This window comes from Rhinolophus sinicus, linkage group LG09 (genome assembly GCF_036562045.2).
Source record: "Rhinolophus sinicus isolate RSC01 linkage group LG09, ASM3656204v1, whole genome shotgun sequence".
Classification (NCBI taxonomy): Eukaryota; Metazoa; Chordata; class Mammalia; order Chiroptera; family Rhinolophidae; genus Rhinolophus; species Rhinolophus sinicus.
In genome coordinates, this window is record NC_133758.1 from 47779285 (window position 1) to 47845030 (window position 65746).

The 65746-nt window shown below is 39.1% G+C and overlaps 2 protein-coding genes across 8 annotated transcripts; one reads left to right on the forward strand and one right to left on the reverse strand.

Moving 5' to 3' along the window:
* Positions 1-10296: 10296 nt before the first annotated feature.
* On the reverse strand, positions 10297-17885 carry TMEM200C (transmembrane protein 200C). Of its 7 annotated transcripts, none has more exons than XM_074340324.1 (5): positions 17746-17885; positions 16791-17217; positions 15405-15520; positions 15191-15286; positions 10297-13915 (listed from the first exon to the last, which is right to left on the reverse strand). In XM_074340324.1, exon 5 carries the CDS (start codon positions 13816-13818, stop codon positions 11947-11949), a length of 1872 nt encoding a protein of 623 aa, XP_074196425.1. In that variant the 5' UTR covers positions 13819-13915; positions 15191-15286; positions 15405-15520; positions 16791-17217; positions 17746-17885; the 3' UTR covers positions 10297-11946. The 7 variants fall into 7 exon arrangements, with proteins under 7 accessions (XP_074196425.1, XP_074196423.1, XP_074196424.1 ...); XM_074340322.1 differs by having other exon boundaries at positions 15405-16569; XM_074340323.1 differs by having other exon boundaries at positions 15405-16569; positions 17679-17768.
* LOC141573039 (uncharacterized) lies at positions 16851-58359 on the forward strand. Its single transcript, XM_074339738.1, has 5 exons — positions 16851-17129; positions 17185-17854; positions 45126-45271; positions 47717-47786; positions 53796-58359. The coding sequence occupies exons 1-5, from the start codon at positions 16851-16853 to the stop codon at positions 53807-53809; spliced, it is 1179 nt and encodes a 392-aa protein (XP_074195839.1). The 3' UTR covers positions 53810-58359.
* Positions 58360-65746: the final 7387 nt, after the last annotated feature.

Consider the following 65746-nt stretch of genomic DNA (forward strand, 5'->3'; position numbering starts at 1 on the left):
ATAGTGCACTGTATGATTCTCAGTTAGAGTTGGCCAAAAAGTCAGTTTGAAGAAGGAGGAAGCAAAGCAGTCATTACTCTTGGAAGATTAGATGAGGCTGGAGCAGATGCAGAGCTGCCAATGGGGTCCAGCCTGCCTTTGCTCTGCTCCATCCCACATCTGGCTCATCTTCCTGAATGATGACCATTTGGAACCGTAGCAGCCTCAGACCCTACACCAGACACTTGGTGGTGGAACCACAGAGCTGGTCGTACAGAGGCATAGAAGACTACTGTGCTCCAAGGAATCTTCAATGTGTAGTGCCACTTTGATGGCTAGGCATGTTTGGCTTCTCAGGTTGTGACTCCTCTGATACTCCAAATTCCTTCCTGGACCTTCCCTTCCCCCAGTTCTTCCTACAACCATGCAAGGTCCCCTTCCTGTATATAATCAATCCGAGGACTCATAGTACTTCTCCTTTCTGATGGCACACTGACTAATTCAAAATGCTATTATATATCAAACCAAATGAAGGAAGTTTGCATAGTGAGTGATTGAAAGAAGAGTGACTTCTCTAGGAAACATAGATAATAGTTGACGATTATAGTACCATTATTGGCTAGTAATAATAGCTGGTATTTACTGAGCATCTACTCTATGCCAGACCCAGGGCCTTATAGATCTTATATCATTTATTCCTCACAAAAACCTTCTAAGGTGGGTACAAATATCATACTATTTTGCAGGTAAGAAAATGTAGGGCTAGCTCACAGCTGAAAATGCATGTTATTGACAACTATGATATATACATATATATATATGTATACATATATATATAATGCATATATATAATGCATATATATACACACATATACATATAATGCTTCCACTTGTCACATATTAAAATTATTTGTTTACATATCAGTGTCCACCACTAGAGTATATTTCAAGCAGTACATCCTGTTTAATATCTTCATTGTTAAAACAAGGTCTGAAAAGTAGAAGGTTTATGATAAATATCTGCTGAATAAATGGACAAATAAAACGAATAGTGGTGAGAGATGTGGCCGGCATTAGTACTTCTGATCAGTAAAAATTGGCAGTGATTCTTGCAATGGACATTAATTCATGTTTCCAGGAAGTAAGCCTAGCTGCATAAAAGAATTCAGAAAGAACACAGAGTGAGTTTATGCTATTGATGGGAATAATGGTGATAAAAGGTAAGGTTTATTATCTAGATTACCTCACATTGTGAGTGGGGGAGGAGGAGGGGCGTACAGTCAGGGCATTCATCTTAAACAAAAAGCATGCAATACCTTGGAACATGGCATTTATTTTTACCTTAAGGAGTAATGCATCTATTTAACAGTAGGGGGAGCAAGATGCAGAGAAATCTAAAATTTTAGACCACTAAAAAAAAAAAAGTGAAGATATCTGAGTCACCTAGAGATAAAAGCAAGAGAAAGTGATTTTACACAAAGCAGTCGGAAAATGGGTGTTGATATATTTTCAATACTGACTCTTATATTTAAAATGGTTTTGAAATTGCTCACTAGAGCTTTCGCATTTTAGCGCACAGTTTCAGGGAAGATTCAGCAATAATCAATGTAGGTATTCAATAAGGGTAAAACAGGATAAATTGATTTTAATCTAAATTAATTGATTCCTCCTTTGACAGTGGTAAAATTCTCACCATATTTGTGCTAATTAATCTAGCATTGAACCCTTTATTACGGTACGGTCTATGGAAAACCAAAATTGAAATGAAAATTAATGATAGTATTTAAATGAAATTCCCTAGGCATAATATAGTGTAATAAGATAAAATTTGTGATGCTATTGCTAGGTTATGTGAGCAAGGCTTACATTCTGCCTTGAAAGTAAAAAAAAAATTTATAGACTAGTTCTATGAAGACTAGAGAAAATCAAGTTCATTTCAAATGTATGACATCTCCACAAATGAAGTTTATGGTATTACACTTTGAGAAGAGTTCTTTGAATACTCTCCATAGCAAATATACCCTTAAAAATACTCTCAGCTGGCATCAGAACAAACATAACCTCTTTCAAAATCATTCTGACCATCTCCGAATTTTCTAATGAAGAAAAAAATAGCCTGTATATTCAAACTGAGCAACTTAGTTTTGTAATGAATTATTCCTATTTTATCTTAATTTAATTATGCAAATTTGGTCTGAAATCAATCTCAGTGCCTGTAAAAAAATAAAGACATGTGTTTGGGTCACCTCATGTTCAGAGTTTTTTTCTAGTCTCATTATGCCGATTTGGCAAGGCCCAGAGCTCTAAAACATTTAGGTCTTCACTTATGTTCATAATGTAGGCATAATGGGAATATAAACCATTTGATATGAACCCAAAGCATATAAAAACTGACCATGGAAATCATCATTGAGTCTTATGCATCTGCTTTGACAGTATAAAAATAAGCAAGTTTATTCCTAAATCTGGGCTATGACAGAATTCTATGATAGAAATTAAGTTTTGGTATTTGTTGATTTTCTAAAGTTTGTAGTCTATGTCATAAGAACTATATCTGCTTTCAATCAAGGGTTTCTTTACTATGCTATGCTTTCTTAGTATGACATTTTTGTTCACAGAATAGGCAGTAAGTTATAGAGATGACCTTGCGTTATGTTTCAATGGGTTCGTTGATACACACACACACACACACACACACACACACACACACATCACACCTCTGAGATCTTCAGTCAGTAACTTTTGCAACTCAAAATCCCAGGTATCCTTTCACTTAATACTTCTGTCATCAATCCTAATTTTTTATTTCAATAGCCTGATTCCCAAATCTATAATTCCAGGCTGAGATCAAGAAATCGATCCCAGGCACTCATACTATTTTTAATACATTACGCAAAATGTTCCAGATTTTAAGATGCCCTCTGGCTCATCTCAATAATCTCCCCTTCCTCTGCCTTTAAGTTTGAATGGAATTCTTATAAATCAAAAGATACAATGGCTGGATAATTCATTCTGAGACTCAACCTACTATTTTATTGCTGTCTTTCTTCTATGAATTAAATATACTAAACTATATTTGGCAAAGCATTAAAGTATAGATCTGCATTGCTGTTGAACTTGTTCTTCCTAATGTGTATAAATAAAATCATGGAAGAATGAGGCAGGCCTGTGGCACTTCTGGGACCTCATCCTTTTCAGTGGCTAGAAAAGGCTCTGAATTCAACCACCAGCTCCAAGGACTATAATCCAAAACAGCCTATTGGAATTGGAACTTACAATTTTCTTCCAAATGACTGTGGGAGCATGGCTAAATAACTATACATCTCAACCATTGTGTAAACCAGTTTAATTAACATTTTTCAGGCATGTCACCTTTATACAATTGCTAAATTTTCAAAAATTATGTTGCATTAGAAATCGCCATACATCGACTTGGATTTTTTTTGCCAATGGCCCTATCATGCCTGAACTAAGTCTTTCTTTTTTCTTTTCATACCACTTTATTTATTTATTTTGCTATAATTTGGTACTTCCACTGAAGATGATTCATACTTACAGATTGGCCAGATGCTCTGTTCAATTTATTTGTTATGTTTATTTAATTGCTGGCGTTTTTTTCCCCCCAAGCAATTATAACATCATTAAATTTCTTTTTTATTCACTTTATAACAAAAGAAATCTTGGAAATCATTTATTCTCACATCTTAACTTAGTCAAATATACCGTAAAAATAAAAGCAAGTTTTAGTGACCAACATCCATGGGACTTAGGAATGAGGAGGTTGCAAACGTGCACTTTGTGTTTTGGATTTTTGGAAGTGCATGTTTCAGGAAGATACCATTCAATTCACTCTTTATTTGAGAAGATATAAAAAACTGCATGCAAACAATTAATATATTATTGGTAAAGTATTCACTTTTTGGACTCTTGTAACCCTATTATTATTATTGTTATTATTATTATTATTAGTATTATTATAAATGCATTCATTTTTTCTAACGTGGTAATCCTGAGTAAGACTAATAAACCAAGAAATGTTTTCAGGCATGAAGCTGGAATGAAATTAGGAATACAAATGGAAGAAATTATACGATCAAATGCACAAGCACTAATGTAATATTTTGTGCTCCAAACACATTGAGATGTGTGGTTATATAAGAAGGATTAGCATTTAGGTCACCAAATTAGTCATTTGAATTTTTTTGTTTTATCTATCAAGAATTCTATTTGCTTCCTGACATCATTTACCATGTCATATTAACTATAGCATTTTATCCACCACCATTTCCAAATTTTGAACTGCTTACCAATAAATATATCTCTACGAAAGATTTATTTAGTGGCTCTGATAATAAAATTTCAATTAATAATATCTGGTGAAGCTTATCTGTAGGAAAAGTGCTTTTGCAAAATTCTCATTTCTGTGGATTAGAAAAAAAGAATGAACACATTTTATATTTGTGTCTTGACTGTATTTATGTATTAAAAAGATTTTGAAGAAATTAAAATACGGGGAATTCAAAGAAACAGAATATTACCATTTTTTCACTTTAATAAAATATTCATTTTGCAAAGTAGATATTTCCCCCTATCTTTTAGTTTGCACCTTTGTGTGTAAATGAAGTATTAGACTGGATTTACACAGTGCCAAACCAGCATTCTAGTTCAATGTGGTTTCAGTGAATATCCCCGAATGACTGGCTATTTAGAAATTAAAATGCATAGTCTTTTGGTGCCAGTCCCTAAAAAATACTCATACATTTCTCATACATATTTGCAACTAAATAATCTTTCCTTTTGCTATGAACATGGATGTGAGAAAAAAATAGGAATGGGATGCTTTATTAACAAAGATAAATTATTTTTGCTCAGATATCAACGATGTTGCAAACTGATATAGAGATGTGTTTAGTTATGATGTCTGTCTTCTATAAAAATGCCCTGTGTCCTGATAAAATAGACTCCAAGTTTACGTGGTTTACAATCCTCACAGCACATTATCCACAATGCTGGAAACATATAAACAGCATTGCCAAGCGGCAGAGTCCCTACCCACTTTTATCCCTTCATACCACGTATAGAGGAATAATTTCCAGAACTTGAACATTTACATTAAATGCCCACTTTAAAGCAACATATAGTTCAGCAAAACTCATTCTTGCCTATAGCTAGCTTAGGTCCTCAATAAGAATACTGTTTGTTAGTTCCATGTACAGATACTTCTCAGTTGAGAAGTCCTGCTAGTCCAGGGCAATTATGAAAGTGATATAATGAAATTATCTCATGGTAGGGAATATATATTTTGAATATTTTAATACCCAAGTCACTTTAATCTTAATTCCAGATATGCTTTTACTACTTATAAAAGAAGATATCTATTGATAGACAGATGATAGTTATTTTTGTTTGTTTTATTTTTTCAAAATAAACACCTCACTCTGTCTGCGATTGTAGGGATACTAGGAAAAAGACAAATATAAGTTGTCTTATGATGATCTATCTTATTAAATTGTGTTTTGCCTCCCTGCAGTTGTTCATGCTGGTTCCACTGTTTGACACACCTTTCCCACATTTTTTGTACCTGGCTGACATTTTCTTCATTTTTCTAGATTCAGCTATAGGATCCATATCATAACTTTCTCATGATTCTTACATTGTATTGAAATTATTAGTTATGTGCTTGGGTCAACAACAATACTACTGCAAAATCTTACTGTCTGGAATTGTGTCTTGTTTATAGTTTAATCCCTTCCACCTAGCACAGTGCCTACCTGACCCATGATAGGCCGTTAAAAATATATCTTGAATTGATCCAAAAATGAATCATGTATTTTATCAAAAGGGCAGTAGCTTCAGCTAATGCTATTTCCTCATACAGGTGAAATTATTTTCTTATGTCTATAAGAAACATAGTGATAAGGCAATTATCACAAAAACACAAAGCAATGGCCAAAGTCCTATACTGAGACAAAGTAATGTTTTTTTTGCCTGTCTGGCTTCCAATGACCTAATACATTAGTTATGACAAGTAACTTGCATAGTTTCTTCCTTCGAAAGTATAAACGTAGTTTAAAGACACTTGAGTTTCTCAACATAAAAGCAATTCTTTGTAAATTTGCCCGGTGTAAATTTTTCCGTTACTAAACATTATTGGATGTTTCGCAATTTCTAGTATCAAGTGGATTTGTGTCAATGATACAATGTTATGCTGAATTTCTTAAATATTGAAAAAGATACAAACTAATGTCCAACCATATATTTGCTTAAAGAATATTTTCTAAGGAATAAAAGTTACTGTAATGTTTCATTTTGTGACACTTGTCTATATACAAATTATCTACAAACAAGAGGAACCACATACTCATTCATGAAACAAAAAGCTTTCCTGGTGACTGTAGCCTAACTATCTTTTGTCTCTGTTCAGAGGATTCTGTTTCTTCCACCTCTGGGTCTGTGCCCTGTTTTCCTCCCTTGTGATTGACCGTCAATCTTCTTGCCCTTAGTGGGACTGGGTGACAGTATGGGGTCAGAAGAACAGCCAACGCAGCACAGGTTATTGAGACAGGCACATGCTTCATGATACTCCAGGTGAATCTGCATAAGCTTTTTTTAGTCTTTTGATGGCAACATCAAGAAGAGAAAAGCTGTTTTCTTAGAAATGGATCAGCCAAACATCCTGCTTGTCCTAGCATTGTTGATGGGTAAGGGTTGGGAGCCATTATAAAGTTGAATAAATATACAGAGGGTGCCAAAAAAATGTATACATATTTTAAGAAAGGAAAAAACTGTATTAAAATTATGCTGATGGTAACTCTGAGCACCTCTTGTAATTGCAGAAGTCAAATGTGAGTTGTATTCATATTTTGTTATTGGTATAATTTGCATATTACAATTTTAATACAGTTTTTTCCTTTTTTAAAACGTGGATGTGGATACATGTTTTTGGCACCCTCTGTATTTTCAGATGGTAGAAACCCTAAAGTGCCCCTGGCTTGGAGGTGAGGACTGAATTCCCAGGATGGTAGCATTTATAACTCCTGCTGTGGTTCATGGCCATAGGGATCAAATAGCAGCAGCCCAGCTTTTCTAACATCATAGAGCAATATAATAGATGGCACACACAAAATAAGCTGTCATCAGGTATATGCAGAGTGGCAGGTAGTTGTTGACTCAAGTTGTTAGTGTAAATGGTCTCTTCAATTTGTGGTGACTGACTGTAAAAAAAAACATAATTTTCATATCCATGTAAAGTTATTAATTTTGAAAAGAAAACCCTAAAAGATGATTTCCCTAGAGAGAGAAAAAAAATGTTTTGGAATGCTTTTCAGAGTTAGTCCTTCAAAACTTAGTCTAAATATTCACCCAGTAATTTTTAGCCAAATAAATAATTAACTAACTAACTAAATAAATAAATAAATAAAATAATAGTCTGGGTCTATAGAATACAAATGCCACAAATATAAATTCTATTCTTTATTTGACTGTAAAATGTATTTTTGTATCTTGACAAAAATACTTTTTTTCTGATCACAATACCAAGCATATACTTAGTTTGTTCTAATTTTATGTTGTTGGAGGTTTCTTTTTAAAGTTCTCTAACTCAACAGAATATTTAAAAACTGCATCTTTAAAAAGAACCCAAAGTGACTAAAGAGAAAACTAGTGTAGAAAAAAGCTTTTGTCTAGACAATTTAAGTAAATCCACACGTGTCTGCTCTTCACTTCAGGTCCCCAGAGCCTTTCTCCCTGTCGGGATCCTCTGACAGAAAGGGACCGGGATGGCTGGGGCTAGCCTGGCCTTTCTGATGCAACCAGCCTCAGTAAGTGGAAATGGAATAATCATAGCCAAATACAGCCAAGTGAGCCAGCTTGGGAACTCATTAATTGTTTTGTAATATTTTGATCATGGGACCATGAGGAGCAGGTATCTAGTTCTCATTAGTTCCATGTTCTATCGGGAGCATTGAAGCAGACTAAGTCCTCGTTTTTAAGGTTTTTTTTCTTTCTAATATACCTAAATTATAAAGACTTTTCAGTACAGTACATTTATGGTTGTCCCTAACAACTGAGTAGTAATTTAGCCTATTCATTACTTTTCTGTATTTTGTCTTAACAATAGTAGTTAACATTCACTGAAGGTTTATTTGTGCCAATTGTTTTAAGTTCTTTAAGTGTATTAGTTTATTTGGTCCTCTTTAAATAATTAATTCCACAAGCCAGGTGCTATTTATTATCTCCATTTAACAGATGTGGAAATGCAGGTACAGTGGTGTGTAAGTCACACTTCAAGCCACCATGCTATGTTGCCTTACACTTTAGATTTTCAACATAACATTATTCTGCTAATAAAAAGGAAGGTCAGTCATAACGACTCTGTTTAGCAATTGATTCCATTTTAAATAAAACTAAAAAATGTTTTATAACACTCTATGTGTTAAGCCTGTTATAAGCTTTCTACACAGGTATTATTTCATTTAATTTTTGCTCCAGTGCTGTGAGGAAGGTACATTATTATTTCCATTTTATGGGAAAGGAAATTGAGACACAGAGAGGTTGAGTAGGTTTCCTGTGGTCACCAGCTGGTATGATAGAAATTGGGGGAGGGGGGCATTGCATATGCCAATTATTGCAATTCTTTTAACATTTTAGTCCTTCCATTGCTCTTTGCCAATTACTATTTCTAATTTTTAGCAATCTCATTCATAAATAATGAGTGATGGGAAAAGATTCCATGATCTCTAAGATCTCTTCAAATAGTCCTATTGATTTGGTACAACAAACCCTGCAAATTCGCATAGATAAAAACCTTGTTTATGCCAGTTTGAAGACTTAAATGCAAACTCTAGCTGTTAAGCTAGCTGTGTGTTCTAACACTTTTCTGCATATCTCTAAGAATGCTTTCTGGAAAAGGATCTAGCAGGAAGCTAAAAATGTAGAAAATATTTTGATGATTTCCAGAAACACCAACTTCAGCTCAGCATCTGCCAACAGGTTCAGATAATCCTTAACACTGTGTAATTCCTTGCTCCACCATTCATCAGCTATATGACCTGGGCAAGTACTCCATCATTCTGACCTCAGTGTCTTTCTCTGTAGAATGGGAATGATAATAATCCTACTTCTATAGAGTTGCTGTGAGGAGTAATTGAGATAATATGTATAAAGCATGTAGAACAGACCTTAGCCCAAGAAAAAATTTAGCATTATTACTGCAGAAGACCTTTTCTCCTAAGAAAGTGAAGATCATGAATTGCTCTGGTCATAGTTGCAGAGGATTCCTTCTGAGATCTGATGAGGGCCCAGTTTCCCAAGATTTGGAAAATGATCCTTTTTTTTATCTTCAGGAACAAAAACATCCAGTTAAATTGCTTGATGGTTAAGATAGATATGAGTTGATATTAACTAAATTAGTTTGTTGAAGTTTCCTAATTTCAGAGGGCCTGTGTCCAATATGATCAATATGAGCTAACAGTTTTATTTAATGTGATTCAATTAACCAGGCAATTGGTATCATTAGGTCTAGGCAATTGGTTGGACTGGATTTCCTCACATTTCTAAGGGATATATATTATTCTGCCTACTCCTCTTTAATTAAAGAGGTAGTAGCTTTATTTTTGCTAAATATTTTAATGCATTTTCTGAGGACTTAAGTCAGCATTTTAGAACACTAGAACCTGTTTTTCCTTTTAAACAACTCTTCAACACAGTATATAAATTACCCAGTAATTTAAACAACTCATCATATAGTATACAAATTATCCAGTATGCAAAGTACTAAAGAAAGCCTAAGGAAATTTGAATTTGTGTGTGTGTGAGTGTGTGTGTGATAAAACAATTGAGATTGTTGAAATTTAACACTACTTGGAAATATGATTACACTAGCTTTTCACTCTTACTAGTGGAAACTTGCTTTTGCTATACAGAAGAGCCAAATTAATTAATCCATAGCTTTACAGTGAGTTATTAGCTTAATGCAGATCCAATCTGGGAACAAAGTAGGTCCTTTTTAAATTGATTACAGAATGTTAAACACAATGGTAGTTTATGAAGTATATTCACTTTGCAAAGTTGTATGTACAAATATTATATTTATATCTGGGACAAAACAAATACCCTGAATTTACGTAAAGCTTTCAGAGCTGAAGGCAATCACAGAGATTACATCATCCACCAGAGGGCCAGAGGGATTAAGTGATTTGCCTAAGGTTATGGGGATAATAAGTAGATATTTCAGATTTTAGCCAAGGCTTTCTTGAGCTCAAATTGAGAGAAGGCCCACTCTTCTACGGCATGAATTAAGACATCATATTATAATGATTATAATTACAATAACCACCATTTATTGAGTACATACTCTGAACCAAGTACTCTTTTCGGCTCTGCACATATAACTTTTTGTCCCCCACCTCATAGCTCTATGAAGTATGTCTAGTTGTTTCCATTTTATAGATTGGATGACTGAGACTCAGCATTTGTGACTTGTTCAAGGGTCCAGTCTCACTCCTGATTCTGCACTCTTTGAGCTGGACCAACTGCTTCACCCATGGGGACCAATATGACCACATCTTTGACTGGATTTTCCTTTAAAATTGGTATTTTAACCTCCTGCAATGAGAGCCTTGGCTGTGTGCAACTGCAGAACTTGTATCCAAATGCTGAAAGGAGGTGATACCAGTCCCGACATTCTCAGCTCACACTCAAAGGAAGAGGGCATCAGAATGGTACATTATTTGTCTATGGTTCTTGAAAATTAACTAACTTAATAAAATCAAGTGTAAACAATCTACCAAATTATTAAAACATCACCTTGGGCCATGGATTCAAGATTGTGAACCTAAAATCAAAAAGTAAATAGTCAACTCCAAGAGGATGAGAAGGGAATATTAAGCCTGGTGTTCTGTAAAGTAATACTTTGAGGTAAACTAGAAGTATTACAGAAAATTACTATTTATTTAATGTTTCATTCTATTTGAAAAAGCAACTCCCAAATGATTAACACTACCCTATATTTAAAAAGTTAAAAATATACTGGAAATTGAGTCATGATGGCGCTGAGCACGTTGGGGACAATAACTACAATCATAGTAGCTGTGCCAGAGCAAACATTTTAGATTTATCAGCTGAACTGTTAAATGTTTAAGGTGTATTAGAAGCATTAGTTCCAAGGCAAAATGAGGCGATACTATGTTTAACTGTTTGTTTGGAAACTTCTTTTATTAAAAAATATTTTTAATATTAATGCTATTTTCAATACAGTTGTGATAATACTCAATAAAGTATCGTGTACTTGATATAGTGAATTTAGGAAGGTAACAGTCCACCTAGATGTAGCAAAATGTAAATATCCTTTTAAAAAATAAAGAGGCCTTTGAGCAGTTGGATGAGCAGAGTGGGGTAGGCAAGGAAAGTGCTCTTTCCTGACATACTCATGCTTTTGACTTTGACTTCATTTAGTAATAGCAGTTCTGAGAGAACTGAGACAAATCCTTCTATGCTCTGCAAAAGCATAGGAGAAAAAAAGCTTGTCATTCACAAGCAGCTATGGACAAAACCAGCGTCAGAGTACAGGGGTTAGGGAAATTAGGGATCCAAAAAAAAGTTGGAGTAAAGTGCACAGTTACTGTCAAAAATATATTATTTTGATCCTAAGAAAATTAAGAGCATTTTGTCTAATGAACTAGATTGCTGACCTTTTAATACATTTGGTTTTCATGGAACATACAATCACCATCGGACATAAAAGACTAGTTTGCCTTTTGTAAAAAAATTGCTTGGAGCTATATACAGGAATCTTGTCAACACAATTCAAGGATAACATTCTGCAGCTCTTTGGGTATTGTATGATTTCCTCAGATAAGTCCACAAGGAAAGACGAATCTGTTAAATTCACTGATTCAAGTGGGCATTTCTCCTATTTTCTCACTCCTCTCTTCACTCTCCCCACCCCCCATCCTCCGCAACTTTTCCCTAAATGCCAGTACTTTCCAGTTCTCCATCCTCTGCCCCTATGGCATGAGACCGGGAAATCATGAAAAGTTTCTCCTTGTTCGTAAATTGCCTCTGCAACGGCTGAGGTGGCAGGTCCATGGGTGGCCCTTGGCTGGGATCTTCTAGGGGGCTCTGCTCCTCTGCAGTCAGAGGGGTGGCGACCTCACAGTCTTGACTTTTACTGGCTATTGCGTCCACAACCGACTCCAAGGAGGTGCCTTCCTCCTGTAGGGGGGTGTAGCCCTTATTGCTGCAGGATGGGTCATCGGACTGGGAGCTTGGCGAGTCCAGCCTGGCAGGGGGCGAGTCCTTCAGCCGCTGATGGGGTGAGGGAGAGGCAGCTTTGGCCAGAAGGTTCGAGTCCAGGTCCGCGCTGCGAGTGAAAGGCTGGCGCTCGGGGGACAGCGGCGCCCGGTAGTCCGGGAGCCCGCTAGTGCTGCGGCGCCGCAGGGCCGCGTATCTGCCGGTCCTGGGTAGGCGGCCGCCCTGCCCCCTGGCGGTGAGCGCCGCCGCTGCCGCGCCGTCGTGCTCCTCCAGTTCTCCTCTCGCCAAGCGCGCACCGTCCTGGTCACCGCGCAGGTCGGTCAAGCTCAGGTGGAGATCGCCTCGCGGGATCTCCCGTGAGCCGCGTTCCCCAGGAGGCCTCTGCCAGCTGCAGCTCGCGCCCTCTGCGTCACCATCCCCGTTGCGGTCCCCTTGCAACGGTAGCAGCGCGAAGGCGCTCAGTGAAGAGCCCACGAGGGAGCTGGCGGTGCTCTGGCGCCCCCAGCTCTCGGGTGGGCTGCAGAGCGCCGGGCTGCTGCTACGGCTGGCGGCGGCGGCGGCCACAGCCGCAGCGGACCGGCGACCGCTGGCCACGCCGGAGCGCTCGCGGTAGATGCTGTACACCGCCTCCGCCAGGCTCGGCGGCTCCCGCGGGCAGCGCGGGGAAGAGGCCAGATCCGGCGGGGACGCGGTGCCCCTGGCCCCGCTGCCGACCCCTCCCAGTGCTGCGGGGTGGGACCACGAGCCCCTCGCTAGCATCGCAGTCGCCCCGAAGGCGTCCCCGGCGCCGCCGCAGCTCCCGGGCTTCAGCTCCAGGCCCCGCGACTGCACGTAGCTGAGAAAACCGTTGAGTGGCGCGGCCCCGGGGGGAGCCGAGACGGGGACCGAGGACGAGGAGGGGGCGGCGGCGGTGGCAGCCGCGGCGGCCGCAAGGTCTTTGGCACGGAGGCTGTGCACGTCGATGACCGTAGAGTAGAGATCCCGCAAGTTGATGATCTTGGTCTTCTTGTCTCGGTTCTCGTGGAGCACCGCGTTGGCGCAGATGAAGAGGAAGATGCCGATACCCATGATGAGGGGCCCGAAGACTTTAAGCTTATCAGAGTGCAAGTAGGCAGAGAAGATGCGATAGAAAAAACCCACCGACGTGGAGGAGGACGCAGAAGGGGCGGAGGATCGCGCTGGAGGCGTGCTCCTGGGCGCACCCACGGAACCGGAGTTGACACCCCCCGTAATCCCAGGGTGGCCCCTGGCCCGGTTTTTGCTGCCACTGCTGCTACTGTTGGCGGTGGTCAGGACGCGGAGGCCGCTGCCCGCGGGTGGCAGCTGCTTACTTCCCTCCCTATTGGCCCCGGTGGCCTTAGGCCAGTAGCCCATCACCGCCATGGCTATGCCCACCAGCAGCACTAGGATCCCACAGAGGGCGATGAGCCCGGAGATAGAGCACAGCTTCAGCTTGCCTTTCACCACCACCACGTCGTTCTTGCGCCTGTTCTTGGCTTTCCGCTTGCGCTTGGGGACCTGGCTCTGGGGACGGAGGGGATCCTGCTTTCTGGCAGAAATCCTCAGCAGGCCGCCGGTGGCAATCATGACGATCCGGTGGAGTGCTCAGGGCTAGCCCCTGGGGCGGAGGCTTGTGCAGAGGGGGGCGCCAGCTGCCCACTAGCTGCTCCTCCACCTCCTCCTGCTGCAAAGCAGAGGAAGACAGTCAGAGGGTATAGGTTTGGCTGCAGCAACATGCCACGCGCTAAAATTGTCCTGCTCCCTGATCCCACCACATGTGTGTCCCCAACCCCAGGGCCTTTACCCACTAACGCGAGTGCAGCATATAGTGACCAGGGGATGAGAAAGATGGATTAAGGGAAGCGTTGTTGCAATAATTGATAGGAGGTGATAAAATACGTTGAGAGAACGCCTTTTTCTCTCCCCCTTGCCCAATCCCACACTCTGTAGGTAATATTCCAGTATTGTTCATTTCAAACCCTCCTGGCTGGCAGCCAATGGAGTTCTGACCATTTAGTAGAAACGAAATGTGGGGACTCAAAGTAGTGGCTGATGACTTTTCCTGGCAAAAGCCATTCCCTTTGTCCTACTGGAATCAGAATATTCCCAAGGGAGTTGTCACAGGAGTTTCAACTATATGTAAGCCAAGTCTATATGTAAGCCAAGTTTTTGTCAAGGTGGGGCCCAAAGTCACTAAAACAGCCACAAAAGTTTCTGCTTTATAAAGACAAAAGGAATCCATTTCACTGGATGAAAATGAAAGGTCATACATATGCTGGCAGGCAGACAGCTTATTTACCTCAGATAATTAATAGAGAGTCTATTGCTGGGAGAACACCAGAGAGATATGTCAATACTCTGACAATAAAATTCTGCACAAAGTTGTCTCCCACCATTATTGTTCCTACAGCTACAGGCAAGCAGAGCCCTCTCACAGCCTTTTCCTCATCTCTTTTCTGCAACATCTGGACAGCTTCTTGGGGTGGAATATTTAGTTTTAGGTAACTGGTTATGTAACTGAATTCTTCTGTCTGGCTTCCTCTCCTCCCTCAGAGGAACTCCCTTAAAGGTGTCATGTGCTAGATCTCATCAGGGAATTTAAGAGATCCCCAAGAATCTCCAAGAGAAAGATCTCTTTCTCCTGTGGGAAAATTACAACCTAAAAAAAAAAAAAAAAACCCACAAAATTAGTCTGCCATAATAGCTTTCTGACCCCTTATTAATGTGCCAACACTCTCCGAATCCCAAAATTCAAATGAGTAGGCAATTAACTAGGTACAGCAGTCTACATAATAACGATGATTCGTAGAATGACATTTCTTCAAGTGAGAGAACTGCTTTTCCTCATCTTTTTCTCATCAGGTCATTTTTAGGAAGGGAGGGTGGCAACAAATAATGGACTATCCTATAGGAAGTTTAGTTGTTTATAATAAAGTCAAGGTTAGATAAATGCACATACTATGCGTCTTTGTGGATATCTGTTAGCTTCTAAAAAATTCAATCCTTCTGGATCCCCAGAGTAAAACATTTTCTGTTCCACTGGTTGTGTTCCCTCCTATAATAGAGATGATAAAATTAAGGGCTTTGTATGAATTTGAAAGGATTATATATCATTCACAAACCTTCTGGCATTTTATCCTTTATAAAATAATTCATGCTTTAGAATAAATTACCCTTTGTGGGAAAATGTGGGATGACTTAGGTAGAATTTTGCTTTCAATTGGTGCTTGGGTGAAGAACTTTGGCCCTTGATTCCCTCCATTATAGCAATATAGGCAGCATCTTTTCTCTACCAGTGGAAAAACAAATGATAATCAGCACTTTACAATATTTGCAAATCAATATCTCTTTGAAATTTAGTGGGTTTTCAGTAAGGAGAAATACTAGGTAGGTTAGAAAGGGGTCAGTAGAGAGAATATATTTTGTTTTAAGGAGCTGCACCAGTAAGTACAAACTGTAAACAAACAAACAACAACAACAAAACAGTAAGAGTAGCTTATTGTCCATCAGTCACCCCCCCAAATAAGCACATTATGGTAGTTTTAACATACAGACTGTTGTTTGAAGTGATCCCTAGACTCCAGCATGGTATCTAGAGGTCTGTGGTTATTTTAAAAAGGATTTAGGAGCCAGACATTTTAGAAACAAACCCGGACTCAGTTGGCAGGGTGGCTCTCCCTGAGGAGAGAAGGGCTAACATTTTGTTGGGCGTTGATAAGGTGCACCAGGATGCTGGGTGTCTAGGGGACGAAGGTCCTCAGAAAACAGCTTTAGCTCTGGGTAGAATGTAAGGAAGAGTAGAATGGATTTCAAACATCGTTTACAGAAGATCTTTAAAATTAGTTTAATAGCTAGTAATTAACTCCCCAGTTTATTATTCCTTCAGCTCTGCTGAAGGCTGAACTCCTTTCTAATGTATCACGCTCTGACATGAAATATTGACAACGGTCAGATACCATGGAAGACCCACCTTTGAGGCTTTTCTTCATATATGACGAAGGAAAACAAACTTAGCAGTCGAGGTTGGTTACCCTTGCAAATTACTGCCTGATACTGGTCTTTCCGTGGTTAAGGAATGGAGGATGGGGGAATGTCTAAAAATACAACTGCTTCCAAGAGAGACACTCAAGTTCTCGCTCATGATGGATTAAGCCCCACTCAGTGGCCGAGGCTCAGAGCCCACAGGATGGGAGGGCCCTGCCCTGCCCAGGACTCAGTCAAGGTCCTCGACCCCCGCTCCCTCATTGGCAGGGCAGCGAGCCCCTGCCCCCGACCCCCCTTTTTTGGTCCGCTTATTTGTGCTGGAGTCACATGAGTGCAGCAGCTGGGAGTCCGCCTCTGGAAAGAAGACGGGGGGACCGAAGTGAGGGCAACTGGAACTCGCTTTTTATGGGCAGCGCATCTCATGTAGCCCGCCCAGGAAAATGACTCTCCCCGAACACCTGCCCGGGGGACCAGGGATCGGGATAGGACGGGTGGGGAGGGGCAGCTCCAGGGCTAAAGACAGACATAATTGCTCAAAATGGCAGCACTAGAAGCAAACAATATTGTTCACTTACCCGGGAAGACTGGGGCAGCTCGGGGCCGGTGATCGGGCTCTCGGGAGACACAAAGGAACCATGGAGAAACTTTTTCAGCCCGAGCCGGCCGCGGAGCGCAGAAACAGCGCCTCCGGGCCCCGCATCGCGCGGCTCAGCAGCCCCGCGGGGGCGAGCGCCCGCCCCAGCCTCGCAGCCCCCTCCTGTGCTGTGGCGGGAGCCATTTCCAAGAGTTTCCAAGAAGTGTCAGGTCCTCCGCATCCTGCATCCTGCCTCGGAGTCTTTCTCCCCGCAGCAGCTCCTCCGCCCCGCTCCGCGTGCCCTCACGTCGCGCTCCCCCGCCGCCCCAGCGCCTCTTTTGTGTGGCTGCGGCGCGCCGGGCTCCGCCGGGTGGAGTTGAGCCCGCGGCTGCTAGCGCGGCTCGGGGCAGCCGGACTGGCGGCTGTTGCTAAGAGACCGGAGCCATGACACAGGGAAATTGCTGCAGGATGGCAGTAGGTACCCTGCCCGACTCCGCTCATCAGGGGCGCCCCCGCCCCCCTGCCCCGCCCCCCGCCTCCTTCCCGGCGGCCCCCCTCCCCCCAGCGGGCCTTCCTCCGCTCCCCTCCCCCCATCTCCTCTCCAGTCCGCCGCGCGTCCCTTCGGAAGAACGGGTTCCCTGAGGACCAGGAGGCTCGAGGGCAGGCGGAGGAGGGGGCCGACGCGGGGCACCTTGGACCCAGGCCAGGGGCGCGGGCCAACAGGGCAGGGCGCGGGGCGCCTCGGGATCGGCCTTCCCCGGCCGTGGGGCGCCCCGGGACCGCCGCCCGCCTTCGCGGGGAGCTTTGTTCTTTTTTCTTCGAACTACCTGTCTCAGCAGCGGGTCGGAGAGGGCCCAAAGAAAGGGCTGCCACTGCCGGAGGGTCTTACCATCAGCATCCGAGGGGCGCTTTTGGGTGAGAGAGGGGGGAATACCCCTGCCTTCCTCCCTCCCTACCTTTTTCTCTTTTCTCTTTTGTTGCCTGTACTCTTGGATACGACACCACCGCCTTTGCTGTTTCCCCCTCCCACTTGGGAGCTTGCAGTGTGGACACGCAGCGAACACAGTAAGTTGTCCCCCAGCAAACTCAGGTCCGGAGTGGAGCCGCCCCCACGAGCTGGGCGCAGCGCGGGACTCGTGGCTGCCTCTCTCTCCTATCTCGCGCTTCAGCGAAGCCGGGTTTTGTGACCGGCCTCCTCGGGACCACGCGTCTTCCCCGGGCGCAGGCAGCTGGGGCTCTTCGGAGATTAGACTCGGCTCCGGGCTATTCTTTGGCCGGCCCCTCCTGCTTCTCCCCTGAGCGGTAATCAGCAAGCATTAAAAGGAAAACTATAACTATTCAGGAATCAGGGTTAGAATCAAAGAGGGGAAGTGTGGGTTGGGAGAATGTCCAAACTCCCTACGTCATTTTTAAAAAGCAAGAGGGAGAGCGAGATCCTGTTTCCTAGCTCACCCCTGGCTTCTCAACTGTAAAGTGAAAATGGCAGGAAAAGAAGAATTTCAAAGTGGAATTTCCCCATGGAGTATTGAAAAAGTAAGAAAGATTTCAATTATCTATTGAAACAAGACAGCCAGGATTCTGGAAGAAAGCAACAACAGAAGAGCAGATGAAGCAACCGCTGTCTGAACTTTGGGATCCAGATAGAAATATTTTGGTGTGTTTGTGTGTGTGTGTGTGGGAGGGGGTCTGTTGTACATTCCGGGTTTTGTTTAAGGGTCCACAGAACCCACACAGGGGGTCTTTGCTGCCCACAGTTCAAGTTCCAAGGTAGTTCCTCCAGGTACACAGCCTTCCCTTACGTTTAAAACTAGAGTATATATTTTTCAGAAAGAACAATAAAGATACAACCATTTCCAGGTTGAAAGAGATAAATGTGGACAATGATATATGAGGTGGGAATGGAGATGGTGGGAAGACAAGTGGGGAGGGAGGAGAAATGTTTCCTGAAAGGAATCCCCTGCATCTGCCTGTTTGAAAGGTGGGCTCTGTCACCATTTCCAAGACAGTCAAGAATCTGGATGATGATTCAGGACCCATCTCCTTCCACCTGTCTATTCCTGATCAGATGCAGAAGGCTAGAAAACAAGCCACAATAAAGGGAAAGTTTTAAATCCCACATTGGATGGTTTCCTTTTAGAGAAATCACTGCAAAGGAGAAATAACTGGGTCTGTCATTCCAGATTTCTTGAATCCCAGTAATTGGTGTTTTGCACAGAGTGGATCTAAGAGAAAAATCTTATCACATAGCTGGCTGTCAGGCGCCCTGGGTGGCAACTCCTATCTTTTGTGGGTCTCTGTTTGCTGAACTGTATAAATGGGAATACTATTGCAGAACTTCCTTAGGATTTTAGGTGGCTTAAGCCACTACTAGTTTCAAATTTCTGCATACGCTATAGTCATCATTTGCACATTTAAAACTCATTGGAAGGGATTTGGAGAAGAAAAGAATCCTTTTCTAGACAAACAAGGCTTGGGACAGAGCTAGTTTTTTCTGATATTGATGATTGCAATAGAATTTGTGGTTTATTATTCAAAGGCTTCCTTCCAACTGAGCTTTTTGGAACTTTGGACTGTTCCATTTAACCCAGATGTTCTCACCTTCAGTAATTTTCTTTGTTTTCAGCTCATGGTATCAGAGGAAGTCAAACAGATCACATCTGTTTCCAGTGGAGTCCTTTATCCCCTCTGTAATAATATAGTATCAATGTACATTCCCAGGGGTTTGCAAGTTATGTACAGGTGTTTTTTTTTGTTGTTGTTTTTTTAATGCTCTTGGCTTTCTGGAACTTATTTTCCTTCTAGTTTCACTGGCTGTTCCGTTTGGATGATTTCTATATTGTGGGACACTCCTTTTTCATTTTGCTTAGGACCAAAGGGCTAAAGCTACCTGATCATAATAATTCACTAGTGTCTCAAGAACTCGGAGCTCAGCACAGCATTCCGAACATGTCATAGCAGGAGAGTAATGCAGGCCTTGGCAAAAAAAGAAGAGGGAAAAGATTAGCTTAGTTTAGTTGGATTAAACTCTGACCTGAAACCTTTCATTTGCTCTTTCTTTAAAACAATCCTTATGTAATTTATCAGTTTCATAATTTATTCACAACCCATTTACTTCCCCTGATCACTTCATCACTTGGCCTGGCTCACCTGTGTTGCTCCTAGGGTCGCTCAGGGGAAGATGGTGGCCTGGCATGGGCCTACTTGGGCCCTTTTGGTCTCCAGGATAGTGCAGTGGAAAAGGGATTTCTTATATCAACAGCTCAGCAACTCCACCCTCTCCACATGCCCTGTTGTCACAGATTATTTTAGGCTGCAGAAACAGAGGTAGTTTAGTGTATTGGGTTCTGGAACTAGTGTGTATACTCCACTGACTACTTAATTTAAGTGACTTAATCTTGCCTGCCTCGGTTTCCCCATCTGTAGTGGGGATAATGACACTAATATGTACCTCATACCATTGTGGTGAGGAGTAAACGAGTTTGGTTGATGTAAACTGATGCTCAGCACTTGGTGTACACTCATTACATTTAGCTCTTATCCTTAATAGTCCTAACATCTCCCTGCTTGCTACCCTCACTCTCCTGTTCTGTTCATACTCACCAGAATCTATGTGGGACCATATCTGCACTTAATCTCTCTGGGGTGACAAGATCAGCTGTTGTGACTGAACTATGCCTAGCCACATGGCATAAGTCTGGTATCACTCAAAGCCTGCTCTCCAGGAGAGTGAAAACACTTTTTCCATTGCTACTTTGCTCATTTTTCAATTAGCCATGGCCCTTTAATTTCAGTTTGCTGGAAAACCCAGATTTAAAACTCATGTCACTCTCTAGTCAAAGTAGAGGTTTCCAAAATACCCAGAGGACCTTCTTCAGACTGGAAATTTGAGGATTTCATAGAAAGGACTCTTAATACTGTTTATGGTATCTCTGTAACAGAGACAGGAAACCATTATCCCAAGGTTGAAAATGCGACACAAAATATTTCACTCCTCCTCTTTCCTTGTTTCTTCTTTGTACCCCTGCCAATAAAAAACATGACAAACAAAAGCATGACTAAAGAAAAAACAAACCAAACCTAAGTACTAGATTTAGCAAATAAAATATTTCATGGGACATACACTAAAAAGCAATGTTTTGTTTATCTGAAATGCAGACTTAACTGGGCATCCTGTCTTTTATCTGCATCACCACCACAATATACCTTGGTAGCCTCACAATTTTTCAGAACATACATAAAGGATAAAAGAGCCTGATAAAACAGAAAATAGGAACTACAATAGTGGATTGAAGCCTCATTAGATTTCTTTTCAAACAGAATAGGCAGGAAAAGAAAACACTGAGAAGAGCCTGGATGTAGCAGTAGAACTTAGAAGCCCAAGGGTGGCGTTTCCACAGCTGGGCCACACTTGGCCCTGGGGTTTCTCACAGAGGTTACATGGTTTGTACTGTGCCCGAGGGATGGGCGTGTACTCTGCCCTCCACTCCCCAGGATCCCACAAATGAACCTCTGAGAGATAAAACTCAGTATCATTTTTAAGAACTTCAGTTTGGAAACCAAGGGTAAACTCATGCTAGTGTCATAGTCACAATCAAGCCTGTTTCTTGTGTTTCTGAAAGGTGTCAAAGCATTCAAGCCCAAATGTTTCCACCACAGAGGAAAGGAAATGATGAAAAGTCTGAAGAGCCTTCCTTAGGACAAATCAGAGAGGGGCCTCTACCTCCATTCCAGATAAATGTCATGTGGCAATGACAGCCTTCACCTGTTTTCAGCCCCATTCCTTCTTAATATTACAAATCACCAAGTTCTGAATTAGAGACCTACCAGGGGTTGTTTTCTCTAATAAGTACATTCCTTTTTTATACATTGTTTTCCCTTATAGCCTTCAATTTCTACTGTTTTCCATGTACACCACCAAAACTAACTTGTGTGCCTTATAAAATAATTGAGATCTGAGGTAAGAAACTAGGGTGCATTGTCAGGCCTGAAAGCACATCAAAGCTGAGCTTGGCAAGGGCTTTGCAGAGAGGGTTCCATCAAACAGAAGAGCCAAGAAGAGACCCACAGCTAAATTTGCCCTGTGTTTCCAAAACATATCCTAAATGTCCACAGTAATGTCACTTTTATTATTTCTTATAATCTACAAGCACTATGGAAAGATGACTCGTCCTACTGAGAACTAATAGGAACTCACATGTCTGGTCTTCTTTCAGAATTATGTGTGATGTGAGCTTCTGTGAGCCGGAAACAAGAAACACAGACAAGGAACGAGTTTTGAAAAATAAAGAAACAAAAGATTCTAACATCAGTGCTTGGGAGACAGGTGTCTGATTCATCTAATAAGCATTTTCTTGAGCACCTCTTGTGTGCCCAGCCCTTTGATTCTTGCATTTATTCACTCAACAAATATTTATTGAGCACCGACTATGTTATAGTTACCATTATAGGCACTGGGGATAGAGTAGTGAGCAGTGTAAACAAAGTCCCTCCCTCTGGGGTAGGGGAGCAGATAATAAACAAGTAAACACGGAGAAAATTTCAAAACTTGTTGAGTATTATGAAGAAATTAAGAGGGTGCTCTGACCGGCCAGAGGGGGCAGCCAAAGAATAATTTAGATTACGTATTCAGGGAAGGCCTCACCAAGGAGAGACATGTGCACTGAGAACTGAAGGCTGAAAAGGAGCAAACCATTTGAAAATATTCCCGGGGACAGAGAAGAATTATGGGACATGGCCTTATTAGCCTGTAGTTTAGTCAGATTCATCAAAAAATCATTAGTGACGAATGCAAGGCAAGAAGCTAAAATCTCGAAGTGGTTGAGGACTTCAGAAAAACAATGACCATTGGGAGAAAAAAAAACTGCACTTAACCCTTGAACAATTTGGAGGTTAGGGACGCAGACCACCCAGGAGTCGAAATCCTGCTGTAACTTAAGTCAGCTTTCTGCATACGCAGATTCCCAACTGCCAGTTGGTTAACCTTTGAACAACTCAGATTTGAACTTTGAGGGTCAGTTGAACTGAGTGGGTCAATTGAAAAATAATTGCGTATAAGTGGCTCTGCAGTTCAAACCCATGTTATTCAAGGGTTAGCTGCAGTTAAGGCATACCTCATGGATGTGGATCCCACCCTTGACCTAGGATAGATTTGGCTAAGTGAAGTGCAGGCACAGAATTAGGCAGTGAGCAGTAACGATGTGGACAGGACCTCTCTGATGGGTAGCAGGGTCCAAGAATGCCAGTGACAGAGATGCTAGGGTACTTGGAATGGGAAGGAGCCTTCAGGTATTCCAGTCCTTGCCCCTCGCTGTGTGGTTTGTGCAGCATCTGCATCATCTGGAGCTTGTTAGACATGCAGAATATTGCGCTGCACCCCAAACCTGCTGGATCACAATCAGTATTTTAACAAGATGTCCAGACGATTTGTGTACATGTTAAACGTGGAGCACCACGCTCTAGTGCAACCTTCTCATTTTAGAAAGGAGGGAACAGAATTTACCTCACAAAAGATGATCCCCATCTTTTGTGAGTGCATGAGAGAGAGAGAGAGAGAGAGAGAGAGAGAGAGAGAGAGAGAGAGAGAGAGAGAGAAAGAAGAAATTTGCTTTTAACTGTTTCAAATACTGAACCCAGAGGTGTATAACATTAGCATTTGTGGCCAAGTATGTATTTCTTACCTAGGGCAGCACCAAGCCTCTTTTTTTACCTTAAGTAGAAGAGAAGAGTTAAAACTTGGTCGCATTTACAAGTTTCTGCATCTATCTAGGAAATGGGTTTGGTGGGCTTGAGACCTGAATGCAGCTTTCTAAAAGATCAAATTTATTCTATTCTTGCATTACTCTTTGGATTCAGACCATTTATAATTAAGTAATTTGGCCCCTTCTGGCCATGTGATATTGAGCAAGTTACTTAAGTGTCTGCATGGAGTTGTATTGTTTATAAAGGATGATTTATAACTCCTCTCTTTCAAGGTATTAGGTTGGTGCAAAAGTAATTGAAGTTTAAAAGGTCAAAAACTGCAATTACTTGTGCACCAACCTAGTGGTTGTGAGGAAGAAATGAAATCATCGTTGGTGGCAGCTGCTGGAATAGCTGTGGGAAAGAGGCTCTCTGGTCCCCTATCATCTCCACCATCCTAAAAAGTACCCCTAAATGGACACATAGAAATAAAGACTGAGTATTTGCTGTGTAAATGTCCCCCATCCCACCTCATCATTGTCCCTAAGCCTATTCTATACAGAAATTGTGTAGGTGTTGCTTGGGGTATAGGCATTGAGGCCTGTACAACATTATTCAGATGTTAGTGGCTGTCATGATGATGGTGAATATGGAGTGCTCATTATGTGTTGGGCACTGTGTCCTGGAAATGCAATGGAGGGCAAAAGCTACCTATGAAGTTTGGGTAAGATCCAAAAGACAAGGAAATCTTTCCCAAATTATTTTGTAGTTTTGAATGAGTCCCAGCCAGGCGGCAGTGGCTTCCTGGTTTCCACTCCCTCACCTCCTTATCTTCTGAGCTCACGTATTTCAAGAGTAATTGTGGTTGGAAGTAGGTTTGATTTCTTCAATCTCATGCCATTGCAACCATCACGTAACACAATTGCTCCACTATTTAGGAATTCAGGTGGGGGGGCTCTTATAACCTCACATTTTGGAATCCCCACAGCTGTGTCACTGAACATATAACTATAGAATCTTAGTGTTTGGGGCTCATGATTGTTAGGAACCAAAGGACCACAGTGAGGAATTAAATTTCGCTTCTGAAGGGGGTGTCACCCAATTATTTTTTTTATTACATACACCTTTCAGATGACTCCATGTAACATCTGTAATACATTTATATTATTTGAGTGTATAAATAGTCATAGCAAAAGAGAAAACTGCATTCCTCAAATTACCATCACTAAGCATTTATACGTCTAATACATAAAACCAATAAATCAGCACTGATAGCATACTTTTAACCCAATGAAACTCTTCTAATCTTATCAGAATCACAAAAGATGTCAAATATTAAAGTGGGCTCCAAGTAAAATATATATTTTTTTTTTCTGAAGGGAAAAAGCACACATTTTTCACACTAAATTTACTTTTGAATTTTTATAAAATCTTACTGACAATAATCTCAGCTGACTTTTTTATTAAGGAGCAGATTGCAGTACCATTACATCAGAAAAGTATTACAAATATTTTTTCTAGTGAGAAAGATGCCAACATCACTTCTTGACAGGCAAAGTGAAATGGTTACATAGCTTTTTATAGAGGTGAAATATTAGTATGGTATATTGCAAAATGATATACAGAGAAAATAGAGATACTATTTCAAAATATTTTTGGGTTTCATTCTTCAAAACCACTCCTCCAACGATCAGGGCTTGGCTACAGAAAAACAGGTAGGTCTCTGAGTATTTACATCAAATTGTATACGAACTTAATATATTCACCTTACAAAATGAAGGTGTGTCACAGTTTCTTTAAATTCTTCCCAATCACTTATAATGTCTGGCTTTTGATGACATTAATATTAACAAAATGATAGAAAAATTATACTTTCTGGAAATTTGATATCAATCAATGTTACAGCTCCACTTTTTTTTCTTTGCCAAGGAAATGATGTTTTTCCCATTTACAGAGAGAAATATATTATGATCAAGACTGAGAATCCACACCCAAGGGAGGAGAATTAGAAAAGATGGTAATTTTCAGCAGGAACGTTAAGAGCTTACATATTCAGGGTGTATATTTAAAAGCTTACTTTAGAAGTGCTACAACTCAGAGAATATCTGCACTTTTCCTTTTTAAGCAGTAAAGGAATTTCTCTAAGCATCTGCTAAAATGAGGGCACAGGTTAGGAGTGTTGGTCTGGCAGGGCAAGCAGTCGTGCTTCCTAACTGGCTCCAGGACTCCATCAATGGAACTAGCTCTCTGATTTTCTGTGACCATCTATACTGGCATGTAGAGACATCAAAAAGGTCAGCTAATCTCTGTCTCTGAGCAAGATGCATTCTAAACCATGTCAAATGATCATTTTTGTACCCTTTTCCTTGGTCATGCTCCACCTCACCAGGTGAGGTAGAGACTGAAAGTGTCCTATTTATTTAAAGAATGTAGAAAGTCAACTAGATAATTTGATTCCCTTTTTGCTTTTGCAGCCATAAAAATCTCAAGGGCATATTGCATAACCTCTTGGACACAATACATATTAATGTACTATTTAAATGGTGCATAATGTTGAATAGTTGGTTTTGAATGATGTGATTTGAAGAAAGTACTAGATGGCTTTTAAAGATTCCTTCCTGTTTTTCAAGGCCTTGTATTCTCACTGTGGAAACTGATAGGTCATTTATGTGAGCTTCATTAGGTTCCTTTTTGTACTTCTCTTGTATAATAAGAAACATTGGTTTATATAAAACATAGTAAAATTACAATGTCCCAAAATGTAGAGAAGCTATTGGCTTTGGTTTTATAACTGCTCTGAACTTTGCCCTCACTTGGATTAGTGATTCTTAAACTTCTTCAGGAGATTGGATGTTTGAAAAATGTCAGAGCATTTCTTTTTTTTCTTAATTAAATTTATTGGGGAAACAATGGTTAGTAAAATTACATAGGTTTCAAGTGTGCATTTCTATATTTGCATTGTGTATTTGCATTTCTATTACATTCTGTATTCACCACCCAAAGTCAGTTCTCCTTCCATCACCATGTATTTGACCCCCTTTGCCTTCTTCTACCATCCTCCCTTACCCCCTCTCTTTCCTTCTGGTAATCACTAAACTATTGTCTGTGTCTATGAGTTTTTGTTCCTTTGTTTGTCTTGTGCCTTTGTTGCTTTCAGTTTTATATCCCACATATGAATGAAGTCATATGGTTCTCTCTCTCAGAGCACATCTTGGAACATTTTGAAATACTGAACTGAAAATAAATTCATGGATGAGTTTGGATTGAATCACAAACACATCTAATATTAGATTCTTACATAGGCATATAGTAAATATAAAATATTTAAGGAATACTGATGGAAGAAAACCTTAAAACTATAAACCTTTGTCTGATAACATTTTTTACCCCTACAAATTGGAAAAGAATACACTTATTCATTTGAGCAGTGGGATACCTTGACCTAGTTATGGAACACCAATATTCTTCAACAATATAATTTTTTAAAACATGGCCTTAGCTATTATGATTGTTAGGTAACTAAGAATCTCTGTCTTCCACCATTATTTTTGCTTTTGCCACTTAACATACTGACCTTCAGGATTGCACTGCAAACACCTACCTGCTTTCTTATTCTTTCTTTGTTCTGGCCTTTCAGCAACACTATTTTTCAAGTTTGTCTAGCTCATTAAGTACCTTGTTTCTCTGGACAATACCCCAGAAGTATTATTGGCGCTTTTCCACAGTTGAATTTCATTTGTTTTCCTTGTTTTGTCTCACCACTAGTTAGGGTACTGTTTACTCCCTTCTCCCGATCATTAGTGAACATACAGAAGGTTCACGATCATCAGGGGAATTTCTGTTCTAGTTATTTGTATTCAAGACCTCACTATCCTCAGAGGGACAAGTGCCTAGAAGCTTGTATTGTTTTAAGACAGAGAAAGGGTTCAATCCACTTTTGAAAAAACATGTCATGAACTATTTCTCTACATAAATCAGGTAATAAGCTCACATTGAATTCAAACACCTCTCTTTATTTCTATCCAGCATTGTATCAAAGTGTTCATTCCACACATTATCTAACACTGTTTCATCACAGTATCTCTGTATGAGGTTTATGACAGACTGGTTGTTTGCAAAATTCTCTAGGCGGCTTTCCAGGGGATCCTTCCTTCACCCACACTCTCTGTAAGAGGTTCATGCCGAGGGCCTGTAGCCCTGTGCCTCTGGAGCGAAGCTCTTCTTCTTTCTTTGCCAGAGTCCCTCCCTCGCTATACAGTCTCTCTGGACTTTCCTTTCCTTCTGATCAGGCCCCAGGGATGTCACTTGCCTTCTCTTCTTAGAAGCCACCAGCACCATCTACTCTCCTCTTGATGTTTTTCTCTCCCCAAACTCATTCTCCAAGTGGGGTGTTTCTTCCTGCATAGCACCTTTCTCATACCCTTCAAAGAAATGCACTAACATTTTTCAGTTTTGTTGTCAATCACATGGGCCAGTAGCCTGTGTAATACATAGACTACACTGGAGGAATTTATAGGGATTACAGGGTCATACAGACTGATGAGATAGGAAATGGAAGTCTCATTGGATTTATTGCAGGTTATTTTATTTCTGAGGGAGTGTCTCACCCATCTTCCCCTCCTGTCCTACAATTAACAATGACTGCACAGATCTATTCTTTGTCAGAACCCCTCTCCCAAGCACTGTGGGCCTGAAGAGTAGGCCAGAACCTTAGGTACACTCTAGTCTCTCAAAGGTGGGTAATTTGCATCTCAGAGAACTTCCAGTTTGGAACAATGGCCCTTGCCTCTACTGGAGCACTAATTCCTCCATTTCTCATTCTCACTCACTAAATACCGTCACTGCTCTACCACTCTGCCAGCTATTTTAAGATTTTAAGCAAATTGGCCCCTCATTCAACTAGAAAGTAAGCTCAATGAAAGCAGCTACTTGGTCTTGTTCACTGTAGCATCCTGAACCCCAAAACAAGTGACTGGCAAGATCTATCACACAACTTCCATGTTCAATACAGTGAATGGATTAGTGGCCAAAAGGGAAGCATGCAAAAGTGAATTAGAAATATTAGGCAGCACCACATTAACCAAAGAGCTGATGTAAGGAGAATAATTGGAAGTTGGTTTCTAACACTTGAATAAATGCAGGAACATACCATTTTTCTGGATGTAAAGACTCAGTATTGTAAAGATGCCAATTATTCCCTTAGCATAATGCAATTTCAATAAAAATATGACTGGGCTTTCTTTTTAGCATATCAACATTATTCTAGGGATCTACTCAAGAGACATGAAAATATGGTTTCACATAATTCTTGTACACAAATGTTCAGAGCAGCATTATTCATAATAGCTAAAAAGTGGGAACAACTCAAATGCCCATCAATCTGTGAATTGATAACCAAAATGTGGTACAACATGGATGATCTCAAAAACATTATGCTCAGTTAAAGAAACCTGATACAAAAGATCAGAAATTGAATTTATCACTCCATTTATATGAAAATCTGGAAAAGGCAAATAAAGACAGAAAATAGATTTTTGATTGCCTAGGGCTGGAAGTGAGATTGAGCGGTGATTGCAAATGGGCAGAGGGTTTTTTTGGGGGATGATAGAAATGTTCTAAAATAAGACTGTAGTAAACGTTGCACAACTCTCTAAATATACTAAAAAACATTGAATTGCGCACTTAAAGTGGATTAATTTTCTGCTATGTAAATTATATCTTGATAAAGTAAATTATCAAGCAATTTCAATTTTATTGAAATTGCATTACATAGCAATTTATATCTTGATATTTGCTTTATCTTGATAAAGCAAAATAGAATATCCTAAATTTTATATGTAAGAAAGGGAGGTATGAGGAGCCAAGGCATTTTTAAATTTAAAAAAGTAGTGATGGAACACCAATTTCCTTTGGGAAAAGTCATAGAAAGATAATTTCTGGATTAAAAAATATACACAAATGAATAAGTAGTCACTGAATAAAGTAAGAACCCATGAGTCCATATTCATGATAAATAAACAAACCTTGATCAAATCTTCACACCTTAAATAAGAACTAACCCCAAATATTTGAATTTAATGTAAAATGTAAAATTATAAAATGTTTAGAAAAAAGCATAAAAAATATCTGTGGGACATATTTGGACTTGGTGAAGAGATCTTAACATGCACTATCCACACAGGAAAAAAAAATCAATAAGTTGGACCTTATCAAAATTAAAAACTTTTCCTGTGAAGGATCAATCCTTAAAAGGATGAAAAGATAAGCTAATGGCTAGGAGAAAACATTTGTAAATTACATATCTAACAAAAGACTCATACCTGGAAAATATAAAGAACTCTTAAAACTTAACAGTAAACAAACAAACAAAAAAACAATTCAATTAGAAAATGAGCTATAGTCAGGAACAGACATTTCACCAATATGGATGTGTGGATGACAAATAAGCCCACAAAAAGATGTTCGACATCACTAGTCATTAAGAAAATGCAAATTAAGACCATGATGAGCTATCATTTCTACTAAAACAGTTGAAATTTAAAAAATAATAGTGACAATATCAAATGCTGGTGACGATGAGGAGAAACCGGATTTTTCATAAGTTGCTACTGGGAATGTAAAATTGTATAGTCACTCTTAAAATAATTTAGCAGCTTTTTAAAAAATGAACGTACCCTTAACATATGACCCAAAGGTCACACATCTCAGTATTTATCCGAGAGAAATGATATATATACCTGCACAAAATCGTGTACACGATTGTTTATAGCAGCTTTATATGTAATAGTCAAAAATTGGAAATAACCAAATTGTGCCTCATTAGGTAAATGGTTAAAGTGTGCTACATTTTTATCATGGAATACTATAGGCATATGTCAGAGATAATGCAGGGTCAGTTCCTGACCACCATAATAAGGTGAGTATCACAATAAAGCGAGTTGTAATCGTTTTGCTGGTGGAGGGTCTTCTATTTGTAAAAAACAGATCACCTGTGAAGCACAATAAAGCAAAGTACAATAAAATGAGGTGTATCTATACTCAACAATAAGAAGGAACAAACTTGATAGACACATCTTGGATGAGACTCAAGGGCATTATGCTGAGTGAAAAAAAAAAAAACAATGTCAAAAGATTCATACTGTATAATTTCATTTATATAACACTCTAAATGCCAAAATTATAGAGATGGAGAACAGTTAAGTGGTTGTTAGGGGTTAAGGATGGTGGTGAGGGGTCAGGATAGTGGGTAGGGAGGGAACTGGGTGTAACTATAAAGTGGTAGAAGAAGAGAGATCTTTGTGGTGATAGATTAGTTTTGCAACTTGATTGTAGTGGTGGTTACAGATATCTACACATGTGATAAAATGGAATAGAACTCTATATACACATTATGCCAATGTCGTTTTCCTGGTTTTGATATTGTACCATAGTTATGTAAGATGTAACCCCTAAGAAATATTGAGTGAAAGGTCTGTGGACTGTCGCAGGACTATCGTTGCAACTTCCGGTGACTATAATTAATTAAAAATAAAAAGTTTAAAAATTGGTAAAGAAAAAAAAAGTTTGCAGGTATAAATGACTTATAAAATTATAATAACTAGAATAAATTATTAAAGTTTTAATTACAAAATATAAGTAATTTAAAAATATATATGAAAAAGATTTTAATATATGTCGGAGGTGATAATTTTTGTCAGCAGTTCGAGAATTTTTAATAAATTTTAGTAGGTTAGTTATTCAGTTAAAAAAAAAAGTTAGGTCCCTGCTTTTCACTATACTCCAGGATGAATTCCAGATGGATTAAACATTTAAATTTTAAAAAAGAGGGACCATTAAAATTTTCAAGAAAATGCAAGTAACTATATATTGAATCACAGGATAGTGAGATTCTTTCTAACCAGGAATCAAAGACCAAAGTCATAACAGAAAAAAATTGGTAGCTTTCACTACATAACTTAAAAAAAAAACATTTATGTTAATATCAAAAAGAAAATTCAAAAACAAAAATGGAGCAAAAATTTTTTGATATAAACAATAAAGATTTGAAACCCTTAATATATAAAGATGTTTCCAACAGCAAAAAAAAGTACTTAATTAGAAATAATGTAGAGGGAAAAACATACAATTAATAAGATAAGAAATTCAAATATTAAATAGATAAAAAAATGATTAATTTCACCAATAATGAAAGAATAGCAAACGTAAGAATAAACATTGTATTTTCATTCAATTATTTACCTATCAAAATGGCAAAAAAAGACCAACTTTTTTTAAAAGATAATATTCACTGTTACGCAGAAATTACAAAAATGTATTTGCATGCAGTGTGATATAAGCTTTAAAATCTGTACTCTTTGATTGAGCAATTCCACTTTTAGGGACTTAACTTATTACAGATGATAATAATGACAAAAAGTAATAATAACAACAATAATAGCTATACATATAGCACTTACTACACGCCAGGCATTTTTCTAAGCATTATGCATGTATGAGGTCTGAAAATTAAGTTCGTGAATTTGTTGCAACAATATTGCTAACCTTTTTTTGATAGCAGATGAATTATTCATTATGAATTTGTACCAACTGGACAAACAGTTAACCAAGTTTACTGTTTGGAAGTGCTGAAAAAGCTGCATGAAAAAGTTATACGACCTGAACTTTTCGCCAACAATTCATGGCTCTTGCATCACAACAATGCACCAGCTCACCCAGCACTTTCTGTGAGGGAGTTTTTAGTCAGTAAACAAATAACTGTATTGGAACACCGTCCCTACTCACCTAATCTGGCCCCCAGTGACTTCGTTCTTTACCCAATGATAAGGCAATACTGAAAGGAAGACACTTGGATGACATTCAGGATATCAAGAGTAATATGATGACAGGTCTGATGGCCATTCCAGAAAAAGAGTTCCAAAATTGCTTTGAAGGGTAGACTAGGTGCTGGCGTCGGTGCATAGCTTCCCAAGGGGAGTACTTCGAAGGTGACCTCAGTGATACTCACCAATGAGGTATGTAGTACTTTTTCTAGAATGAGTTCGCGCACTTAATTGGCATGCCTCAATCTGCTTTCCCAACCTCTAGAGTAGAAGACAGCAAAGGGGAAGTTTAACAACTCTGAGGCAGCCAAACAGACGTATCTGTCACACACTTCTATCGAGTTCCAAAACCATTTGTATTTAAACTTTAAATACATATGTACACATTTAAAAAAAATTTTACCAACTTTTTCACTTACCATATCATGAACAGTTCATATCAAAATTGTAATGTGTTGCTCTTCAGCAGGGGGTCAGCAAACTATGGCCTGCAGGGTAAAGCCATCCCACTGCCTGTTTTTGTACAACCACATTCATTAATTTACATACTGTCTAGGGCTGCTTTTGTGCTACAACAGAGGACTTGAGTGCTCTGACAGAGACCATCACTAGCAAGGCCTAAAGTAGCTGCTATATGGCCTGGGCAGAAAAGTTTGCCAGTCCTAACTCAACAGCAGCATTTTTAAAGGGTGCTGATTTTCCACACAGTGGATGGGTGGGTGGATAGCCCCTAAATTATCTAACAATTTCTACTTTTCAATTTTGAAGTTGTTTTAGTTTTCACCATTATAAAGAAAATGATGAGCATTCATGTACATAATTTTTTGCATGTACCTTTAATTATTTTCAAAGGAAGAGATGGAGTATATTTTGGTAGTTCACAGCATGTTCTCTGGAGCTAAACTGCCATGTTTAAATCCTGGTTTTGCCAATCATTAGCTATGTGACCTCGAGTAAGTGATTTAACCTCGAGGTACCTCAGTTTTCTCATCTGCAAAACCTATCTCAGGACTATTGTAAGAGGATTATATGAGTTAATATAAAGGTCAGACAATTAAGTTCATGAACTCATCCTAGAAAATGTGCTACATATCTCTTTGCTGAATATCACTACTGTCACCTTCAAAGTACTCTCCTTGGGAAGCTATGCACCAATGCCAGCACCTAGTCCACCCTTCAGAGCAATTTTGGAATTCTTTTTCTGGAATGGCCATCAGAGCTGTCGTATTATGCTTGATGTATTGAATGTCATCAAAATGTCTTCCTTTCAATATTTCCTTTATCTTCAGGTAAAGAAAGAAGTGATTGGGGGCCAGATCAAGTGAGTAGGGAGGGTGTTCCAATCCAGTTATTTGTTTACTGGCTAAAAACTCCCTCAGAGACAGTGCTGTGTGAGCTGGTTTGTTGTTGTGATGCAAGAGCCATGAATTGTTGGCAAAAAGTTCAGGTCATGTCACTTTTTCATACAGCCTTTTCAGCACTTCCAAATAGTAAACTTGGTTAACTGTTTGTCCAGTTGGTACAAATTCATAATGAATAATTCCTCTGATATCAAAAAAAAGGTTAGCAGCATTGTTGCAACAAGTTCACGAACTTAATTGTCGGAACTCAAATTTTATGGTGCTCTTTATTCCAGAGAGCTCTTTAGAAAGCTTGCTTTCTTTCCATCATTAAGGCTCTTTCCTGTTGTTTTCTTCTTCATTTCAGCGAGAGTTACAACAAATAGTCTCTATGACTTTGATTTTTAAAGTAGATGCATAGCTGAATATTTGCCTCAGGATACATTTCCTGAACCCTCCTCCACCTCCTTTGTTTCTCTTTTAAAAGTGACTTCAATCAATCCACCAACATTGCATGACTACTTGGATGTATATATCTTTCACATGGAAGTTTTGGTTTGAATAAGATTCCTGAGAAGGCACAGGATTCTGAGCTCCCTCAGATGATAGAATACTTTGAGTTCCTTGCTTGTCTTAGGCGAAAATTTAAAAGTAGAACACAGGACTCTCCTCTAGCGTCTACAGCCATAATTCTAAAACAGGAAAGTTAAAATCCTACCGCTTACCCACAAGGCTCTGGCTCTTTTTGACTTCCTATGTGTCATCCAGCTAGTTTGATCAACTAACTGACATAATCGGAAACATGTGGAAGCACTGCTTCTAGAGACTTACTATGGCTCTCCTGGAGACAGTACCCCTCCCCCTTCTCCCTTGCGGAAGGTCTAGCCTCTAGTGACTCAAGTCATCTAAATTTCAGATGGTCGGTATAGGTGGGATCATGTTACTGAGAAACATGTTTTAAAAGTTTGCAGAGGCATCCTGACCAATGGTCCTAAAGATCTATCTGAATTTTCAGCAAAAAATTTAGTATGCCTAAAAGGTGCCAGATGACAGTGAAGCAGTCTGTTCAGCCACAGGAGAGATATTGCATGAATAATGGGTTCTTTGTACGTTTTGTCAGCGTAAACATCATCTTGTCAGTTTGTTAGGACAATAATATCTAATAATAATTCTCAGCATTTGTCAACTGTAAACACCTTCACAAAACCAAGTTTATTTTCAAGACAATGCCATCAGTGGGGTTTGATTTATTATTTTCATTGTACACTTGGAGAAATTGAGGCAGCATTTTAGAGACAAAAAGATGAGTCAGAGTAAGAATTAACCCAGCAGACAGTCTCTATATGTCTTCCTTCTGAGTTTGCCACAAAAATTGATTTATGAATACTGTGAAATGATTATAGCACTGAGACTACCAATTCAATCAAGAAATAGTACCTATATTATACCCCCATTTATTTTTCACTGGCCAAGAGGGCTCTGAAGTAGCAATTGAAAAGGTGAAAAGTCACAACTTTCATTTCCCATCTCTAGGGCTACCTACAGAGAACAAAATGTCTGAGAGTTTGTCCATCTGGCATTGGATACAAGTGCTTTCTCCTTATAGACTCTGTGCCTCTTCCCAGAGGAGTTCCCACTTCTCTGCTTAGAAGTGTAGGATCTGACATGTTTCTTAAATGACTTGCCTAAGACCCAAAAGGTTATTTTTAAATAAAAATATACAACTAAATTCATTAAAATAATGGCAATGGGAAAGTAAGGTTGAAGACTAGGATAGAGAAATGGTCATTATCATGATAAAAACAGGGTGGACAGGGCCAATTCTGGCCCTTCAACCTTTACTTTAAACCAGTAGTTCTCAAATATTAGGGTGCATCAGAACTACCTGGAGGGTTGCTGAACACAAGATATTGGCCCCGCCTCCAGATTTTCTAATTCAGTAGGTCTGGAGTGGAGGCTATGTAATTTGCATTTCTCAAGTTCCCAGGTCTGCCTGGAGGGTCACAACTATTTTGTGCCACTTGTTTTTGCAAGGTCTGTAAGCTAATAATAGTTCTTACAGGAACACTAACTTTGAACCCTAGTTAAATGGCATTCTGTCCCTAGCAAAAAGAATTATATTCTTCTCATTAGTATATCTGTATTACAGAAAATTATACTATTATAGTTTGAATTTCATCAGTAGAACTGTGGAATTTTGATTTCCCCCTGGTTATGTAAGTGCACACATAATATCCTCAATCTTGCCTCTTGGCCCACAAAGCTTAAAATATTTACTCTCTGGCTCTTCACAGAAAATATTTACAGACCCCTGGGCTAGTCTCTGCTGCTGATTTGGGAATGACTTTGAGAACCACTGCTCAAAACTGTTTTCATGAAATACCCCTTATGCTTCCTGGCACAGCTGGCTCAGACCTATTACACAATGTTGAGACACATACTCCACACTGGTTATTGTTCCACTCCAGGAGGGAAATCTGTAGAGTTGAATGGAAAGTAAAAAATGCCTTAGCATTTCTTTAGAAGTGCAGAAAAGCGAATTCAAAAAATTATGGTGGTTAGTCCTTAGCAAAATTTTAAGAAAGGTGAAATTCGCTTTGGATGTTGTCCCACCTCTCTTTATAAGCTTTTGTCTCCTTGCTATCCCTAGTGTTGAGCACTCTGGGGGTTCTCTGACTGTTCAATGCCCCCAACTTCTCCTCTCCACACAAACCTTACTCAACACACCTACAGCTCTACAATCACCTCCCAAGCTAAGTAATTTGAAGAGTAAATCTTCAGAATTTAAAGTCTGTGATTCATTTCAGTATTTATGGTGCATATGTTTGCTTCCTTTGTCATTTAATATTGAATTGTGTGTTATAATTTTTGGAAATTATTGCACTGAAAAATGTCACTTTTTTAAACTTTTTTTTTTAACTTTTTTTGCCCCCATTCTCTAATTCTACTGTCAAGAGCAGATCCTTGATATTAAAAACTGATGAAGGTGAAATTTTATTGAGGCCTGTCTTGAAGAAGGAGTACCATCTGACTTCTGCCTACTAATGAAAATTGGAATTTTCTCTGAGAACAACTGTCATCTTGACTTTCCCAACCAATGGATGAGTCAGCTCAGGTCTTCCTGCTTCTTCCTTAAGCTCAGACTGTAGGAAAACTCCAAGGAAAGCAAAACAATCTAACAACAGGCTAAAGATTGCTTTTGCTATCATGTTTAGCATTTCCCATGGCAGAAAATTGCTCATTTTTTTTCTTTTTCCTTTTTAAATTTGGACCCACAATTTGGAAGCTCCTGGCTGTTATAAAAGTTGGAAGGGAGAGCAGTATAGTGCCGTGATTAAGAGTTCTAGTCAGCACACCTAAATCTGAGTTCTTACTTTGCACATATACAGTGTGAGATCAGGCACAATGCATGGCCACTCTTCACACCATCTCCTCACGTGCAATGGTGTGATACTCACAGCTATTCAGATGTGTTTGTAAGGATAAAAGTGGTTAATGTGCAGAGTTCATAGGACAGTGCCTGGCACAAGGCTTAGTGAGGGCTCCATAAATTGTAGCTTTGATATAATTTTATATTAAGTATTCTATCAAATCCATCCATCCATCCATCCATCCATCCATCCGCTTGATAAATATTTTTGAAGACTATTACAAGCCAAGCACTCACTTCGATTGGGGAATACAGTGTGAAAAAAATATACAAAGCCCCAGCCATCTCAGGGCTACAGTTTAGTGGATTGTGAGCTCCCAAAGAGAGAGATCCTGCCCCTGGATCTTCATCTAGAGCCAAGTACAGCACTTAACCCAAAATAGATGTATTAAAAGTGTTTATTAAAGAATGACTGACTGTGTAATTGACACTTCTGAAAAATGAAAAGTCAGCTGTGTTTATATTCCTCTTGGCTGTTGCTGGGTTGGGGCCACCACTTAAAACTGCTGGATAGAGATCAGAGCTGGCCATCCCTGGAGTTCTGGAGTGGCCTTGCTCTGGCTATTATGTATGTCCTGAAATCACTTCCCAGCAAGCACAGAGCAAAGGGATGTCCCCTGGAGAGATGGCCGTCATTCAGACTACGGTCTACATATTAATTTCAGTATATAATTCACTACTGAAGTCCAAGTGGCAGCCAAACATAGATTGTTTTCCTATGTAACTATATGTTCTTTTCACTGCCATGGTATTCTGAACAAACTGTGCAGCTGTTAATGAGTTCTGAGAAGGAAATACAATATTATGCTGCCATGCATACTGAGAGGCAGAGAAGCTTTCAGATTATGGAGCAATTAATTAAAGAACAATCATGAAAATGTTCCTGATAATTCACTTCAAGCAGCTACTTATTGTTACTTTATTAGTTCGGATAATATTCATGATTATTGTTTAATTTGTTTTTAATATGGATGCACAGTTTTATGTAATCTTTTTGTAATTGAGAAGCAGTTAGAGGTCCAGGTGCTCTGAAATACTTCTTTATTCAATTACCCAACTTTTATAAGAATCCTGTTATGCAGTTAACCCAGATTATTAACATGGACATATACATTCTGTGTTGCATGTAAGTATAACTGTAAATCTATCTGATTTCAATTTTAAGCTTCACAGCAAAAGCCATATTGCCATCCCTGCATGAGTCTAACTAACACTAAGGGGTCAATATTTCCTAATAGGAAAATCCATTAGTTAGTCAACAAATATTCGTTGGGAAGTTACCTTATACAAGGTATGAAAATTGCGTGTTGGAGTTGTTATACACAAAAAAATGATACAGCTTTGTCCTTGATCTCTAGGCAATTTCAGTTTTTTTTGGAAAATAAGATAGCATAGAATGGTAACTAACAATGTAAGGCAATAAATGGTGAGTATCAAATGATACAATAAAAAGTTTAATTGCTGTACAAAGCCATAGGAGACAGCAGCCTCTATGGTCTTAATTGGTTGTGGCAGCCTTGCCCATTTAATCTTGCCCGTTTCATGAAAGTTTGACTGATTAAATAGAAGGACAGAGGTTGAGTACCTTCTCTTGCTACTCAAAGGGTGATTTGACAGCCAGCAGCTTTGGCAATACCTGGGAACTTGTTAGAAATGCAGCATCTTAAGCACTGCTCCAAACTGATTGAATGGGAATCTGCATTTCAACAAGATCCCCAGCGATTCATAGAACATTAGAGCTGAAAAACACTAGTTTAGCTTTCAGACCCTTAAGTAACTCATAGGTTACTTTTTTTTCCCCCTGAGGGAAAATTAGACTCATACTTGCTAATTCCATTCTCACCCCAATAACAAATAAGAAAATTAAAGGAAACTGTTCAACAAGCCTGTATGTATCTTCTTTGTGCTAGACACTTGGTAGTTTGCTCTGGTTACATTCCAAGTACTGTATACAGCAGTGCCCAATGATGCTTTGGGGTATTTATTAATTCTGGTGACTGCTGCAGACTCCGAGGTCTAAAAGCCAAATTGATTCTTAACACTCAGGGATATTTCCTCATAGAAGGGTCACCCCGAGAAGTGGGATAAGTATGTTAGAAACTTCTATGGGCAAAAAGTGATGCCGTGGGAAGGAAAAATATGTCTCTAACATAAGAGTGCTGTAGCAAACACAATTTTGTCTTTGGTTTCCTCCTGTGCTAAAGACTTTAAATCCAACAGCCTATTTGACATTTCAACTTGTATGTCTAACAGGCTTCTTAATAATAAACATTCAAAACAGAATTCTTAATTTTCTCTTACAAGCCTGTTTTCCCTTTGATCTTCATCTTCTTGATAAATGACACTATCATCCATCAATAAGCCAAAAAAGGAGAAATCATTCTGAAATCTTTAATTTTCCTGTCCACCACATCTAATCCTTGAGCATCTCTTGTCAATTCCACCTTCAGAACATGATCTTGAATATGCCCCCTTCAGCTCATCTCCGTTGGGCACCAGTGGCCATCTTACCAGGGGTCTAAAGTGGTCTTCCTGCGTCTTCCTATGCTCTTGTTCAATCTAATAGCCATACAGCAGGGAGCATGGTCTCAGGAAAATGTTAATCTCTGCATATCATTCATTTTCCTGAAATGTTAATAATTTGCTATTTATCATCAAATAAAATTGAAACCAACAGGGTCTGTTGGATCTACGTCCTGTTGCCCCTTCCTCTAACCCGGTCACCCACTATGCTCCAGCCAAACTGACCTTTTAATCATTCTTTCAGTGTGCTCAGATCCTTTCTACCTTAGGACTTTTGCATTTGCTCCCTTTGCTTAGAAAGTCTGCCTAGCTCCTCACATGGTTGCCTCCTGATCTTTCAGAGCTCAGAGAGGTCCTGCCCTGCCTCAGAGAGGCTCTCCCTGAAGTTCAAATAGTCAGCAACCCCAATCCTGTTTATATTTATTTCGTGGCCCCGATGACAATCTCCAATCACACTTCTTATTTTTTTTGGTTTTGCTTAACTTGAGTCTGCCTCTCCAAGTGAGAAGATAAACCCGTGAAGGGCAGAGATCTCATCTCTCTTGTCATCACTCTTTCTCCAGCACACAAATGTGTGAATGAATAAATATGTAGTTCTAGATTTATATGGCTAGATTTTTGTCCCTTCTGAGTAAGTCTGAAATACTTTTTAAATTACTCAACTTTGGAAGAATCTCATTATGCAATTAACACAGATTATAAACACACTCTTAAACATTGTATCTCTGTACCACATGTAGGTATAACAAGGAGCAAGATATATTTTGAAAGGAGACAGATGCCTCTAGCCAGCTGACGATCTGAAGGAAGGTGCACATGCCCAGCATGCAGTTCTCTCTGCAATGTAGTCAAGGGTGTGCTTCCAGAATCCACTCCAAACAGCACTGTGGCCACTTGTGTGTAGATGAGCCTCCCTGAGTGGACTTCTAAAGATGTAATAGAAGTAAGAGAGTCCTCCAAGTCTCTACACTCTGATTGGAAGTTTAGGTGAATCTCTAGTCCTGACAGGAACTGTAGGTGAATCCTTACATTCTAACTTACACATAAAGGAAATAAGCCTTCCAGTTTCCTTAAGTGGTTTAGATTGTTAGGTCCTTTGAGCACTAAGAAATTTGGTATTATAATTAAAAAAGTTATAATCAGCTACCTGTTTTCATGCCTACCGTGTTTCCCAGAAAATAAGATCTAGCCGGATAGTCACCTCTAACGCGTCTTTTGGAGCAAAAATTAATATAAGACCTGGTCTTATTTTACTATAATATAAGATCAGGTCTTTATAATAGTAACATAATATAATATAATATAGTATAATATAATATAATAATACTGGGTCTTATTTTACTATAAGACTGGGTCTATAATATAATATAATATAAATACCGGGTCTTATATTAATTTTTGCTCCAAAAGACACATTAGAGCTGATTTTCTGGCTAAGTCTTATTTTCTGGGAAACAGGATAATACAATACTAAAGAGACTCACATTTGGCAAGTAAAGGCAGAACAATGCCCCCACCCCCCTGGTCCCCAAAAGATGTCCACATCCTAAACCCTTTTAGAACCTGTGATTATGTTACCTTACAAAACAGACCTGGTCAAATTAAGGACATTGAGATGGGGAGATTATCCTGGATTATCTGAATGGGCCCAATGTCATCACAAGTATCCTTAAAAGGGTCAGAGAAAGAGAGGTAATGACAAAAGCCGAGTGTGAAAGGCAGAGAGAGATTTGAGGATGCTTTGCTGTTGGTTTTATAGATGGAAGAAAGCTGTGAGCCATGGAAAGCAGTATCTTCTAGAAGCCAGAAAAGGCAAGGCAACGGATTATGCTCTGGAGCCTCCAGAAGGAGCCAACCCTGGTTTAGGACTTGTGGCCTCCAGAGCTGTGGGATAATAAATTTGTTCTAAGCCAGTGGTTGCTGCTGAAACAGATTACCATAAATTTATTGGCTTAGAACTATCTCAGCAGCAATAGAAAACAAATACAGTGCAAGTGGGTGGTAAATATATATCTCTTTTTAGTTTCCTTTTTCATTTATAAAGCAATGCTGGTGTTCTAAAGTCATCCACATGGTCCTAACATGGCACTTTAATTCAAAACAGAGCTACCTCATCCCCTCACTTAGAATCCCCTCACTCTTTACTTCACACAAGATTCTCACATCTTTGTTAACTAGTTATAGAGCCCGCAGAAGATTAAAAATAACAAATGAGGAATTATTGGAGCAAAAATAATGACAGTTACAATATGTGACAATGAATGGCGTGGCTGTGAAAAAGAAGATAGAAAACCCACAAAACAGCCACAAGAGGCAGACCAGTTAGTGGTAATGAGGCTCAGGAATGTGACAGCTCCTGCAGGTATCACTCATTTACATCACAACATGGTACTCATTGTTTGAATCATGACCCTGAAATGTGGAAAAGAGATTAAGTCGTACCTAATATACCCCCCTATATGTAGGGAGTATGCTTTGAATTTAGGAGAGCTATCCATCAAAATTAGTTAAAGTAAAAATGATTTGATGCTTCAAGATAGACAGTTATCTGGAAAGGTTTATTCTCTAATGATATTGAATAATGTGGTATTTTTATGGGCATCTATTCTTTTCATATAAATGACCCTCTGATGTGGTTTTCTAGAAGATGATAAAGGACTGCTCCTTGGGACTTGATTCCTATATCCTTTCTGGAAAATGATGTAAAGTGATAGATGTACTTTTGATTGCAGTTAGAAAAGGCTGCTCCTGCCTTCTTTCTATTCCTTGAGAATAGCTGTTGTTTGAAAGAGGAATTCTCTGCTAGCTTCAGAGCTAAATGCTTACAGTACAATTAGACAGAGTCTTAGTTGACATTTAAACATTTTTCATTTTTCACTCTAAGCATTAACTAATTACGCTTCATCAGGCACTGATGCAAGTGAATTACCTATAATATTCTGCAGATGGAAATAGTTCGTCTGATCCTTCTGAAACTTCACCTAATGATGTAAAGGAGGAAAAGTATCTCCCACAATGCCTACTGCAATATTTTAAAGCAGTGGTTCTCAAGAGGAACCTGGTGTTATTGAAAAGAGCCTCTGTTTCCATGTATGTAACCTCAAACATCAAATGGATGCTAGTTGTTGCCATGCATTTTGGTGCACATTTGGTACTGGGGTCATGTAGTACACATATGAATGGCATATGTCCCCATTCTTCCCTTCTCTCTCCTCAGTTGCTCCTACTCTCGGCCAAGCCCCATCATTTTTCACCTGGTCTAGGGATCCCCTGCTTTCTCCCTGCTCCCTACAACCTTTCTCCTCACTCTAGCTAGAGTTATCTTGTCAAAACTGAAATCAGATCAATGCCTCTACTCTGCTTACATCTCTCCATGATTTCCTATTGCATTTACAATCAAGGCCAGTCTTATGACCTTGACTTCAAAACCCTGTGGCGTCTGGTCCCTGCCAGCCTCTTGAATACTGACCCTTGCTCATTACACCCAGCCACGCTGGCCTCTTTCTCTCCTTTGAACATCCCAGGCCCATTCTCATCTCAAGACTTTTATACTTGCTATTCCTCTGATCTCCCCATGACAGCTTCTTCATGTCTCAGCTCAGCTGTCACCTCCTCAAAGAGGTCTTTCCTAACAATCCAATCTACAGAAGCTGGGTAGCTAACACAAGTACCATTATGAGTAGCACAATGCACATTAATTTGAAAATGTTGCTAAGGGCATAATAGGTTTTGGTAATTTGATTTTTTCCCCCAATTAACAGTGGCCCATGAAATTGTTGGACATTAAAATTCGGTTCTGATACTTGAAGTTGCAAAAAGATGAACTCCAGCATGAAATAAAAAAAAATGACCATTAAATAGAGGCACTTAATTGTTTTCAAAAAGCTACTTGATGCTAAAAATGATGTCGCTAATGTATCCTGAGGTAGTTATTAAGCCTAAACAGTGGGTGCCAAAAAATGTATACACATATTAAGAAAGGAAAAACTATTAAAATTGTAATAATCTATACCGATAACAAAAGATGAATACAAGTCAGTTTGCCTTCTACAATTACAAGAGGTACTCAACGTAGTTACCATCAACATAATTTTAATACAGTTTTTTCCTTTCTTAAAATGTGTAGACATTTTTTTGGCACCCTCTGCATATTTAGAACATTTCTCAAAACTAACCACATACTGACTCTAATGCTATAATGATGTAAATATTTAGTACAGAATTAGGCATTGACTTATAGTAGTTCTTTGCCCTGAAATATGAGAGAACCTGCTTTTCTAAGCTTCTCAAATCCTCATAAGACTCTGTATTTATTCATTAAGACTTAAGAAACCTTCATGGCAACACAGTCAGGACGTATGAAGAAGAGAAAATTCCACAAGTTCTTTCTCACCTCACCCCAGTTAGAATGGCTATCATCAACAAGACAAATAGTAACAAGTGTTGGAGAGGCTGTGGAGAAAAACGAACCCTCATACATTGTTGGTGGGAATGCAGACTGGTGCAGCCGCTACAGAAGGCAGTGTGGAGGTTCCTCAAAAAATTATGAATAGAATTACCGCGTGACCCAGCAATCCCTCTCCTGGGTATCTACCCAAAAAAACTGAAAACATTTAGAGATAAAGACACGTGTGCTCCAATGTTCATTGCAGCTTTATTTACGGTGGCCAAGACATGGAAACAACCAAAATGTCCTTTGATAAATGAATGGATAAAGAAGTTGTGGTATATATACACAAAGGAATACTATTCGGCAGTAAGAAAAGATGATATAGGAACATTTGTGACAACATGGATGGATCTTGAGAGTATAATGCTAAGCGAAATAAATCAGACAGAAAAAACAGAGAACCATATGATTTCACTGATATGTGGTATATAAACCAAAAACAACAAAAGAACAAGACAAATAAGTGATAAACAAAAACTCATCGACACAGACAATAGTTTAGTGGTTACCAGAGGGTAAGGGGGGTGGGGGGGTGGGAGATGAGGGTAGCGGGGATCGAATATATGGTGATGGAAGGAGAACTGACTCTGGGTGGTGAACACACAATGGGATTTATAGATGATGTAATACAGAATTGTACATCTGAAATCTATGTAACTTTACTAACAATTGTCACCCCAATAAACTTTAATTAAAAAATATATATATGCATACATATATATGTAAATATTTAGTACAGAATTAGGCATTGATTTAGGCATAGGATATATATATATATATATATATATATATATATATATATATATATATATAAAATTCTATCAGTCTTACTATAGGGAATATCCCTATCATTCAAATTGTGAAAGAGAGAATGTATGCTCTAAAATTTCCATTTGAGGAGCAAATAGGTTTATTTATTATATCAATAAAATGGGATACTGAAGCCTTGTAAACTGCAAAAATATTTCATGGTCTCTGACATAAAGGGAAAAAGATGTAGAATGTCTTAAAAAAGATTTGAAAATAAATGAAACTTAGGAAAAATACATACTGTGTAATGGAAAAATGATGTGTGTAACCACAACATCTTTCTAAGGTTCCTGCAACCCCGTGGAGCTATTGTTTGTCAAGCACATCAGTACATTTGGGAACAGGACCTGGAGAAGGTGGAACTTCCTGCTGTGCAAACCTGCAGGAAGAGTTGGGGGAAGAACTCAAAGGGCAGTCCAGGAAATATTGACGGTAGGAATGAAGAAGCGAGGCTGGGTAATACGTGGGGAAATGGTCAGTGAGAAAGCTCCTTGCTAAGGGAGGGCAGACAAAAGATGGCCAGAAGGATATTTAAGGACAGGAATATGTACTGTGACATGCTATGTCATTTGAAATATGCTGAATATGTGACCTTTTCTCATGCTTCTTCAACCTTCAATAAAGCCAGCTCTGTGTGTGTGTGTGTGTGTGTGTGTGTGCGCGCGCGCACGCGTGTGTGTAGGAAGAAGCTGAATTTCACATCTATTTAGCAATACAAGTAAAAATGTGGCCATGAGAACATAAATCTTTCAGGAATTTACAGGTTCCTTGACTTTATACTTCCACAGGGGGTTCAAACTAATCTGATATAGTTCCCAAGAGTCTGGGAAAGCCACGGTGACAGCAGTTGTGGATGGGAAGAAGTAGTGAAGGACTTGCCTTTGTATAGTCTAATAATGAAAGTTGTTGGTATTTAGCTGAGAGTAATATTTAACTGGGAAGCTCTACACGTCTTCATTTGGAGAACAGATTTTCTAATGTTGCACACCAATACAAAACACTTTTCATTACAATTTTATAAAATTCCTACCTGAGGACATGTTCTGTAGAATAGAAACAAGAATTTAGTTTCACTGAAGGAAATTCCCTAAGGTCTGATGGAGTAAGGGTTTCACAAATATTTGAGAAATAACAGTAAGTGCTGAACAGAGAAGTGTTGGTCTTTCAAGAAGTTGTTGGAATTTTCAGTGCTAGGCCAAACTCAAAGTGGTATAAAAGGCACTATAAAAGATATGAAGTCATCATACTTTAAATTTGATGCATTTATTTCACAAAACACCTTTTTATAGTTTTGAAAATATAACATAGTTTTGATGTAATCTGGTTAAAGATTCTTCCCTGGGGCAGCACCAGAAAACATTGTGGGAGAGGGACGTCATTCTGGGCTGCAGTCTGAATTTCTATGCTTCAAGCTATTATCATTCTTTATTAAGCCAGCCTGTTAGCTTGAGGCTTGTAATATCTCCAGTTCTCAATGACTTTATTTCATAGACATTTCATATATATTAAATATGCCCTTTGAGCACATTACTATAAAATGTTATATGAGAATGCCAATCTCCTGATAAAAGAAAAGAAGTTTTCAGTTTTGTGTCTGGGAAGATATGACTCAGTGACTCGGAGAGAAATCTACTGTGCAAACAAGTATAGTTATGAAAGAACAGGCTGCACTTAAATCTCCTTTCCTCTGGAAAGATATCATTCTACCTTCTATAGTGTACAATGACAATAATATGAACCTGAACAACTTTCTGGAAACATGCAGAAATATGCAGTTGGCAAGTTAGTTTTAAGAGACCACTGTCTATGTGGAGAATGAATCTTCTATGTTTGTTGGAGTTTGAAATAAGTCATCATTATCTATCAACATTGAAAGTTAGAGAATGCTGTGGATTTACTGAACCTGACTGTAACTTTCTGGAAAGATGCAGTTAGCAAGGTCACATGTGTGGTGATGGAGAAACTTCTTTAAGAGCAAAGTAAATGGAGACAGCAATGAGACTCCCTGCTGCTCCCCTTCACCCACCTCTCCTTCCCTCCTGTCTTTCCCTTCCTCCTAGTTCCATTTTTTCTGATTAACTGGATACACACACACACACACACACACACACACACACACACACACACACACTCTTGCATTTATGTAGCCTAAGAAACCTCAAGCTAGAGACTTCTTAGAAGTTCTTTTAGAGTTGAAACTCTCTGTCTAGTACCCATGAAACATAATGGCAAAGGATGTGACATTCATTCCCAATGACTTGCCACTCTCAAGTGGAGCAGGTCAATGATTTCTCAAGGATACATCTGGCAATGGGTACACGTTGCAATGGGTCACACAAACGGCTTGTCCATGGTTTGTAGAGGACAGCTCTGATGGGCCCAGGGCTTGCAATTAATGTTTCTGCAGGTTTCATCACACTCACCATCATTACTCAGGATCCTACACTTCTTTCCTCACAGACTTCAGAGTCATTTTAAAAAGTGACCACTGCTTATGGGGAAAATGAAACCTACATGCTTGTTGAAGTTTGAAATGAGTCATTATTGTCAATCAGCGTTGAACATTAAGGCATGTTGCTGCTTTATTGAACCTGACAGTGCAATACAAATAAAAAAGCAAGTTATTTGTCTCACTGAAGTATGGTTGACGTAGGCCACATATGTTTTTTTTTTTTTGTGTGTGTGTGTGTGTGTTTTTTTTTTTTTTACAAGTTTGCTGCAAATAAATGCTTTTGGATTTCAGATACTGATAAAGATAATTTATTTTTGTCGAAAACCTACTACATGTCAGATACTCTACCTGGCATTTTGTATACTTGAACTTATAAAATCATTGCATCCTTTCTTTAGTATTAATTGGTAACCTTTACTTTACAGATGAGAAAACAGAAGCTCAAGGATGCTAAGCAGCTGGCCCCGGTCAGGCTACTAGTAGACATTCAAACAGGTGGGTTTGCTTCATAGTCTGATCTTTCCATTATATAATGCTTTCTCCCTGATAAGGGAAGGAATGTTGATAAAACACTGTGAAACAGTCAAGACATTCAGGGAGTGAAGTGAGAGTAGTATTTGTTTTGCTGTAAATAAAGAATTGGCTTAACAGGAAATAAAAGGTAGAAGAAAATAGTTGCTTCTCCAGATGGAAAAATGTTATGAGTTTATTTAATAGAATGATAAGTGATTTGGATCGGAGATTATGCAGTGAGATCTCCAAAATTAAAGATGGAAGTGAAATGTCAAACTGACAGGGATAAACCATAGTAAGATCTCATGAGGTTTCATGTGTGGGTAGAGCAATAGCAAATGAGCTCTAGCGTGGGCAAGTGTAAGGCAATATTCTTAGGGAAAATAATATAAACTTTGCTTATGACACCTCTTAGTTTCAATACAGGAAAAAAAGCTTGAAATCAATATAAAATATTATAAAATACATAATATTTCATGGTTAAAAATAAATTTTAGATCCATTTTTTTTATACCTTCATAAGGAAACAGAAAAATCAATTGTTAATAACCTCACTTAATTGTGAAAACAAAGACGTAGGGTGAAAACAGTGACTTCCTGAGGTCACTCTTGTAGGTAGTAAAAGAACTCTAACTAGAAACCAGCACCACAGAACCCCAGCCCACAGCTTTCCTTCTCCTATGGGTTCTTCTCTAGGGTCATAAAGCCAGTAATAGCAGATTATTATCAGGAGCCATTTTCTTAACCTCGGATCCTAATCCCATTTTGATACTTGCCAGAACACATGTCACAAAATAGGTTATTTAAATGCTAGAGAGTGTCGATTTCTTCTTGCATAAAATGGAGACACAGAAAAAGCACTTGCCTCATAGAAGTATTTTAAGAATTAAATAAGGTAAGATATGACAATACTTAGCACAATGCATGGCACATAAGTATTTAATGAGCTGTAGGCACTAGTTCAAATATAAGAGTAATTACAATTATTATAATGTCTACCCATTAGTTTAAGATAGAGGCTATTGGAATGAATAAAAATCAAAGTTCAGCCATATTCTACTTTAAAGAGTCATACATAAAACAAAATGACATAAATATGTAGAGAATAAAGACAAGAAAAAATATACCAGGTAAATAGTTATTAACCAAATTTTAAAAGATAGGTAGTATACTATAGCTAGTACAATATTATAGCTAGTATACTATTAATATTAGGCAAAATAGAATTTAAGGGAAAAAAAGCATTAACAGGAATATAACAGCAGTAAAATATATAATCAGACAATGAAGCTGTGAACTTTTTGATATAGAGATTAGGGCTGAAAGAAAAGCATGATTAACATTTGTAAAACTATGTCCATGGGCTTTATTTTTATTCAATTCAATAAATTTGGTATTCTCGATAATTAATTAGAAAAGGATTGGTTGATCAGAATGCATAAGAACATTTACCCAGGCCCCATCCATAGTTCTCCTCCCTGTGGTAAGTAAGCACGGGGATTAGGCTGGAGGTTGAGGGGGAAGTAGCCCCTCAGGCATTGAAGATGGAGAGCAGATGTGAGGTAAATGCCTGCTCACACACTTAGGCCACTTGCAACAGACATATCAGAAAGAGATTGCTTTAAACAAACTAAATTGACTTGCAACAAGCTCTCAGTTGTTTTAAGCTTGTTCCCAGCTTTGTGGGTCACCAGACCCATGCATGTTAGTTAGGCCCTCGGGGAAACAAGGCACAGAAGAGAGGTCTAAGGGAGTGTGAGATGCGAAAGGAATTGGACCAAACAGAGGAGAGATCTTCAGATGATTGACCTAAGTTCAGATGCTGGCACATATCTTGTTTTGAGCTCATCAGAATAAAATCTCATGCCTCAAAGGACCTAGCTGAATGACCTCTAAGGTCTTAATCTATAATTCTGATGTTCTGTCCCTCCTGGTACACTCACGTTAGACTGGTGGGGCGATGACATTTGACAAGTCTTTGCAAATATAATACTGTAAGAGGGTATATTTTTTAGCAGGTTGACTGGCTTTATATTTGTATTCCAGATATTTGTTTCCTTCTGTAATGCTTTAAAAATAATTCTTGTGCCTCATGTAACTTCTGAATCTAGCCTGAGGTTTTGGAAAGAAAAAAAGCATGCCAACTCCCCACCTTCCTCTGTAGTTTGCAGACTTGCTCTTTGGGTGTCCTCCAGAGGGAACAGGCTTGGAATCAGTGGTGTGCTGCAGCTGCCTTGTACTGGCTGGGGAAAGAGGCTTTTGCATATCTCTTTCCAGTTCCACAATCAGTGATGAAACATTGGTAGCTTGAAAACCGCAATGATTAGACTGTTTACACCATGGAAATGGGCACACACTACAGACCAGGGCTTTTTCCCCTGAAGCCAGTTGTTAAAAGTTTACCAGCATTTCACTGCTCAGAATCCTCTTAGCCCACAGTTCATTTCCTATAAGATAATGTTCCAAAGCCTAAGGCAGGGTCCTCTCAGAGACTGCTCTGCTTGTGAAGTTGATGGAAAGTAATGACAATTACTGGAAATAATTTGACTGGAAAGTAATGACACCAATTGCTCACAGTGGCTTATGGGCCTTTGTGTTTCTCTTAGCAAGTGGCTGAGTGCTGAGCCTTTTCTTTTAAGGTTAATATGAACACAGTTATACTTAATCATTATCTTTAAAAAAAATTCTAACAAAAACGTGCCCTTTTGCTGAAATTCTTGATTCTCTCATATTGTAAAATATTCGTTCCTCACTGTACCAAAGTATAATAATTCTTGCCACACATGCTTTTCCTGTCAATCAAATAATAAAATATTTAATGAGTCTTTATCATATGTGAGACACAGTGATAGGCAATATGCTAGATACAGAGAATAATTGTAGAGCCTCAAATTATTATCTTTAAGAAGTATATAATTTAGAGAGGCAAGACATGCATACATGAGAAGTTATGTAAGAGAATTTCTATAACACTGTATAATTTGAATGTATCCAATAAGGGCAGTCTCAGTTCATTGTTACATCAAACACACACACACACACACACACACACACACACACACACACACACACACACACACACACACACACACACACAAGTTAAAGATTCTTATTTTCTGAAGAGTGGGTGCCAGAAGACAAAGGCGGGAACTGCATCTTACATCATAAAGCAAAACATTCTAAAAATCCTCCGTAAGTATTTTTTCTCTTTCCCCAAATTATTACTTCCATAACATCCATGTCTAGCTCTCCTCCTCCCTTGCCTGCTCTGCCTTTCTTTATTCTTTTCTCTCAGGCCACTTGCTCTCCAGATATTCTTGAGAGTTTGGCAAAACAAACTCTCTTTTGGGAGATCTATCCTCTTCAGAAGGGAAAGAAGAAAGAGGTTGTAAATTCATATGATTTCATGTGCTTCTGTCATCAATAAAAGACAACATGTATCATAAGGAGTATTTGCAATCAGACGTAAAGAGTTGAGAATTTTAAATTCAGAGGGAGAGGAAAACATTATTTTGCAGGTGCAACAGCTTTAAGGAGAGAGTAGTAGAGAGTAGAAGGTCTCAAAATGAAGAGATAGGAAGTGGCACAATGAGTGTAGTGCTTCTCCTAACTGTGTTGTTATCCTGGCGAGTTGCTGAGATAGGTTCATGATCACCCAGTGAAGAGAGCAGTCAGTCTTACCGGTGTGTGCAGATAACAATCTCTTGCTTCATGTCTTGCCATGTACTTCCACCTCTTCAAAATGACCAAAATGTATGACTCGTTTCCTCTCCTCAAAGAGGAGGAGTTGTGTGTTTCATGTAGACTGAGTAAAGGACCCATAGACTTTAAGTCTATCTATCCACCTCAGATATATGGATTCAAATGACGGCTCTAACTGCCAATGTATTTAGTGGAAGAGTTTTTCCATATAATTTTAAGGTGGCAACATATTTGAAGAAGAGATAAGCATGCTTTTCCTTTGCTGCACACAGTTTTACTCGAAAACATGAACCTCAACAGACGAGCGAGTGTGGCATGGCCATGCTGTTCAGGTCACAACTGTCAGCTACCACTTTCACTTTGTATTGTTGCACCAATCAACTAGAGAAATTTTTAGAACACTTTTTCCTCTTCTTTTCAATGCAGACTCAAGTGATTTAGGTATAAAGAGGCAATTCAGCAGTAAAGTCTATTGTTAGCAAATTTGCATAGTTCCTGGCTTGAGAATCTTTAGCCTCCTCTTCCTCCAGCCTGGCTAAGTTCAGAAATCTTGCTCCACCATTATGAGTCATTATCAAGGCCCAAAGTTACCTCAGCGGTTCTCACACTCTCCCATGTCTTTGTGATGATAGAGCTGTCAGCCTGGGACACAGGGAGCCCAAAGTATCACGGAATCACAGTGTGAAGCCGTTAAATTAACAGCAAGCTCATTTTCTTCATCTTCAGGCCTGAACATCTATAATAATCTAAATAGCTTCTTTCTTGCTAACAATCAACTAATAAGTACTCCCACTCTCTGACAGTATCAAAGGCATTTCAATTATTCAAGTGAATCTCATCAGGACTTCAGGAATATTTGGCTCATTTGGATTCTGGACAATTTTTTTTCCATCATCATCAGCAGCTCCTCTGACCACATGACCTTGAGTGAGTTATTTAAAACCTTCCTGAGCCTCAGTTTTATCAGGTCCTAATTGAGTTAAGTTTACATTCTATGTCTTCCCAGGCTGTTCTGAACATCCAGATTAGCTAATACATATGAAATCACTTGGACACTAGAAATCTTTATATAATATATTATTGACTTAGACCTTCTTCACTGATAAGAAAAAGAAGACCACAGTTAATTATGTGCTGGCCCCAAGAGCTGGCATTAGAGTTCAATTCTCAGATACATTTTATAGCACTTTTACCATGGTTAACAGGCAAAAGGGCTAGGGGTTTTTTAAAGAAGATTATTACATTTTATCCTACTTTATAATATGTTGCCCTAAAATCCAGGTAATATTTGGACATGGGATATTATTATGCTTTCTTTGACATAGATAAAATTTGGGAAAGAAACAGGGGTAAACATTAATTGTATTCACTAGTATTTAAAAAAAAAATGCAGCCCTATTGAAGCCCCGATCCATATGATCTACACTTGATTAAGTACAAGTAAGATTACCCCAAAAAAGAAACACACCATAAGAACAAACCAATTCTAAAATAACTCAAGTGGCCTGCAGCAAATCTTCTTAAGTTTTTCATTTCTTAACCATCAATAAGTTCTTTGCAATTCTGATGTGGGTGGCACTTCTCTTTCCTTTCTTTTTATTCTGCATCACATAAGGTTAAGGACTAAGGATGGCGCTAACAAAAGCAGAACTCTCCTTGGAGAACAGGTAGAGAGGGTGAGCCTGGGTGGGAACACCAGAACCATTATTAGAAGGATGCTGGGGACACGCATACACTCAGAACTTTTGACTCATCACAGGTATAATGACGCAGCAAGAATTCTCACTTGAATCACGTCAAGATTCAGACATGTCTGGGGTTGGAGTCCCGGAACAGGGTAGAACTGGTAAGGGCCTCTGAATGAAGAACCAAGAGAACCCTGAAAAAAAAACAACATAGAAAATATGTAAAAGACCAACAATCCCATTGCTTATAGGTAAAACTTACAACTTTTCCCAAATTTCTTTTTTGTCTTTTCTTATATCGATCTGAAATATTACTAAATTGCAATATACAATTTTGATCCTACTTTTTCTTACCTTAATATTACATGAAATGAAATATATATAATATGGTTACTTAGTATTTTTACATAGATTCATCATTATTCATCATTCATCATTAGTCCTCTGTTGTATGTTGATATTATTATCCATATTTTTCTATTATAAATCATTTTTATGCAAACACATTTGTGCAGAAGTCAGAAACCGTATTTCTGATTATTAGGATGGATACATTCTTAGAAGGACATTCAAAATTTGTTACATATCCGTTTTATTCTTTCAGTGAATACTGGTTGACGACAGTCTATCCCAGACTCTGTGGCTATCGAGGAAGGAGGAAGGACTGGCCAGAACCCTCGGGGAGCTCATATGCTCACAGGGAACAGAGAAAGATAAGAAGTGCTTATAATATGGCTCCTCGTGTGTCAAGACATGGGAAGTTCCTGGTGCTACCAGACAATATAGCCAGAATTCTTATCCCTGCCATTTGGGGCCAGAAGGCTTGCTGAATGAGAGATGTCTCAGCTGAGCCCTGAGGATGGTAAGAATTATCTGGGAGCACTGGGTTGTGGGAGAAGACAGAGCATTTTGGCAGTGGAAATGGGATGTACAAAAATTTTTGGAGAGAGTACAGGTGCAAGCAAGTTACTGAAAATTACTGAAAGAAACACAATAATGCTTAATTATAAGGTATCAAAGTCAGAAATTTGTAGAGACTAGCAAGGCCGTATTACAAGAATCTTCTAAGGTATTTGAGGACTTTGGTCATTTTCTTGGGGATAATGAAGAGCCATTGAAATGTCTTCATTAGGAAAGGGAAGTGATGAAATCTTCCTTGTATGAAGGGCACTTGGGCTGCCAAGTGGAGAGCATATAGAAGGTGGGAGGAGCCCAGAGGCTGGGAGGATGTAAAAGTAATCTAGTTGAGAAAAATTGTCATTTAAACAGGGGAGTGGAAGCGATGGTGGATGGGATCGATTCCCAGCTTATGAGGGAGTGAAATCAACAGGATTCAGTCACTGATTAGACACAGGGAAAGTGGACGAGTGCAGAGCAGATGAAAGCTCCTGAGTTTGTCTGATGTGTATGACTGGGTGGGTAGATTGTGGTGCCGTCTAGGCAGAAAGAGTACGTAGAGAAGGATCTGGCTGGAGGTGTACAGAGAGCAGGGACTGAGTGCCATCAGGTTAGTGTTAAGTATCCTGAATGTCAAGAGGAAATCAAGTAGAAGCAAAGTGAGCTCTCATATCTATAGATTTAGAAGAAATAGAGGTTGAAGACAACATATTCATGGGTCATTGCTCTACACTGAGATGGAGTGAGGAACAGGCCTGGTAGTTAGTGATCCAGGGCCCCAACCAAGAAAGATGGCTAAACATTGCCAACAAGATAGAGAACAATTATATGTGCAAGAATTCTCATCAGGGAGGAATATTCTGAGAAGTCAGTTGGGGTGAGGAGGTAAAATCCTCAAGGACCAACAGATAATTAATAGTCTGCTTTCTGAAGAGGGTGTCTGATTAAATGTGGGGTTTTTGGCTTTTCTGTGTGGGCCATGAAAGCTTAGCCTTTAAATAAACATTGAGCAAGAATATTTTGTTCAAAGGTGCCAAATGGTCAGCCTTCCTGCATCACATGCCTCAGACACAGCCTGCAACCCAGGTTGACGAGATGGCCCAGTAAGATTCTATAGGAGCAGGGAGGTGGGGAGGCCATCAGACATAAGCAAGGGAAGAAAAGCCTGTAGAAGGAGTAGGTGAAAGGGGGTGGCCAGAAGAGGCGGAGGGTACAAAGGTATAAAAATAAGTCCTTGGTTGTCAGTGAACAATGCAGCTGGTAAATCAGGCAAATGATTATGGAAGAGTTTACATTGGGTTTAACCACAAGAATCTTGCTGGTCATCACTGGTAGCACAAATTCTGTGAAATGTGGGGAAGGAGGTCACACTGCTGGGTGTAAACATGTGTTATGGGAGTTGGGAAACAAAGACAGGGAGTTCCATAAGTCTTTCAATAGTTTGGCCTTCTATGGGGAAAAGAATGGAGTATGAACATAACCATTTCATTGTCACTGATCTCATGGCCTATGTATCATTTTTGCAAATGTTTCTGAGTCAAAATCCGTTTTTGCCTTATTTGAACTTTTGACATTTAACTGATTACTAGTAATATTGAATATTTTCTCCTATGGTAATGTGTAATTTTACCTTTGTTATATGTTGTTTACCTTTATGTCCTTTGCCTAATATATTATGTTGTATTTTATTCATCATTTTATTCATTCTAAGAACATATTTATATATGATAACTTCTTTCCAGTTATATTGGAGTAAATATGTTTTCCCAGGGTTAATTTTATTATTGTTTTTAACATATAATATTGTTTTCATTTTTATGTTACACAATTTCCTACTGGATTGTTGAGTTTTAACAGAATGGCAGCAGTCTGAGCTAAGAGACAAGGTGGGGTTACCTAGGGTCAGTGTGAGCACTGCCTGATACTAGGTTTCTAAGAACACGATTTGGATTGGGTCATGATGGCAAACTATGTAAATGTTGTACTTCCCTCCTTTATAATAAATTACAACTAAACTACAGAATAACCATCACTGAGAATTGCCTGAAGTCTAGCTGAACGGAAGCCCTACAACTAAGGACATATAGAAGAAGCTACCTCGAGACTGGTAGGAGTGGAGACATGGAACGGGGTGGTCCCACACCCACATGTGACTATCAAAAATCAGGAGATGTCTCAGCTAAGGAGTTCCCCCCTGGGAGGAGCAAGGGGTCCCAACCCCACACCTGGCTCTGCAGAGGAGGGTTTCAGTGCCAGAGAGAGAAGTCTCCATAACTTCTGGCTGTAAAAACCAAAAGAGATTGTGGCTGGGTGAGATGAAGGGTGGCTGCACTCTCAGGTGTTCCTCTTAAGGCACCCCCACACAGAGTTATTCACTGATGGACTCACTCACTGAGTTCCAGTGCTAGAGCAGCATCTGGAAGGTGCCAGGGATATACAAGGAAAAACTGAATTGTCTGACTGCAGGGTGAGGGCTGGAGGGGTAGCTTTCACTGGGACAGAGGAACTGGTGGGAAACCATTGTTTCTTTGTTGGACCCTTCCCCCTCCTGGTGTGCAGACGCAGGCAGCTGCCATATCTGAGTCTCTATCAACCTGGCTAATACCTTTCATTTGCCCTGATTTCCTGAGACCATGCCCCACCCAACTTTTGGTCCTATCCAAGCCACTTCCAGTGACTTTTCTGGATAAACAGCTTGTCTTGACTCATGCTGTGGACTTTCCTAAAATCCCTCAAAGGTTCACAAAACCCAAACAGCAGCATCTGGCTTTTGCATTTCCTGTATCTCTGGCTGAGCATCCCCAAGCCTGGCACTATAGATAGCCGGCCTTGGTTTGTGGCTTGGACTCTTGAGGCACCTCCAAACCCAGCATGGGCAGTAGCCATATGCGGATAGTTTTGTGCTCATGTCACATGGCCCTGGGCAGGGCACAGGGTGCAGCTGAACTTGGCCTGCGGTGGGAACCTCCCAGGATGCTCCAGAACTGGCATATCCAGTGGCCAGAGCAACACCTGGCTGCCTCCAGGAATGACACACCCAAAGGGAAGACTGGGCAGTTACTAGAGCCCTGTTAAAGCAAATCCTGCTCCACAGGGTCAGCCCCTGCACAACAGTTCCTCCAATGTAGTCATGGCAAGTCCTCACAACCAATCAGCCAGAGGCTCAATCCCTCCCATTGATGTGCAAACAATCAATGCTCAATTAGAGCAGAAGAGTACACACAACCCACACAAGAAACACATCTGGAGCACCCATCTTGGTGACTAGGGAGACTGTGCCACTGAGCCCAACAGCACACATAGTATATAAGGCCACCTTACTAAGACCAAAAGACATTGCAGCCCTACCTAATACATAAAAACAAATACAGGGAGGCAGCTGAAATGGAGAGACAAAAAACATGTCCTGAATAAAAGAACAGAACAGAGTTCCAGACAAAGAAATAAACAAAATGGGGAGAAACAATCTGCCGGATACAGAGTTCCAAACACTGGTTATAAGGATGCTTAATGAATTCAGGGAGAACTTCAACAAAGAGATAGGAAACATATAAAAGAACCAGTCAGAAATGAAGAATACAATAACTGAAATGAAGAATGCATTAGACGGAATTAATAGATTAGGGGAAGCAGAGGATTGAATCAGCAATTTAGAAGACACGGTAGCAGAAAACACCCAATCAGAACAGCAATAAATAAATAAATAAATAAATAAATAAATAAATAAATAAATACATAAATAAATAATAATCCAAAGAAATGAGGATCGTTTAAGGGGCTTCTGGGACAATATCAAGCGTACCAACATTTGCATCATCAGGATACTAGAAGGTGAAGAAAGACAGCAAGGAATTGAAAATCTCTTTGAAGAAATAATGATGGAAAACTTCCCTAACCTGGAGAAGGAAGTAGATATACAAGCCCAGAAAGCACCAAGTCACAAAGATGAACTCAAATAGGTCCACATCAAGACACATTATAATTAAAATGTCAAAGCTTAAAGACAAAGAGAGAATCTTAAAAGTAGCAAGAAAAAAGCAGTTAATTACCTAGGAGGGAGCTCCCATAAGACTGTCAGCTGATTTCTCAATAGAAGGTTTGTAGGCCAGAAGGGATTGGCAGGAAATAGTCAAAGTGGTGAAAATCAAGGGCTTACAACCAAGATTACTCTATCCAGCAAAGCTACCATGTAGAATTGAAAGACAGATAAAGGGCTTCCCAAACAAGGAAAAGCTAAATTTCATCACCACCAACCAAGTATTACAAAGACTCTTAGAGGTGCTTCTTTAAGAAAATGAACTAAAAAAAGATTTTAAAAAAAAAGAATAATAAAATGGCAATAAGTATGTACTCAATAAGTATTCATCAACAATTACATTAACTGTAAATGGATTGAATACTCCAAATAAAAGATAGGGTGGCTGAATGGATAAGAAAACAAGACCCTTACATATGTTGTTTACAAGAGATTCACTTCAGATAAAAAGACACGCACACAGGCTGAAAATAAAGTGATGGGAAAATTATATTTCATGAAAATGGAAATGAAAGAAAAAAAAAAGCTGAGGTAGCAATACTATGACAGACAAAAAATAATTTAAAACAAAGACTATAACAAGAGACATAGAATGACCCAGTAATTCCAACTGTGGGTATTTAACTGAAGAAACTCAACATGCTACTTCAAGGGAATGTGTACATATGTTCATTGCAGCATTGTTTAAAATGGCCATGATGTGGAGGCAGCCTTGGTGTCCATGGATGGATGAATAAAGAGTAGGTAGTACATATATACAATGAAATAATGCTCCACTAGGTAAGAGAATGGGTTCTTGCCATCTGTGGCATCAGGGATGGACCTGGAGGGTATTGTGCTGAGTGAAGTTTGTCAGACAATGAAAGACAGATGCAATGTGATTTCACTTATATGTGGAATCTAAAGAACAAAATAAACAAACAAAATAGAAACAAATTCATAGATACAAAGAATGTATTGATGGTTGCTAGATGGGAGGGGGTTGGGAATAGGTAAAAAAGGGGAAGGGATTACGAAGTACAAATTGGTTGTTACACAGTAGTCTTGGGGATGTAGGGTATAACATAAAGAATACTGTCAATAATGTTGTAATAACTATGTATGGTGTCAGACAGGGACTAGATTTATTGGGGTGATAGATCGGAGGGGGGTTGGGAGCTGGGTGAAAAAGGTAAAGGCATTAAAAAGTACAAATTGGTAGTTATAAAATAGTCATGGGGATGTAAAGTAAAGCATAGGGGGTATATTCAATAATATGGTAACAGCTATGTATGGTGACAGGTGGATATTAGATTAGTTAGGGGATCACTTCTTAAATTATATAAATGTCTAACCACTATGCTGTACACCTAAAATTAATATAAAATAATTTTGAATGCCAACTGTAATTGAAAAATTTTAAAAGTGGGGGAAAAGGTGAAGGGGAGTAAGAGGTTCAAATTTCCAGGTATAAAACAAATAAGTCATGGGGATGTAATCCATAGAACAGGGAATATAGTCAATAATATTGTGACAGCCTGGTACATTGTCAGATGGTTGCTGGACTTATCATGGTGATCACTTTCTTAGGTATATAAATGTTAAATAATTATGGTGCATACCTAACTAATATAATATTTTATGTTAGCTATATTTTAATAAAAATCTATATAAAAAAAAATAAGAACACTGCTTGAAGATGGCTCTCAGGCTTAAAAAACCAGGTTTCCCCCGGCAAAAAGAAACCTTACTTAGATCCCATGGCTGAAAACCATTACAGCTTTGGCTCTCACACTGCCCAGTGCCAACAGATGTCAGCCTGGAGGAGGCATGAAAGTGTCTTGTGGAAAAGGCAGGTCAGCTCACGGATGGGGCACAGATCTGGCAGGCTTGGGGGTTCAGATGCCACATAATCTTGAAAGCCACAAGGCCATGCATCTGATGCTCGGGCTCAGATCTGACAGTGTGTTCAGCCCTTCAAAGCCAAAGTTGGCTGCTCTTGGCTTTCTGTCTATAATGTTGTGTGGGACAGCAGTCTGCAGACATGCAGTTCTCAAAGCCAGGAGTCAGAGCTTCAGCCACAGCTTATTGTGGTGGGAGGGAAACGGATGGTGATGGATGTCAATGCAGTCACTACCAAGAAATCCTGGGACACTATTGTTCACAGAGGCATCCGAGACATTTCTGCCCACTTGTCATTCATTCGTTTTGAAATCGTTAATTGAGCATCAACCCTGTACACACTGTTGATGAACACACTGTTGCTGCTGCGGAGCTTGACATGGCTTGATCTGGGAAAGTAATTTGCAGAGACTGTGTTGGGAAGAACCATCAGAGGAGAGGCTCATGAAAGGAATTCACTCAGGTGTGCAGGGGGCTGAAACAAGGCTCATGCCGGGTCACCTGAAAATGGTCATCATTACCCAGGAAACCGAGTACCATACCTGGTATATCCTAAACACAGGAATAGACCTGGATATTGTTTCTGAAACCAAACACTGTTATTAATCGGTGTGCACTTTATGACCTTCTAATAGCATGAGGGTTTGGACCACCTCAGAGTGATCTTACTGGGTGAAGCTGGGAGTATTGTGTGACAGATGTGTCTTTATGAGGTTACTCTGTGCAAGGCTGACTGACTCTATTGGGGTTTGTTAGCAAACACCTGGGTGCGATCATTAGAAAAACATTTAAAAAGCAGAATGAGGGTTGGTGGCAAATTTGGCTGGTTTTCTCCAGGTTTCTTTTTTTTTTCCAGAACCTCTTTGTTGCTATGCTACTAGCATAGGGATTAAACAGTATGGCCTGTATGACCAGAATGTCTGGGTTCAAATCCCACTTGCTACCTGTGTGACCTTGAGCAGATGAAATAAACTTCCTATGCCAGTTTTTCCATCTGTGAAATGAGGCTAGAAAAGTACCTACTGTACAGAGTTGCTGTGAGAATTAAGGAAGTCGCTGATTGAAAAGTGCTATGTTATTATTTAAGCAGCAGCAGCAGCAGCTACCAAATCTACTGCTCCTTCTGGATGACCCTATGGAACTCCCGGAGGTCACATGTCTGCTTTTTGGTCTGTGCATCAACATAGCCAGACCTTTCCAGAGAACTCTCTCTGTCTCCAGATCCCCAGGCCTGGGACAGATGGTGGCTGTGTTCTGTGAATAGACAGGGACTTTGCTATTTTTGTTTTCCTGAAGGGACAGTGGCTGCTGGGTCGCCCTCACCGCAGTGCAGTGATGATGCTCAGCTCCAAGAAGGAAGAACCTGCTGGCTGAGCAAAGGAGTTCAGTGTTCAAGGGAGAAGAAGTGTTGCCAGCTTTTTATTTGCATGAGAAGGGAGCTGAGAGGAGAGGGAAGAGGGGAAGGGAAGGACTCTGGTTTTCTTCTTCCACCTTTTCAGTGTTGGCCTCACGTCCCATGCCTGGTCTGACAAGGCTACATTTCAGCTATGCACATTTGGTTCACATAACTTTAAACAAGTATTTCATAAGGAACAAGGGGACTTTGTCCTGTTTGTCACCTGTTCTTCCCCTCCCATCATGGAAGCTGGGAGGTGGGCAGGCTATAGAGAAAAGAGCATTGTTCTTAAAACTATCTCACAGCTCAAAGACTGAGAAGGAAAAAAATAGAAAGGAAAGCAGGAATTATTGCCTTTTTTGTTTTCTCTTTAAACATATAAAAGAATAAGGGGGAAGGGGGACTTTAGAAGGGGGTAAATGGGGTCTAATATATGGTGATGGAAAGAGAACTGACTCTGGGTGGTGAACACACAATGTGGGGTATAGATAATGCATTACAGAATTGTACACCCAAAATCTACGTAACTTTACTAACAATTGTCACCCCAATAAACTTTAATTAAAAAAATAAAAAGAAAAGAAATCCTGAAACCTTGGTCCATACAACATCACATGATTTCTTCCTTCCCACATGGAAATATTTTGAAGAAAAAATCTGCGTTAACGTCTTTGGGTTTTTACAATTTCCATGGCAGTGAACTGTTGTCATTCTTGGAAATAAGAAGAGCAGGACCCAGGCAGTTAATTTGCCTAATTTTGCCTTTCCAAGGGTGACTGTGTAAAGTTCTTGGCTCTATGTCCGGAGTGATAGCTGTCCAATAGAATTTTCCGCAAAGATGGAAGTATGTCCATAAAACGTGCTGAGTACATGGCAGCCACTAGCCATGTGTGGTTATTGAGCACTGAAAGTGTGGCTACTGTAACTGAGAAACTGAGTTATTTTAATTTAAAGTTAACCAACTAAATTTAAACTAATTTTAAAATTGTAACTAACTTTAAATAGCCACTGCACTGGAAGGTACCAGAGAGACACATCAAAACAAGTTACAAGTGGCGTCCACAAATGTTGATTGAATGCATCATCCACATAAGAGGGGAAAAGGAAGAGGTGAAAGGTCTAAAAGTCCAGAGGACCAATTTTCTTCTTCCACAGCAGCCATTTATGCGGCAGCTATGCATTTTGGATATTGGTGGTGACCATATTTGCTTAATTTTTCCACTGTGAGAATAGATATCTACTTTCTTAAAGAGGAATGAGGTCAAGACCACATTAGAACACAAAAGTATATTACGAATATCTCCAAAGGTAGATAACATTTCTACCTAGAAACCCTTCCTTCAGGTCCCAAAATCACAGGATAGGATAATTAATTTCCTCCTAGGATTCTGAAGATGATGCCAGGGCTTGTTCAGACCTCAGACAAGTGAGATCGCCCTTGAGTCCTAAGAGACAGAGTATTAGTAAAGAACACTAGAGTGGTCATAGGCTGTTGTCAGTGGTCAGTGTAGTCCAGAAGGTGACACAATAAGGGCTTTTGTGGCAAAGCCCTTGGTAGGGTCTTTTGGAGGAATGAGAGGCTCAGTAGTTGTCCTGAGTCAAAAGGCCAAAACAAAAAGGGAAGCCTTGAGGAGAAAAGAGAGGATAGCAGAAGATAAAATTGAGCCCAGGGAAACCAAGTTCTGAAGAGAAATGTGCAGATGACCAAGAGCAGGGCAGCAACTGCAGCAAGGACTTCTCTAAAGTCAGGGGTAGCAGGTACTTTATACATAATGATAGAGTGTTAAGTAAATGCATAACAGAGTCAGAGAGCCCCTAAAACCAACAAGCAAGAACAGGGGCAGATCCAAGGAGAGTGAGGGTAAGTACTTGGACTTGGGCACCAGAAGAATGTATTCCTACTGTGGAGGGACTGGCTATTAATAATCATACTTGAATATTTATTATGTGTTGAGGATGTTGCGTGTATTATTAAGACTATAAGGCAGATAATATTTTCATTTTATGAATAAATAAGCTGAGACTTAGAGTGATTGAGATTTAATATTCTCCTGGCTTTTGTTAGAATCAGCTGCCTACTCCTTCTCAGCCTTCCTTTTGAAATCATTCTTTTCTACAGGATCTGTAAATGTTGGAATTCCAGGGTCCCCTTCTCTTTTCTTCCTCAACTCACTCAGCACAGTATTAACTATTCTCTGCAAACTTCATAATTTTTTCTCCAGCCTGAATCTCTCCTAGTCAAGGATTGGCAAAATTAACCAAAAGACTGGACAAGGAAGGAATTCACTGACATTAACATAAACCTTTCTAATTTATTAATTAGAAAGGCAGGAGAACAGATAATGATGCATAGAGTTGCTCTTAATTTAACCAAGAGAATAGCTAAACCACTAATTGACCCAATAAAGAACATGGGAGAAAATGTAAAATTAAAAATGAGGAATTATTTCAAGGGACCATTTGCTTAAAGCTATGTTGAAACTTCTGAAAACCTAAATGAAAAATAAAAATTTCTAAAAAAATATTTATTATCAAACCTCATGCCACAAGAGACTCTATAACTGGGGTTACCAAACTTAGCAAATAGAAAAACAGGATCCTGGTTAAATTTGAATATTAGATAAATAAGATTTTTTCAGTATGTCCCATGCAATATTTGGGATATACTTATACTAAAAAATTATTGGCTGTTCTCTGAAATTCAAATTTAACTAGATGTCCTGCATTTTATCTGGCAGCTCTCCTAAAACCGATAAATTACCATAGAGAAGCATAAAGAACTTGTCAAAGACTAAAAAAAGCATCAAGCTAAGATATTGCCAGGTGAATTATATGAATTGAATTCAAGGGATATTTTAAATTCTACTTAAACTATTCCAAAGCATAAAAAAGAGTAACAGTTCCTAAAGTATTTTTATAAAGTAGTAACACACTGAAATTAAACCTGATAATGACAGTAAAAAAATGATGGGCAAATTTGTTAGGAATATCCATGACAAAACTTTAACAGTAATATTAACAGATATGGGGGGATGATATTTTTCTTCAAAATTGAGACTGTTCAAAAGTAACTGAAGAAAATTATCAAAAGTGATTTTACCAAGTTTTCTATATTTTTCCTCAGTTTTAACATGCCTGTTTCTATTATGCACATAATTCTTAGCTATAAGTCATCTATATAAGATGTTACTTCCCAGAATCATTACAAATTAAAACTCATTTTGAAAATACTAGTCAATGCAATTAGATAAGAGAAAAAAATGAGGCATCAATATAGGAGACAAAATTATTACCATTTTCAGACAATGTAGTTGTTTACACAGAAAATGCAAAAGAATCAATGGGGAGAAATTCCATTAGCAACGAAAGATAATTCAGTCGAGTAGACTGGTTTCAAAATTAATATCCACATTTAGTAGTATTTCAATAAACAAACATTTCAATAAACAAAATAAGGTAAACTATTGCATTTATAATGTATAAGAAATAGAACAACTAGGTATACACTTAATAAGAAATGTATAAAACCTAGATATTTAAAAAATCTGTAACATTTTCTTGAAGGACATAAAAAGTAAAATTGAATAAATGAAAAGACCTATTATATTCTTCTTAGGAAGATTCAATTCTGTAAATACATCAGTTTCCTCTAATCCATAAATCCAATGTCATCCTCATCAAAATACCAACAGTAACTTTAATAACTTAGCAACATATTATTAAAGTTATCCAGAAACACGTACTTGTGGAAACCACATATATTCCTCTGCATGCCCAACAATTTGGGAGAAGATACACAAGAAACTGTTTACTATGTTTACCTCTAGACAGCAGAAGTGAGGGGTAAGCAGTTGAGCCAGAGACTTAGTTTTTCTTTTATAACCATCTATACTATTTTAATTTTTCAGTAGGTGCACATACTACTTATATGATAGTTGTTTATTTAAAAAAAGACATGTCCCATTACCTAGAGTAATGGCTGCTAACCCTCACTGTTCATTGGAATCACTCAGGGAGCTTTACCAAAACACCAATGCTCAGACTTCACCTCCATATTCGGATTCAGTTGGTCTAGGGTAGGACTCTGGCACTGGTATTTCTTAAAAAACTCCCAGTACTCCTTGTGCAGCCAGGGCTGACAGCCACTGCTGCCCTGCTGTGTAGTATCCCATGGTTGTGCTTTTCAAACTTGTGGTCACAACCCATTGGTCATGAAATCAATTATTTTCAATGAAAATAAGTTGGGATCAGCATTAAAAAAAAAATACAGTTGATCAGAAAAGTGTGTGTGTGTGTGTGTGTGTGTGTACATACTAAGTTGTGATCTAAGGCGTAGCTTTCTGTG

Coding starts and splice junctions, on each gene's coding strand:
- TMEM200C (XM_074340324.1), bottom strand. CDS start 13,818: ATGATTGCCACCGGCGGCCTGCTGAGGATTTCTGCCAGAAAGCAGGAT.
- LOC141573039 (XM_074339738.1), top strand. CDS start 16,851: ATGGAGAAACTTTTTCAGCCCGAGCCGGCCGCGGAGCGCAGAAACAGC. Junction 17,130..17,184: donor GCCGCCCCAGCGCCTCTTTT/GTGTGGCTGCGG, acceptor CGCGGCTGCTAG/CGCGGCTCGGGGCAGCCGGA. Junction 45,272..47,716: donor CAGTCCAGGAAATATTGACG/GTAGGAATGAAG, acceptor TTTACTTTACAG/ATGAGAAAACAGAAGCTCAA.